This window comes from Eucalyptus grandis, chromosome 1 (genome assembly GCF_016545825.1).
Source record: "Eucalyptus grandis isolate ANBG69807.140 chromosome 1, ASM1654582v1, whole genome shotgun sequence".
In the NCBI taxonomy this organism is placed as follows: Eukaryota; Viridiplantae; Streptophyta; class Magnoliopsida; order Myrtales; family Myrtaceae; genus Eucalyptus; species Eucalyptus grandis.
The window spans coordinates 24,361,391-24,433,479 of record NC_052612.1 but is presented as its reverse complement, the minus strand read 5'-3'; the positions used below and the strand labels follow the sequence as shown (position 1 = coordinate 24,433,479).

At 38.0% G+C, this 72,089-nt stretch overlaps 3 protein-coding genes across 4 annotated transcripts; 2 read left to right on the top strand and 1 right to left on the bottom strand.

The window, feature by feature from the left end:
* The first annotated feature begins 13,141 nt into the window (after positions 1 to 13,141).
* Positions 13,142 to 15,533, top strand: LOC104436438 (actin-depolymerizing factor 2). The gene is made up of 3 exons (XM_010049211.3): positions 13,142 to 13,298; positions 14,473 to 14,738; positions 14,977 to 15,533. The coding sequence occupies exons 1-3, from the start codon at positions 13,296 to 13,298 to the stop codon at positions 15,125 to 15,127; spliced, it is 420 nt and encodes a 139-aa protein (XP_010047513.2). The 5' UTR covers positions 13,142 to 13,295; the 3' UTR covers positions 15,128 to 15,533.
* Positions 15,534 to 25,810: 10,277 nt separating this feature from the next.
* LOC104436464 lies at positions 25,811 to 26,591 on the top strand. Its single transcript, XM_010049244.3, has one exon. The coding sequence runs from the start codon at positions 25,960 to 25,962 to the stop codon at positions 26,332 to 26,334; it is 375 nt and encodes a 124-aa protein (XP_010047546.1). The 5' UTR covers positions 25,811 to 25,959; the 3' UTR covers positions 26,335 to 26,591.
* LOC104436454 (short-chain dehydrogenase TIC 32 B, chloroplastic) lies at positions 26,561 to 28,924 on the bottom strand. Of its 2 annotated transcripts, none has more exons than XM_010049233.3 (8): positions 28,601 to 28,922; positions 28,158 to 28,389; positions 27,942 to 28,021; positions 27,692 to 27,845; positions 27,522 to 27,600; positions 27,188 to 27,272; positions 27,049 to 27,095; positions 26,561 to 26,925 (listed from the first exon to the last, which is right to left on the bottom strand). In XM_010049233.3, the coding sequence occupies exons 1-8, from the start codon at positions 28,716 to 28,718 to the stop codon at positions 26,752 to 26,754; spliced, it is 969 nt and encodes a 322-aa protein (XP_010047535.1). In that variant the 5' UTR covers positions 28,719 to 28,922; the 3' UTR covers positions 26,561 to 26,751. The 2 variants fall into 2 exon arrangements, with proteins under 2 accessions (XP_010047535.1, XP_039163512.1); XM_039307578.1 differs by having other exon boundaries at positions 26,799 to 26,925; positions 27,017 to 27,095; positions 28,601 to 28,924.
* Positions 28,925 to 72,089: the final 43,165 nt, after the last annotated feature.

Genomic DNA, 72,089 nt, shown 5'->3' with positions numbered 1-72,089 from the left:
TTACCTTACCATCGGCCGGGATGTGCCCATAAATACAAGCATAGACCACAAAACATCCCCCACCCTAAAAAAAAACGAAAAAACAAACAACTCCATTGGCATCCACGATTACAACAAAGAAGGCTAGACTGCCCTATCAAGAACATTTGGCCAAGTGCACTCGTCCAAAAATGAGTGTTAAGATCGTTGCGGGAGCGAAGGAAAAATAAAAAAGAGACACGATCGATTCATAGATCCACCTGAAAAGTGACCGTGTCGAGTGGATTCAAGATTTAGGTGGGCCGATTCCACAAATTGAGAGCCGGCTATTCTAGTTTGATTTTCAATTTCAAAATTGACACCAGCCCATCTTAAAATTAATCACATTTAATTCTAAATAAATATCAATTATATCATAATGCATTAGGTTATTTTTACATTTCTCTTCGATAGCACTTTAAGCGACATTGTAATTCAATCCCTGCAACTCAATTCATCTTCTTTTCTAGTCCTAATCACCCCCACCAAAAATGTAAAGAGGGGAGAGAGATATAACGACAACAACACCAATGGTCTTCACGCTACTCTTCAAAATGTCGATCGTCCTTATGTTTTTTTTTTCTATCAGAAAATAGTTTCTATGCATTTTTATAAAGAACGACGTCAGCCTTTTCGTTGAGTTGTTCCGTCCAAATGGCTTGGACAATGGAGTACACGTGTCACCAGCAAGCGCCGTGTCGACAACTTCCCAAAACAAAATTGAAAGTATCGCAGCTCTAATAGAAAGTACATGCACTGATACAAATTACAACAAAAAAGTACAAAACAGCTTTGAACATATTCCCTATATTTAAAAACCCAAATTGACTACACAACTGCTTTTATTATGTCTTATTGTGAAAATGTCATCAATTGAAACAATCTAAGAATGAACAGCGAAACCTTCTATTCAGTATAGGGTTCGCTCTCATCCAAATTAAAGTACAAGGATGATTGTGAATTTGGAGTGAGAGTTTAGAACCAATTGTGTCATTTTCCTAAATAGACAAGAGGTTCTCCTTCAATGTAAAGGCCCTATATTTAGGCCACAAAACCCTTGAGCCTCGCTTGTGTCTCAACCCTTTGACCCTTGGAGATCAGTCGCCCATTTTCCGCAGTGTCAGTGAGTTTGTTTCTTAATTTCTATTGCATATCTTAACCAAAGATCACAAGAATTCCAATGCAACGAGAATTGAGTAGATCATACATCCAATGAGGAACTTATCGACGTTATTGTTGGTCAAATTTCTATCAAACTTTAAGATACCCAAAATGGGTCCCATTTCCCAAAACCATATTTGGAGATTACGGAACTCAATTAAACTGTGCAAACATCTAATTAAAGTCAATGCTATTTTTCGAAAGTGCTAAGTTTTCGCACCGACATTCAATTTATAAACTCGAGCCTATGGCCTCAATATGGGTCAAGTTTGGGGTTCATGATCTTTATGATTTATCGTGCCAATATTGAACTCATTCAAAAGCTCACATCATGATTTTTCTAACGGCATATGGATCACATGAATCAAACAACAAAAGCAAAGGCTATAGGCCTAGAAACTTGCCGGTCATCTTGAGGAGGATCTCCTAAACGTTACCTCACCCAAAGGCGCCATAGGATCGCTCAAAAACCTAAATAGCCTCTTGCTCATTTGAACACAGGAAATCTCATTCCAAGCTCCAAAGTTGTTATTTGAAGATTTTTCTCTTTGTTTCTCGCGTGTTCTTTAGGTAATAGATCCACCCGACTAAGGCCAAGTCATGATGCCCTTCCTCTTTAAATTTCAAATAGAAAGCACGTTAGGTCGTTAGAATGCCGAACTGAGACATTAGATTTTGAACTTACATCATTATGCATATTTTTAAGCTATTGCAATTAAATCATAAAACTTGAATTAGGGCACCGTGATGCTAAATAATTTTATTGTTCAAAAGTCGCTATGATACACACTACTGGTTGTTGAGACAAAAACCTTGCAGTTTTCAAGGGTTGGTTAATATACGAAGTGTCAGAACAAACTCCTTATTTTTGCAAGCCAACCCCCAAAACACAATACCGAAAGAATTGGGGGTTCGTGTGCAGGACATGATATGGTGATGAGCACAGGTCAAGGACGGATAGCCAAGACAATCCAAACCCATGAACTAATGCCCTATGTGTGCAAATCATAGTTTCATTATTCAAGGTTCAATTTTCAACCGTGATTCCACAATGACATCAAAATTACATTCATCCATCTTTACATATCACAATGCATGTCATACAGATCCATTAGCCACGTTGTTTTTATCTTATTTATGATGTCATTATGCATGTCATTCACACATGTCTTATTTGATTGTCATGTTATCTCACATGTCGTTTGCACATTTCTCACTCAATTGTCATGTCATTACCCAAGCCATTTGTTCATTGAACATTAGGTCACCATGCCACTTTACATGTCTTTCGCTCATGCTACATTCGATTGCCATGTCATTACTCATGTTGTATTTGATTTCCATGTCATATTTCACGCTATTTGCACATGCGGTATTCGACATCATTACATATGTCAATCTCTCATGTCATATTTGATTGTAACATCATAATGCATGCTAGTTTCCCACATAATTTTATGTGTTATTCATACATATTTAATTCAATCCTCCCACATGCCATTCATGAATGTCATATTCAACTGTCATTCATTCATGTCACTTTCCACATTGTTGGCGCTTACAATTTGCCCCAATTAAAAAAAAAAAAAAAAAACTTTAAGTTTGACCTACATGACTGTTGACGAAAATTTGACCAGCAATGTACGAGGCTCTAAACACTTTTAAACATGAAAAATGGGTTGTACTCATCAGAACAACTCTTTTTGATATTCATATTGTCGTCCAAATTCGGTCTTCCCTTTTAAGCTTTAGTTTTAACAGGACAGTTTCCTTCACACGTGCATTTATATAGCTAAATTTCCTATAATTGCTTTAGCCTTTATGTGTCCAATCAATCTTCATTTTCCACGCCAACTAATGGTGACTCCAGCTTAGTATTTGAGGTTGTGATCATTTTTGCATTCTATTGATTACATGAACATAGGATTTAAGAAAATATGAGAAACCAAAATACTACTAGCTTGTGAATCCTGGTTAGCATAATCAAAAGTGCTATCTAGGAAGCATGGACACTCTTCGGGGCCTCTATGTCGGTATTCGACACGTGGTCAATGCTCTGGACATGTGAGCGAGTCCGAAATCCCGACATGCTCATCCAACACACATGAGTCAATTTTAAAAGAAATTCAATAATTTAAGGGTCAAATGTAAATATATAAAAAAAAAAAAATTGAAAGCGAGAAAAGAAACCCTATCTTTTGTCATGACTCCTCCTTCTCCTAGCTTGTGATAGGCGATTTCCACACCCCCCCCCCCCATCCCCAATCATCCAGCTCCTATCACGGACGTCGCTTCCCTGCCTCCTCCATCGTCCTCACCCTTTTTGTGGCATTTTCGTAACGATGCGGCAATCGCCACGAGCTTGAGCTTTCAGGGTGTGAGCCTCTCAAGCACTTATCATTTTTGTTCGCTCTGGCCACGGTTGCAAGGAGAAAGTATAAGTATGTCTAGAAGGCATCATGCACTAATTTCGCTTTTAAGAAGCTCAATTGAAGACACTTTCACAAGGACACAATCAGTCGCAATTGCTGTAGGGACTGCACAAAATGTAGGATGCAATGTTGTGATTGTTTTTCATGAGACAGCGAAATCTAATTTGGTTCACAAAATCTAAACAAAAATGAAAAGATTGTACAAGGCATTCAATGTCTCAAATTGTAATAGCCCAAGTATGACTTCGTGTAAGCAATTGAATTAGCAAACGATGACCGTTTGACACAATCTATACTTTGTTAGAAAGTTTATGATGTATTCTATGACTTTCCTTAAGGATGCAAATCCAATCAAATATTTTTACTACCTCATTTCATAGCAAATATAACTCGAGCTCAAATAGGGCAGATCAACATAAGGATGATTTTTTGAAGATTTGCCTAATCAAATATGTTCCCAAAAAAAAAAAAAAAAGATATGTCATGATCAATGCAATTTCACGCAACTTTTTATGAAGAAACCATCTTCAAAATCAAAACACAATAATTGGCAAAAAATCGGCAAACAGGTTAACCCATTCAAAAGTCAAAATCATCAAAAAAACACATCACTTTTAGAAAAGATCATTTATGAAACGAATTTTGATTGAGGCCCCTAACATATCAAATTGAAGCTTACCAAACGTAGATCGAATGTTTAGAGCACCTCGAAGCAAAATAATGAAGTTTAGGACCTTGAATCAGCCATAACAGAACCTATGTTCAAGGCCTATGAATTTCCAAAACTTATTCAATCATTCAATCAACATGTAACTCATTCATAGATCATTACAGTACTCATGATTATTGATTCTAAGCATATAAGGATTCCTAATCTTTGAATTCTAACTCTGATCAACTAACTCGATCTTGCCTCATTGGATTTGTTTACCTTTATGTGATTTTTAACGAAACGAACTCAATTGAACGATCGCTAAGCTACCACAACACTTTGAGAACATCGAGGATCGTCAATGGAATGCCAAGGCTCACTAGAGGGGTTGGATCGGCACCGATTAGTAGCTGGGGAAGATTGGGTTCGATTAAACCCGATTTGGATCATTGAGGAAAGAAACACCCGACTAAGGGTCAAGGACTCTCCTATAGGATGATTGGCGGTGGTCGAACCACCAATGGACCACCATTGGTCATCGATCAACGGGGGGGACTGATCGAAGCAAAGGCTAGCTCGTTCACCAGTCTTCAAAGCTACGACAAGAAGGAGGAGGATAGGATGATCAAGATGGTTGCCGGTCTTGCTGCTGCTTCGACAGTGACAGAGGGAGGTTGAGGGTCGCTAGAGGTGGTGGCATGGCATGGTGGACCGCCAACCTGGGGCTAGAACTGGCAATGAGGGGTGGCCATGCATGAGTGAGAGAGAGAAAGAGAGAGAGAGAGAGAGAGAGAGAGAGAGTCATTTTTAGAACTAGAAAATACACAAAATGAGCCCCTTGAGTTTTGGGGGAAAAAATGCCTATGTACTTCCCCTCAAGATCTAAATCTTAGCCGTCGATTCAATCCGACGACTAAAACTTGATTGGATGGCCTAATTAATTCTATTATGGGCTAATCATAGTTAAAATATGTCATATGATCATCTGAATGGTGTCAATGTGCCAAAATCAGAAGTTTAAACCGAATTTGTGATTAAGGCCTACTTAAGGGTAATTTCCTAATTTCACAAACATTCAGGGCATTTTTGCAAAATATGAAAAATTGAGGAGTGTGGGAATGAAATACACACGATGAGATATCCAAGGGTGTCACCGACCACCGAGAGCCGGTCGATAGAAAGCCAAACCGGCCTCCTCCATTGATGGCCGGTCAAATCAGTCCAAGCAGATTTGACCGGTTCGGTTATCCTTTGGGCGGCTTGGTCCTTAGGGTTTTGAATTCTATGCAATTTAGTCCCTTGGAAGGAAATCTTGTCCAATTTAAAAAGAAACGGTCCAATTTTTAAGAAATTATGCCAATTAAATTATCTAAATGTAATCCAATAATTTTCTATTGACCTAATTATTTGAATAACATGAAAAATATTGGACCTACGCCATGGGTAAATGCAATTGGACTTTATAGGCTAAATTGGACAATTTCATGTAATTCCTACTCCAAATTGCAAATTCATCGAAAATTGAATTCCATTAACATTGCGAGGCACTTATTAGATTAATTACCCATACCTAGGATGATTCATTGCATCCAAATTGACTTTGAATTGGTGGCACGACTTTTCTGCTAAAATTGAATTGAGGTTTAATTGCGAAATTGAGCATCAATTCTCGAAATTAAACCTTAGTATCAATTGGGTCAATTTGAATTTCTTTAATTGAAGTTCATTAGCTTAATTTTTCTATTTTCAAGAAGGCTAAATTCCTCAATTGAGGTGTTCCCAAATGAATTTCCCAAAATGGATCCTAGATTTAGACTTATTGCACAAAAATGAGTAGAATGAAAGTGTCTATTTGCAATTCATGAAGAATTGATTTAGACTACCTAATTAGGGCTAAAAGTGACAATTCACATTTTGACATGACCATTCTGGAAACTAAGGCTGCGTTTGTTTGTATTTCTTTTTTTTTTTGTTTTTAAACACTTTTTCTGTTTTTTTTTGTTCTTTTGTTCCCGGGAACAAAAAAAAACGAAACAAGAAACACAAATTTTGTGTTTCTTGTTTCGAAACACAAATCGAAACAAAAAGGAACAAAATTGTGTTCCTTTTTTATTTCTTGGATAGTGCTCGAACAACGCCTCTCTCCCCCCCGCGACGAGCTTCTCCTCCCCGCGACTGCGACGAGCGACGAGCTTCTCCTCCCGGCGACTGCGACGAGCTTCTCCTCCCGTGACTGCGACGAGCGACGAGCTTCTCCTCCCGTGACTGCGACGAGCGTCTCTGCGACGAGCATCTCCTCCCGCGACGAGCGTCTCCTCCCGCGAGCGAGAGAATTCCATCGTCTTCTCCGGCGCCGACAACGGCGGCCTCTCGTCTCGACAGCCGCTGCTCCTTCACCAGTAAACGTGGTCACTGCTCCTCCTTCACCGATTGTCTTCACTTCGGCGAGCTCGAGTGTTAGGGCTCGCTCGAGCCGGCGCTTGCTCGGATCTGCGAGCCGCTTGCTCGGCGAGTCTCGCGGATCTGGGCGAGCGTTGCTCACCCGGATCTGCGACGGCGGCTCGTTTGCTCGCTTGAGATGCGGGCGAGCGAGCGGAGCAGCGAGCGTCGCTGCTGCTCGAAAGCGGAGCTCCGCTGCTCGGGCTCCGAGCCGCCCGCTGTGTGTCGGAACTGGAACCATCGGCGGCTCTTCTGCCGTGCCCAATGGTGCTGGCACTAGTGATGGGGGAAAGGGCACGAAACGGGGCAAATATCGGCCTTTCTTTGGCGTTCCTCGACACCATGACGAGTTGATGTTATGTTGATCTTTGTCCCGCGATCCCGTTGTTCGTGGCAAAAAAAACGATGCCCTATCTAGGCCAATATCTTCCAAAGGGTATTTTCCTAGTCTTTCTCCATTTATTGATCTATTAATGTCAATCAAAGTAGTTAGCAAGAATCATGCAAATGCAATCGAGCGAGCGGAGCGATGAGCCCCGCTCCGCTCTCTCGAGCGCCGCAATGAGAGCATAGAAGTTATTGTTGCCAAGCGAGCGTACGCTTCTTGCTGCTACACTTTTCATTGTGTGTGGACTGTCAATTGACAACATCGGGCATGACAAAATAGCCTTTTATCACTCTCGAGTTCTATACATTATTGTTTCTTTAATCTCAATCTCTATGACATCATGTAGATCTATGGATTTGTGGTTGAATATATCAAAGTGATGTGAATCAATGTCGAAGTTATTGTTATTTATTTTTCTGCCTTTGTGTTAAAGCTTCTCAATTTGCGTTTTGTCCCGTATTGCTTGGATTTGGTCTAATATTAGTATTTTCTATGTGTCTCTATGAACCCTTGCGACTCAGCCACATTTTGATCCAATCAGAAGTCGAGGAAGAAAAAGGAAAAAATGGGTGTTAAAAGTGAGAAAGACAAAAGGAAGAAGATGACGCCCGAAGAAGAGAACGTGTAGAGGGGTAGACTAAAGGGGAGGAGAAAAATAAAAGTGAAAGAAAAGAAAATAACATAAAAAAAAAAGGCACGTGAGAAGAACAACGTTGTCGACTTGTTCATTTAGTACATTCTTTGTGAATCTATAAGAACAACGTTGTTCGACTTTTTTTTGTAGGAATGTTGGGGATTATACATTATGCGAGATCCTTCATATCTTATGGCTATAATGCTTCGATTTTTTCTCTTTAAGTTATGGATTTGCAGAGAATGGAGGGTGATGTTTCGTTGTTGCCTAATTGCTTATTGTCTTGAATTTTTCTTTACTTAAGGTACATCCTCAATTGGTTGATTCATTCTCAGGTGAACGCTGATGCTTTGAGAACTTCGGTGGATCCATCCAAAGTTCCGCATTGCCGGTGCCAATCCACGAAGACATATTCTTTTTCCCTTGCTCTGTCCGGAATTTGCCAGTCCACCGCCACATAAATCGCAATTTGCTGAATTTGGAAACAATCATCCGCACGCTAAGGTTGGCCTCTCGGCTTTTTTTTTTCATTTTCTTAATCTTAGAGATCTTATAATTTAGTTGGACCATTCACAAAATAGGATAGGGTATACAGATCCATATAGGTTACCATGCTAATTTTGTATATGGCGTGTAGTTCTTACGGTTTTATGTTAATGATTTAATTCATAACTCATGTGATGCTCAACCGGTCGAAAATTCAATGGCATCCGAGAGACACTCATTCAATGCAAAGTGGACGGAGTCTATAACCAATATACTTATCGGTTTATTGGTGGATGAGGTCAAAAAGGGAAACCGCACCTCTTCCACTTTCAACAAAGTCGGGTGGAGGAATGTACGGTCGAACTCGGTAGACAGACAGGATTCCAATTTACCATGGTTCAGCTGAGGAACAAGGTAAACAAACTGAAAAAACAGTATGGCAGTTTTCACAAACTCATTTCTCAGTCCGGATTTGGTTGGGATAATGTCAACAAAAGAGTTACTATCGACGATCCAAGTGTATGGGAATCTCATATCAAGGTATTTCTTAACTTTGTGGTCATTTTGATATCATTACAGATGTCAATTATGAAATGTATGATTATATTGCTGAAATGTCATTATTGTAAAAATTGTAGGATAATGTCGAGTGGGCAAGATTCAGGAAGAATGGACTTCCTCAGTATCCTGAGCTTTGTATTATTTTTGGTGGTACATATGCTAGTAGGAATTATGCCGTAGGATGTGCTCAAGAAGACAATCTGTCGGATGATGATGACAATGGTGATGACAATGTACGGGGTGACAATGGTGATGACAATGTACGTGGTAGATTCAGGTTATGCAGCACTTCCAGGATTTTTAACTCCATTTAGAGGCGATCGGTATCATCTAAGCGAGTATAGAGGGAATGGGGGACGACCAAGGACAGCAAGAGAATTGTTCAACAAAAAGCACTCTTCACTGAGAAATGTAATTGAGAGGTCATTTGGGGCATTAAAGAATCGATTCACCATTTTGAGACAGATGCCTCCATTTACAATTCGGAAGCAAGCACTTGTTGTAATTGCTTGTTGTGCTCTCCACAATTACATTCGTGATCAAGATGCGATGGATAGAAACTTTTCCCTATATGGAGATCCGGAATATCTATGCGGACCTACAGAATTGGAGGTTGCAGATGATACATTGCATGATGCACCTGGAATAAACATGCTTAGGACAAGGATTGCAAATAAAATGGCGAGGGATCATAATATGCCTGAAATTTCATGACTTTGTGTTTCCGACTTTCGTAATTTTGTTTTTAAGTATTCACTTATCAAATCCAATGTGATGAAGTTGAACGATGAACTATATTACTTCATTATTGTGATGTTATGTATGAAAGGGTCTACGTAGAGATCTATGAAGTATTCTTCTTTTAGGTAGCTCTTATTGTGGGATTTTTACTTACGAAATTTTGTTCCAAGTATGCACATGACCATGTTCAAAAGTTTGTCTTCACCAACCATGAACAAAATTAAATTGATGAGCATTTCATTAGAGTGATAATGCAATACCAAGTTTACACTTTATTGAAAAAAAAAGGCACGTGAGAAAAATTTGGAACAAAGTTTATTTATAAAATTTTCTTCGAGTATGCACTTATAACCATGTTCAGAATGATTGACTTTACTCACCATGAACAAAATTAAATTGATGAACATTTTATGATAATGAGAATTAAAAGTCAAGTTTACACTTTATTTTAAAAAAAAAAGGGAAAATTTTGATACGAACTTAAAAAAATTTCTTCCGACTAAGCAAATATGATCAAGTTTAGAATGTTTGTTTTCACTTAATATGAACAAAATTAAATTGATGAGCATTTCATGAGAATGATAATTCAATACCAAGTTCACATTTTATTAAAAAAAATAATAATTGAAAAAAATTTGAATAGAAATTTTGTACATTACCAAACGTGTTTCGTTCTTTTTCTATTCCGGAAACATAATTTTTTACGATTACCAAACGTGTTTCTGTTCTTTTTCTATTCCGAAACAGAAATTTTATACGATTCTGCAACGCGTTTTTGTTGAAATTGTTCCGAACAAAACACTTTTTTCTATTTCGTTTCCTAACAATTTTTAAACAAAAACGCAAACAAACGCACCCTAAATGAATGAGTGAATGGATAATAATCCCTAGATTAAATGTTGTAAAACGAACTAAGCTTAATTATATTTAGAATGAAAGTAATTTTATTTTTGGCCGATTTTGAACATAAAACCAAAAATTTGTGAAAAAAAAAGTCCTTAATCAATTTTTCGCAAAATTTTCGATGTTAAAATCAAATTGAGACAAAAATAAAGAGATTTATGGATTTTTGACTTTTTCAATTTTTTTGTTCAAAAATTTGACCAAAAAGTTAAGCATTTAATTAACTTTTCACTTAAGGTTGATTTTCAATTCAATTTTTTTTTGAAATTTTTGAAAATTAATCTAGCTAAAGTGAAATTAGGAGCTTTTAGAATCTTTTTTTTTTTTTTTGTAAAAGGCCAACTTTTAACGCTAGGTTGACTTTTAATCAAAGAGTTTACCAAAAAGTCAATTATTTGCTTTTTTGTTTTCAATAGAAATGAATGGGAAATTACGACAAAACAATAGAAAGAAAAGAAAAACAACATTTTCCATTGTGATCGGAGACTCTAATATCAATTTTTTATTTTTAATGGCACGCCAATTAAAAATCAAGTGTTAACAATAGTTACCGACTTCAATTTCAGACTAGCCACGATTAAAAATCAAGTGCTAATCGCTTTGCATCATCCTTAGCATTGTTGGTACTGATTTTTGGAACTGTCTCCATTCTTATTTTCTTGCTTCCGAGCGGTTATTAATTCCGAACCTTCAGTATTTCTAATAATCGGTAGCCTTATCACTTATGTGGCCTAACGGGCTCCCCTTTTATTCTGGGTCCAATAAATCAAATTTTTAGTGCCAACACACGAACGGCGGCATCGACAATCGAAGTCCGGATGATCATGATAACGCAAGCGAATTAGCTTTGCTTTCCCAATAAAGTAGGTTTTATATATAATACGCACCAAAAGAAATCTTCTAATATAAGAAAAGGAAAAAAGAAAAATCTGCGAAAGTAGCGTCAGATGGACGCCGAGGTGAATAAACAGAAAGAATCTGGAAGGGACCCACACCCCCCTTCGAAAAAGCGTCATGCGACAGTGACATCGCACTCTCGCAAGCCAAGAAAATTAAATAGATTTGAGGCGACGGGGGGCAAAAATTCCGAAGTTGACGCCGTTAAACTCCGCCATTTGTGTGCCAACGGCCATCATGTCGTACCAAGCATAAATATTAGTTCCTATAAATATAGTCACAAACCACATGGCTACGGCCTAGCCAAGCCGTGCTTACTGCTTAGAGCTCTTTTGATAAGAAAATTATCGTTAGCGTAAAATTTTGAGAGAAAAAAATCTCCCTAAACGTAATAAAATTCTTGGTGAAAAAAAGGGGCATGTAATTGAAGAGAAAAATAGAAGAGAACGCAAAGGAGATAGCCGACGAGTAATTTTATGACATCTTCTAAACAATTTAGGGGACAAAATGTAGTTTTTCTACAAAAAGAAAATCGATAGCTAATGAACCTAGGGCTTGTGAGCCATTCAATTTGTGCGTGACTAAAAGTCGGTCGATTGAAACTAGATAAATGACATAATGAAAACATGATGGATTGAAGACGGAGCGTTAAGCGGTGAAGCTCAACAGCAATCTCATAATGTTGCAATATCATGGTATTTTAAGCCACAAGAACTTCATGCAGATGAAATCTCTTGATAAATACAAAAGGCTTCGAGTCGGTAAATACTTTTGCCACTGAATACAATTTGTCTCGGCCTAAAGTGATAAGGGTCTAGGGCCGATCAAAACAAAGGCATCACACACACTTTGGATTTACAAACTCATCAACACCAAACATAACTCGTAGCATCTCTCTAGTCTCTAGGAGGACCATCACACACTCACTATTCAAATTTTGAGCGCGTTTAGTTTGGCTTTTAGGGAAAGTTTTTGAGAAAATGAAAAGCCTTTAAGGTTAAGGGATCTTTCGGAATGTAAGTAGTGTTTGATAATTTGTAATTTAAAAGTGCATAAGAAAACAATTTTTGATTTAATGATATTTGGAAAAATCACATTTTGTAAAACAGTTTTGCTTTTTGTTAAATAAAAAAATCAAAATAGATGAAGATTCAACGGCCGACGTATGACTAGCAAGCCTTTGACAAGGCCAAATTTGGCAATGGTAACCTCGCTTGGGTTAACACAACCCAAGTGACAGTTGCCTAAGCTCAGGGATGCTTTTGGTGTCAAATTTGGCTTATTGATAGTCACGTTTGGCCTTGTAGGAGACTTGAACTCTCGTTAGCGACATCAAGTGAATAAGGACATTTTATAAAGTATGAAAGTATGGTGAGGACTCCTTACCAACAAAAAGTATGGTGAGGACAAAGTTAAAAGAATAAATACAGTTGCATTATGGTAATCCAAAACAATCAAAGTATCTCCGATCCTATTTTGAGCTAAATTGCATTTTCAAAACTCTTCGAAAATTTAGCCAAACTGTATATAATTGGCCAAAATATTTTGGAGCTCAAAGCCCCCTCGCAGAGCAGGAAGACGACCGAAAAAAGATAAGCAGGGAGCCGTTCAAGACCTAAGTTGAGCAAGAGGTCGATAGCCCGGACGAGCCGGTCGAACTAAGCCGACTCCAGTGAGCCCAGTCAAGCCGCAGTTCGCTACGTATCTCCTCGTATCATACTTGCCGCGTGGCGCGCTCTAGTTGGATGAGCTCGTTGGACACGCTCCCCTCGCGCGCACATCATCGCGAGGTCCATCGCTCTCTCCCCCACAGAAACCCACCGTATAAAAAGAGACTTTACAACTCCTTCCCATCTCTCTCTCTCACCGCGCTCCAGCTGTTGCAGGCTTTCTAGAGAGAGAAACCCTCCTTCGCCACTTCTTCAAATTCTCCATTTTCCCGATCGACCGTCGCTCGCTGATTGCCTCACGAGGATTTCAGAGATGGTGAGTTCTCGTTGCGTCGCTGTCTCCTGTTCTTGTTCTCCGAGTCTTGATCCGTTAGGGTTTCGATAGCTCCGTTTTCGCGATCTAGTTCGTCAACTGAGCCATCATGGAAGACGATCCCATGGAACAGTTCTCTTCGTTTTGTTTGGTGTGCCTCTTAGTTCGATTGTAGCTTCTGAGAGTGTTCTCTTTACTGCTGATGTCGGCGCTTGATCTGCCCCCGATGTTTACCTGTTGAGCTCCATATGGCTGAAGCACTGTCTGCTTCGATCGGATTCGCTGCGGGTCGTGTTCTCTTGACGTGAAGATCTGGTTCAATTTGTTTGGGCTGTGTATTTTCCATTTGATTGATGTAGGATGATGCCACTGGCTGGCATCTCCGTATTGTGTTCGCTTTCTTGAACAGGTTGAGCGCTGGAAATTAATCCATGCTTTTGAGAATTTTGCGATTCGATGTCCTTAACATAGGTTCTGTTGACGGAGGATGATTATCTGCATGTTGGTGCTACCAGTCTGTAAACATAAATACACGCTGCCATATGCAACTGTTGCTTGCAGTCATGATCTGGATTTTTCAAGCTTGTTGTGTGTCTTTCAAAGAGAAGAGATCTGATAACTGATAACTTGTGGGTTCAGCTGTGCCTGATGAAGAACCTAAGCTGCATTTTAGCAAGATATGGTAAATGCGTGTGTCCGATAGATTTGCTCATCCGTCTGGCTGGGAGAGGATGAGATCAGATTTTGTAAATACTTGTTGGAGTTAAGGGAAAGTGAACCATAATATCAAAGTAGCTAAAGTAGCTTTTGTTAATACTGTTACCTTTAGAACAGTGACTGAAGCAAACTGTGACTTCTTCGCACCTTTAATCTGTCATAGATTCATGAATACCAAATTGAGATTTTTTATAAATATTGTTATAGTTTGTTAGACATCACATAAACTGTGACTTCTTCGCACCTTTAATCTGTCATAGATTCATGAATACCAAATTGAGATTTTTTATAAATATTGTTATAGTTTGTTAGACATCACATTGCAAAGTTTTTCATATTTTTTTGTAATTATGGGGACGGTTGTTTCGAGTTGATATTTGTCTTTCTCTCTCTCAACTAACCGTACCTGTAATTTAATTTCTTGAGGTAGCTGATATCTATGGCATGTTCTTTTTCACAGGCCAACGCTGCATCTGGTATGGCTGTTCATGATGACTGTAAGTTAAGGTTCTTGGAATTGAAGGCCAAGAGAACCTATCGCTTCATAGTGTTCAAGATAGAGGAGAAGCAAAAGCAAGTTGTTGTGGAGAAGGTTGGAGAGCCAACTCAAAGCTACGAAGATTTTACTGCTAGTCTTCCTGCTGACGAGTGTCGATATGCTGTCTATGACTTTGATTTTGTCACCGAGGAGAACTGCCAGAAAAGCAGAATAATCTTCATTGCATGGTATGCTTTGATACAGACATATGCTCTTGATGTGTGTGTGTGTGTGTGTGTGTGCCCGTGCGCGCCTGTCATAACTCTTACATCAATGGTTCCTGCCTTTGACTGCGTTAGGAAATCCAACCAAAAGCTTTTACCACGTCCTTTGACATTATACAATGTGTACCAGTAACTAGTATTTACAACGTGGGTTCCAAGTTAATCTGGTCTTTTAAGTTAATTTTAATATCATCCTATAAAGGTCTCCTGATACGTCGAGGGTCAGAAGCAAGATGATTTACGCAAGCTCCAAAGATAGATTCAAGAGAGAGCTTGATGGAATTCAGGTGGAATTACAAGCAACTGATCCAACTGAGATGGGTCTTGATGTTATTAGAAGCCGTGCTACCTGAATTTGCATTGCAGCCATGCAACTGGAGATTCCTCAATTCAGTTTCCCTATTTTTGAGTGAAATGTCTATAGCTTGGGGATGGTGAACTTGGCTAGGCACGGTATAGACTTTCCTGGTCTTACCATTCATTATCTTATTCATCTTGGATATTTGTGGTTTCAGGTATGGCATGTTTTTGATTGTTCGTAATGCAAACTGTGAGTGCGTACTTGTAGTTTTGTCATTTTACATTTACGAGCTACTATGTACCTGTTTGTGGAGATAGCTGATTACCAACTTCTTACTTTTTCTCAGTCTTGTCTCTCTGGATTTGCTGAAACCCGAACATCTTCTGAACTTATCTGCCGATTTAATGATTCTGTACTAAACAATCTTTGAGTGGATAAGGTAATATTTTCTATGTGAACCTTTCTTGGAGGTTGTAGTAGACTGGAATAATTTGTCCTCTGTGAGTCTTTTATTGACTTGCACTCCAATATCCAAATTGCCTTATCAGCAGACTTATCATGGTTTTGCTGCTGCAAATAAATACGTGCCGGAACGTGAGTTCCATACTGTTTCCACTACGCATCCTGGTTCTTTATCATGTAATATACACTTTGACCCATAGAAGCTTCTTTTGTTTATAGACAATGCCGAAGAGAGGCCTTTCATGTATCATGGGGTTGTTGAACATTGTCGTTGCCAACCTGACATAGATTCTCAACTATTAAAGTTGGTTAGAAAGGATAAGCGTAGTTCTAGTCTTTTAACTTTTGCAACCAATTTGTATATAAGGATAGAAGATGAGAGATCATGCCGCTAGAAAGTTATGTGCTGTTATTGGTCTTCTTCTGTGGCTAAAGCAGTGGGCTTTAATTTGTTTTTGTGTTAGTGAATCTATCTAAAAATCCCGAAAGCTGAAGCTCCCAAGATGGGTGAGGGTAGCTTCCGCAGGGCACCTTAACTGGAGCTTGAGCTTTGTTTCTTTAGCGAACACTGTATATAAGTTGAATCATTCATTTTAGAAAAGAATAGTGTATTCTATGGATATACATCGGAAGACTCGAATGCACCTCTGTTTTAGCTTTTCTTTCTCTGTAGATAGATATAATTTAGATGGGTAGAACTACGAATCCATCGAGGACCATCTACACAAACAGTGAACTATATACCTGGTGGATATATGTTACTGGGAATTTTGTCGTGAAACTCCTGCGGAAAGTATTGCCCTATTTTAATTGTTGTTCGCACTAGTCATCGATTAGATAGGGTCTACGCTAGAAAGCAAGCTTCGAGATTCGCTATTTGTTTAGCTTGGCTGTGGGAGTCAAGCCTTTACTTCTCGATCAATCGGTACAATGTTCGCTAAAGTTCTTTACTTGTGCTATTTGATGGATTGAGTTCTCTTTTAATCCGAAAAGGTGTTTTAGACGTATCGTTTATGTCAGCCTCGTCCTGATTCATCACGCCTACCGTTGGTTCGAAAAAAATGAAATGGACAACAAGAACAGTTTGCCTTCATAGCATCCTCGAGAATTTTGATATTGCCATACAATTAGGTAATATACAATGGAATCACTATAAACTAGTAAAGGCACGCGGTAAGAGTTTACTGAAGTTTACCAAAGTTTACTGACAGAAAAAGTAAATTACATATATTAACGGAAACACACCAAGGCTTTGATGGGGATTTGAAGTCTTAAAAATATAATTTAAGGGAGAATAGCCGAGGTTCATGGCATTGCAAGTTCTTGAAATTTTTTATGTATCGCCGGATGTGGGGCCTAAATTCTTTTTGTGTCCAACCAATTATCCAAACTTGTGAAAATTGGTCTAATGTAGTCATTCCATCAGAAATGCTGGCATCCACTTGGACTTGACGTGCCATCTCTACCTCGCCGCAGCTCACCATCGCCGTCCAGTAGTAGTCAAACCTGATTCTATTCTCCATACTAATAGGTTTGGAGGGGTGGCGACCGATATTATTGGTGGGTCTTGGACACAGCCGCTACCACCAAACTTGACCAACGGTGGCCTCTGCCTCGGCAGCAACATAAGACCCCCCAACAGTATCGGTCGCCACCATCTCCAAACCTATTAGTATGAAGAATAGAATCAGCTTGACCGCCGCCGTACGACTTGTAGTCTCAAACTCCCATCTCTTCGTATCACGGATCAGTGTAGGGGTGAGCGTGGTTCCGGGTGGGAACCGGAACCGAACCGGAGGAGGTTCCGGTTCGGTTCCCGGTTCTAAGGGGACCGGTTCCGGTTCCCGGTTCTCTTTTCCAGGAACCGGCGGTTCCGGTTCCGGTTCCGGAACCGGCCGCAAAGTTAAAAAATAAAAAACCTAATTCCTTCCACGCGATTCCCCCCCCCGCCCCGCCCCGCCCTTCTATTCAACTTTCCCCCTTTCCCTTTCTTTTTCTCTCTCTCTTTTCTCCACTTTTTCCTCCTCACGTCACTTCCTGCCCCCACTTTTTCTTTTCCTCTCTCTCTCTCTTCTCTTTCCCCCTCTCTCGGCCGAACCCCCACCTCTTCTTCTTCTTCTTCCTTCCTCTCGCCGGTTCTGCTTCACCCACCACCACACCGCCGCCCCACGCCCTACTCACCACCACCTCTTGGCCACCGAACCCCCACCACCCACTGCTCGTCCAACAAGCCGTCTCACCGTTGAGCCCGACGAGCTGTCTTGCCGTCCGCGCCACCGTGAGGCACCGCCGCCGTCCCTAAGCCACCATCACCACCTCTTGCTGCCGCTTGCTAAGCCGTCCGGGCCATTGTTGCATCCAAGGTCACCACCTCCAACGGTGGTTCTTCCCCCTTGGCCGTGGGTTGAGCCGCGGCTGCCGCCGTCTTCGGTGCGCCGTTCATGCCGCCGTTGGTGCTGTGAGACTCGTGCCCTCGTCGCCGTCGCGCCACCGTCGCCGCGTGCTCGCCGTCGCCAGATCAAGAAGAAGCTGGTGAAGAAGATGAGGCGAACAGGCCCATCCCTCACTGGATTCGCATGCGGACCGACAACACCATCGAGGTTCATATCCAATTCCTTCACGTTTTGTCCAAAAAAAGCTGTCTTCTTATTTTATTTTATTTTTTTGTGGCCTAATTTTTGTCGCCGAAATCGTTCAGGTACAACGCGAAGCACGAGGCACTGGCGCCGCACCAAGCTAGGGTTCTGAGGTGTTTTCATGGGAGGAGGTGCTTTTGTCCTCATATGTTGTTTCTTATACTTTTAAATTATTTGACGTTCATGGTGATAATATTAGATATATCGCTTTTGATTTTGAGGAAGCTGTATCTTATGAAATTCATTATCACAGTTGTCTGACTTTTGCTCTAAATCTATGTCTTGGTGTTGTGTGAGTTAGTATTTTCTTGCTTGAAATTATTTTGACTGGCTTAAATGCTGGTCTCTAAGGGGTGCTTTGAAGCCAACGGATATCGAGCCGCTCGGGTTCATGTCACATGCGCGTGGTTTTGCCACCGAAGTTGGCTTTACGAATCATGAGAAAATGGAACCAGCCACTGGAGTACTTAGAATTCCTCCAACTTCTTTTTGAAGGTAATCCATACTTATTTAGATTTACAGTTTTGAAGATTGTTGTTTCTTTGATGTGGTGGATTGTACTTATTGTGGGAATGATAAAAGCATTTAGCAATAGAGGAGAACCTGATTTCATAATAGCTTTATAGCGACTTACTGTTCAGTTGAGTATTTGAGTTTGATGTTGATTTTGTTTGTTGTCTACTTTGCTTAGTTTATTTGCCATTAACTTCTAGATGCTCGGTGCTTCTTTTCAAATGCTTTTCTTTGCTTGTGGTGCGAGTTGTGTAATATGTAAGCGAGACTCATGGTTCCCACACTCAATGCAGCAGATGTCCTACTTATTTTCAAGTTATGTGTGCTGCAAGAGCGGGACACAGCATGGAAGTAAGTCCTTATATAGATATATAATATTTTCATGACTTTTATCAGAACTAACATTGGTAGAATTTCTTGAGCTGGATTTTTTAATCTATTCGACGCTCGCTCTTGCTTTCTTTCTATTTTCTTTGGTGTTGGATTTCAAGGAAGGATATGTTAGATAGATACTCATGTAAGTTTACACTGATTCTATATCTTTGTTTTCAGTTACCTTTGCCTAGAGAAGAGCGGGAGTCAAATAACAAAGAAGTTGATATATTGCGCCGATCATAGGTTAGATTGGTTCCCCTTGTCTACATGTTTTAATTCTCTGCTTCAATCTCATGTCCAGAGCTGTTTTGTTAAGTCTATTGCCTAGAAGATTTAACAACTATGATCCATTGACTAAAAACTATATGGTGCATGCTGCCTTGTCCTGGAAAAATATGATTTTACTTGGATGATTATGCAGAAGGTTCGACAGCCAAGAGGTTGATTATAACTATGTCATGGTCATTAACAAGTACGTTTGCTCCTCCAATTTTTATCATTGCATTTTGCTTGATGTGTCTTTCATAATGGCTAATATTAAATTACTGTTTCGGAGGACAGAAAAAGCATCGAATATGTTTCGGTAAATCTGGTATACATGGATGGGGACCCTTTGCTCCAAGAAATATTCAGGAAGGAGAAATGGTACCTTCTCCTGAAAACTACCTCATTATTTGCATGTTATGCTTTAGTTGGACGGAAATGCTGTATTTGTCATTGTACTTTTCATTTATTCTTGGAAATGGAGGACATGATAAAAAGAGACAAGTACAGCGATTTATATTCTCAAATGTTTTTCGTTTTTTCATTACCATAAAGAGGGAGTTTAGGAAGTGTGTTTCTTCATGATTTTCCCTCCCAAAGCTTTGTCTCTTTGGCTCATCAGGTTCATTGATTAGCATTGAAATCATGATCTGCATTATCATCGGTCGGTTTGTCTTCTAAACATCTTTGAGACATTGTGCAGCTCTTCATTGTTGGGGAGAGGGAATATAGCTTGGCTAATTAATCATTCGGTAAGTTCCAATAGAAGCATTTTTTAAAACTAAAAATGAAAAAAAAAAAAAGAACCCGTTGGAACTGTTGGAACTTGGAACCACCGGAACTGTGACGGGGTAGGTTCCGGGTTCTTGATTCTCACGGGTAGGTTCCGGGTTCCCAAAAATGAGGAACCTGTACCCGAGTAGGTTCCGGGTTCCAAGCGGAACCTGAGAGAGACCCCTAGAGGGCATCCAAGTTGCACAACCTCCAACGGTAAAGTGGTAAAGGTCTCTAGTGGCGGCATGAAGAGTGACATGTTCAAAAAGGATTTAATTTATCACATAAATAGTAATTACTTACAACATTTATCAATGAAAAATCACCGGATGTTGTTACTCAGAATTTATGCAACATATTATCCGAGAATGTTCTTAGGCATAAAAAAAAAACACCGTCACATTATCGAATTTCCCTTTGTCCATGATGGACACTTCAACTTATCTCCTCAGTTGAATTCACTCGTCACATATAATTTGAACAGTCTTCCAGTTCTCTTTTTTTTAAGGCATTGTGAGACGATTTTCAACATGATCGGGCTTACAATCAAAGCAAAAGACCTCTCATTTATTGCCTCAACAACTCGAGCAAGTGAAGAGGATGGGAATGTACTTGAATGCTTGTCTTCCTTTGTGAGCTTCATCAGCAAGAATCTCATATAGCACATGTTCAACGAGCAAGGACCGCCTAAATTACTTGTTCCTTTCGTCGTTTTCCTTGCTTCTACCCATTGCTATAACTATGCGATTACTCTAAATGACAGAAGCGAAACTGATACGATAAAGAAGCACCAAAAAATAAATGATTAACATGGGTTAACAATAGGAGAATTGCAACTCACATATTCCACACACGTGAAATTGACATCTTCAAAATTTTAGTCAAGCAACTGAATACATGACCATACTTCAAAATGAGGCACACAATGAAAACCAAAAAGAAGAATAACGAGACATTATTGGCTTCTTTTAGGGTGCCTAAATTCACGGAATACTTAACATTCGGAGAACATTTTTCAAAAATCATTAGTTCTATTGCTTAGAGAAATTAGTCAATGGAAGATATTTTCATTCATTTATTTATACCTAACTATTTCCGTTGATTGTGAAAATATTTTTCATTCATTTATTTTTGTGAGCGATATAACCAACCATATTTTGGAAAGGGTAAAGGCTACCAAAGACTCTAAACTATGCCCACAGTGACACAACTACCTCGATTTTTTTTTGTAGCACCAAAAACCTCAAATTTGTATATATATACACATTTAAACAAAACTTGTATAATGTGACACATTTGTCATAAACTTTTTTGTGACACCAAAAACCCTAGACTTATATACATATGATTTATTTACCCAAAACCTTGATATCAATGAAAAAAGTGTAGGATTTTTGGTGTCACAAGAAAAAAGTTTATGGTAAATATGTCATATAAGTATAAGTTTCGGGTTTTTTGTGTTACAGAAAAAAGTTTGAGGTAAATATATTATAATTGGCAAAGTTTTGGGCTTTTTTTTTCTTGTGGCTTTTTCCCTTTTGAAAAAAGTTCTCCAAATCTTGAGTTTTCCATGAAACAAATGCACAGTCTTTTTATTTATGGTCCATGCTGCATTTGCAATCATATCATTTTTGAGTGCCCATTTCTTGTTTCCTTTCTATTCTTTATGTGTTAATTGGACTCTTGAACTTTTTTCCATTTATCTATTCAACTCTTCCATGATAGTCATTAGGATCCACTTCGATAATAAAATCGTGGAGGGTGCAACATGTTAAAACATGTGTTCTAAATGATCAAAAAGGTTCGCTTCTTTAGAATGGCATGCTCTTCTTATTGTTGTTTTAAGGGATAAGTGGCAAAGAGTGATTAGTTCCTCCTCATTTTTGGGTGCATGATCACTGAACTCCTTTAAATGGTGTCAAACGCCACAATAAGGAGAAATGATCTCCCCCTAGTCCATAAACATAATCAGTAGTATAATACTTTCCTACAAATATAAATAACTTCATCACAAACATACTATTTGCAATTTCACAACAGTTTTTAACTCCATTTTTGTCTCTCTAGAAACATTCAATCCATTAGGCTTTGAAAGTGCATATAAATACAAGAATCGAACGCATTGCCCTTCCAACCAACTAATGCATAAATGGATTTAAAGTCAAATTCAACAACTGCTAAAACATAATGTGGCGTTCCCTCCTTTTGAACATGAAATCTTTCTTGAATTTCAATATGAACCAATGCTCGCATAGGAGTTCCATCTATTGCTTGGACGAAATCCTAACAAAATCAATATATTAAAACCAATTACTATAATGAAACTTTTGAACAAAGAATGCATAGATTTTCTTCCACAATTTCATACCTTAAAATATGGATAAAATAGTTGACTTTTTACTTATTCCTAGGGAGTAGAATTACTTAGTTCTTTCGAAACTTATTTGTATGATTTCAGAATTGCTTGCAAAACCATTGTGAAATATCAGTCCACAATCTTAGTCAACCTATGGAATCTTCCTCTGATGATGTTTAAAAACGTGGAAAAAACTAAGCATTTGTTCTCCAAGAGGGACATTAATCGTACGACGAACTAAGGATGCATTCGGTGGGTTTGATAAAACTATTGGAGTCGATAGGAGTACATGTCCTCCAAGTTACTTACAGATTCCATGCGAAACCTCTCTGTCGAAAAGGAATATACATTCTTCATTTTTTGAGATCTAAAACATATCATGTCTCTTTCACAACTTCCATTATCTAATAAGTTCATTTTTTGTTTCATTTTTAGTTAAGCAAAACAAAAGTGAACTTAATAATAAAAACAAAACTTTCTCATTTGTCAATCGAAATAAACCTCAAATAATGAACACATAAAATAAAATAAATAATAAAAAGTTCAAAATACATAACATAAAATCTCATGAATTCTTAGGGCCTGTTTGGTAACCATCCCAACAGTGTCAGATTTTGATTTTTTGTTTCCGGGACTAGTTTTGGAACAAAATCGTGTTTGGGAAAATTTTTGTTCCCGGAAACAAATTTTTTTTTATATATTTTTATTTTCGGAAGTAGATTTAGAATAGAATCAAGAATAAAAAAATGATTCTTGTTCTCGGGAACAAATCTAAAAATCAAGCCATTTTCTTTTTCTTTTTCCCTTTTCTCTTCTTCTTCTTCATCTACCGCCACCACCGCGGTTGCCATTTGCCGCCCACCATCGCCGGTCGCCGACAACTGATCTAGCGAGCTCGCCAGGCCAAGGCGAGGTCTGGCGAGGCTCGCCCAGCCTCATTGATGGCTAGGCGGGCCTCACCTAGCCCGGCGGGCCGGGTGAGCCTCACCGAGGATTGGCGATGCTCTGGTGAGGTCACAAGCCTTAATCTGGGGTCTGGTGACCAGCTGAAGAATAGGAGAGAGAAAAGAAAAAAAGAAACAAAAAAAGAAAAAAAAAAGTAAAAAGAAATTATTTTAAAATTAAAAGAAAATGATTTGGAGTAAAAATTTTGAGCACGGTACAAAACGCAATTCTATTCTAAAATCAGAAATTTTGTATAGTTATCAAACGACTTAAAATGTTTAGAAATTATTTCTGAAAACAGAATAATTTTTTTTTTTTTCAGAAATAAAGTCGTTACCAAACGCGTCGTTAACATCTTATATCTTATGCTTAGTTACCCGTTTAGAGTATTTGTCTGTTTGCATGAAAAGTTTTTATCTTCTTGTACTCGAGAGTAAACTCCTGCAGGCAGCGTCTGCACCGTTGTACGAGTCCTCTTTACCATAGGTGGTGTTACTAATTCAATTTCAATGTTGTAAAACTCTTCCTGCCTATTACAAAGATAAAAGAAAAACAGACGAAGCCTGACATGATGTACCTCTGCATTGTCATTGACTCAGTACAAGGAGTACTAAAGCTTCTGACTGGCTGATGACCTGTCAGATGAATGGACATTTCCTCCTGTTATAGGTCCGCTTTAATAAGAGGTTCAAATAGTAGACCAGCAATTAATTTTGGAGGACGTGGGCCATTTTATATTTTTCTCAATTTTTTTGGGAAAATAATTTCCTCCAATTATGCTACTAATTAGCATTAAAATTTATGGATCATGCCTCACCAGCTCCTTCTATTTTAGGGCTTTCTCAATTGTCCTGATTCCATTCTCGGTTCCTAGTTCAATTCCTAAAAAAATTGAAAATAGACTGCTTTTTCACATTCTATCCCGAAATCATGATCATTCATATTATGCAGTGTTTGAATTGTCGTGCGTAAAATTTGGATATGACCAAGTATGGTCTAGATAAAAAAAAGGAGAGGGGATAAATTTGGATAAATATGAAATTTGTTAAAAAAAAATGGAAGATTAAATTTCAGAATTTGGGTAAAAGCTTCTGCTTTTACTTATTTTCTACTAGGATCCTTCAAATAACTAAAATTATTTTCCTTTGACCAACTTGTTTTCCCGATGAAGATGACAGCAAACAAAATAAACCTAGTTTGCATAACATGAGGAAAAAGTCACTAGAAAGCTCAAACTATGCCATTGTGATATATTTATTTTGGACTTTTTTTTAATTATGTCCACTGCGACATATTTATTCTTAAGCTTTTTCTTGTGACAAAAAAAAAACATATATCTATATGACTCATTTACCATTCGTTAAGGTTTCATTAAATTATTTCCCATCAAAATAACATCATTTTCACTTTATCCATGTGGCGCCGTGTCAACATTAGTTGCCTTTGTTGTTCATGTAGGCAAATTATTAATAGTGCTTATTGATAAAATCCTGATAAATGGTAAATGTGTCTTATAAATTTGAGATTTTTAGTGTCATAGAAAAAATTTTAAGGTGAATATATTATTGTTGACATTGCTTGGGATTTTTGGCGGTCTTTTCCCTTGTTATAATGAAAGCATAAAATTTGATACAGAACTGAGGCATTTCGACTTCCATGTCCTTCAGAAACTAGTTCCCAAATCCTAACTTTAAGTCCAATCTTAGTTTTGCCCTAAAGTTTTTTTGTCTTAAAAAAAAAATAAAATCAAATTCTAGGTTTAGCGCCAAATTTGTCATGAACTTTTTTTTTTCTAAAAGAAAATTATTAACTTTAAGTCTCTTATCTATCTCATTTTTTTTTTGTTAAAGAAATCAACCGATTTTCTATCTAGCGTCGATTTGCTCATGTTATTCCTCCATCTCAAAATCTCCATTAGTTGTTTGACGTGGCATTTTCATGTTGATAACAAATCCACATTAGCAAAGTGGTGTGGAAAATTATCTCCATAAAGAAATCATTTCTTGATATGAAAATTAGAGAGATTAGAGATGACTAAGGACGATTTTTAGACAAGGGTTGCTGAGTGTAGATGTGGAATTAGAATTAAAATTGATGATTTTTATAAATGAATAATATTTGGGGTAAATCTGGGACTGAATCTGAATCTAAAATTTTAATTTAAATAAAAAAATTCGAGGTAAAATTAAGACTAAACTAAATTCGCGGTATTAAAGGAAATTAGAGCCTGAAAAAAAGCAACCTACTATTTCACCACCAGTGGGGCGAAAGACAGAAACTCCCACCTCCTCCTCATGCCGCCAACGGTTTTCGACGTTTACACGTGTCACGAAGCTGACACCCTCTTTGCCCAATGCCAAGCGAGCCGTTGAACCGAACCGAGCTGAACACCATCTCAACAGAAGTCAAAACACCACCACACCAATACTCTCTCTCTCTCTCTCTACTACTTTTCATCTTCCCCACCAAATCCAATCCCCACCATCACGGCGGGCGGTCCTCAATCGATCTCCTATTTAACAACTGCCACCATTTCCAAGTCCTCTATCTTCCTGCCCCATGGCTCTCTTCTCCGCCTTGCTCGACCAGATCCTCTCGCGGCGGCCGCTCCTACTCTACGCTGCCGCGTGGACGGCTCTCCTCACCGCGACTGTTGCGGTGGCCTCATTCTCGCCTGAGGTCGCCTTCGTGTCGGCAATATCGTCGTCATCGGCCTTCACAAGGGAGTGCGGCGGCCCCAACCCGGAGGACGTGGTGAGGGTGCCAGTGGACCTGCCGGGGGAGGTCGTGTGCTTGCCGGCGCACTTGTTCTCGAGGTCGAGGGTCGACCTGTTGGTGCCGCCGGTCTTTGCGGCTGTCGTCGTGGCCGGCTCGGCCTTTGTGGTTAGGGCTTTGGCTTTGGGCGAGGTGGACGACGAGGCCCGTTCGATCTGATGGTCGTCGCTCAGCCAAGTCTCGATTCGACTCCGATTACAATTGATTTAAATATTCTTTAGATCATCTCTTTAGCAATAACCGTCGTAGATAACCTTTTCTGGGGGCTTTTTCTATCTCTGTATCTTTTTGTGGACAATAATTTCCTTTTTGAATCGACTTCTTTCCTCATAATTCTCTGTTTACGTACGTATTCATTGTGTAATAAAGAACAAAATGGATACAATAATAAAATGGGAGGCGAAACCATTTGAATTCATTGAGATGTACTGCAGATATAAATGCTCTAGTAGATGTTAGAAGCAACATCACCAAGTACAAGCAAAAAACAGCACCAATCTTTGGAAAGTGGGATCTATATTACTTCATGTATTTTTAGTTCAAGCTTTGTTTATAAAGGAGAATCTGGTTTTTATGTCAGTCCTTGGAAGCCGAATCTACCAACTCGTTGCTGAAATCCCACAGTTTCTTGGCAAGACGCTCGTCCCGTGCGAGGGCACTCGGCTCCATCTCGTTGCAATCAAGGAAGTATTTCCCCGTTACGCCTTTGAGGCTCGGATGGAGTGCGACGTAGCAAGTCGTGGCTGCTCCCTGAGTCAGATGAACAAATGGTATAACAAAACTGAAGTGAAAATTTGCAAGCATTTCTCTTGCGTCTTTTTGTGACGATGTTAATACATACTTTCATGAGGTCGGAAAGATCCGCTGATTTACCTGTGGGACATTCTTCCATAGCAGATAAGTGAGCATCTTCATGATTCCTGCATTACAGAACAATGCAAGAAATGTAAAGCAAAAGAAAAAGAAGCCTCTCTTTGCTAATAAGAGATCACTCCACGGTTCCATAACTTACTCATCGAGATGAAAGAATGTCTCATGAGATTTGTCATGATCAGCCCGGGATGCACCGAGTTGACTGTAATATTTGCTCCCTCTTGCTGCATTTGCGGAATACAAACGTTAGAACTCGGAATGTACGACTGGAAACGCGTAAAGATGGGAATCCGGTGTACAGCTGTTGGGAGAAGAATGAGAAAGAGAGGACCATGTCAAGTTTGACTTCTTCTGAAGATTTAGTTACCCTTTAACTGATGATCAAGGAAAAATCATCCAAGAAGCCTCAAAATGCAACAATCGAAAAAGTATCGACGAAGATTTAAAATTCTGACAAAAGGGGTGATTAACACCTGCAAGCGGCGAGAGAGCTCGCTGGCATGAAGTATGTTTGCTAATTTGGACTGACCATATGCCTTCTTGTCAGAATAACTGAACAGGAAAGAAGAAACGCTAAATGAGTAAAGAGTAGCAAGTCAAATTAGTGGCTATCAGTAGAAAAATCAAGAGATAGTTTGCATACCCGAGCTGATCATTGATGTCATCGAATCTAATTCCTTCCTTGTAAGTGTGCAGATGAGCTATGGAGGACAGATTCACAATGCGTCCCTCGATGCCGGAAACTCTTGCGGTGGCTTTCATTTTGTCCAGGAGGAGGTTTGTCAGCAGAAAATGTCCTGGCCGATGAATGAGCAAAAAGGGCACTCAGAATTAACCAACGGAGAGAATTTCATTAGGTTGAACCGAGAAATTTTTTGTAGAGATATAGCAACCAAGATGATTGGTGGCGAATTGCACTTCGAACCCATCTTCCGAGAGCTGATAAGGGCAGAACATAATCCCAGCATTGTTGCTGAAACGGACAATTTAGCCTTATCAATACGAGAGCGCAAAAAAATGATTTTTTTTTTTTTTTTTTCCCATGGAGTTTGACAAGAAAGTCTAAACAACTGAAGACAGAGTCAAGAGAGGGGCAGAGTGATTATTACATCAAGATGTTGAGGGGAAGATCAAGAGCAATGAAATCGTTGACAAATGCTCTGATGGACTTCATGGAGCAAAGGTCCAATTTGAGGACATCCACGCGAGCATCTCCATCATCGTTCAGAATCAGCCGTTTCGCTTCATTTGCGGCATCCATGTTTCTTGCAGCGATTATGACATGCGCTCTGCGCAAGGCGAGGACCCTCGCCGTCTCGAATCCGATGCCACTTCCTCCTCCTTGCAGATTATGCCAAACGGACGATCAACTTCAAGGCAACAACTCAAGATCAACTATCTAAAGACCCACCCGAGTTCTCATCTCTCAAGATGAGCTCACATTACATCATGAAACACAAACTGGATAACAAAATCACGACGGACGAGTTCCGTTAAATTGTAAGCCAGATCAGAACAGAAGGTGGAAAAAGAAAAAAGAAAGAGAATCCACCCGTGACTATAGCGGTGACGTCGCTTGCATCAATGCCTTCAGTGACCTGCTCTGCAGTGGTAGCTGATCCAAACCCACTAGGGCCTGGCCTTCCTGTCACTAATGAGAAAATACCCATTTGCTCTGATCAACCCAAAACACGAAAAATCACTAAAGAAAAAGAGGGAACAATCCCAAGAACCGTGCACGACAATATGAGAAATGTAGAGCTGCTCTTATATTGTTAACTCAGGGGAGACAGAGGGAGAGAAAGGGAGGGAGAGGGGAGTACAGAGGACTGATCAGAGGGAAGAAGCAAAACTGCATTGCGAATTTATGGGTGCGAGGTAGTTTCGGTGTGGGTCTTAGGAAAAGGTGCGGTGTGGGTGCATTGAATAGTCACTTCACCTTTGTGGGAACTGGGATTAGGAACCGTACAACATTAACTTCAACAGCTCGTCAACCTTCTTTGTTGGTAAACTGTCCAGGATTCATGAAATTCATGGAGACGCCGCAATGTTGGCTGGGTCCGCCTTTTTGTGGGTTCAGCTAAGATAAATAAAAGAAAAAAGAGTATTCTTTACCTTTACCAAAAAAAAAAAAAAATGAAAGAAAAAAGAGAGTGAAAAAGTCAAAAGGAAAAGAAATAAAGAGACACGAACACCCTGGAACGCTTGACAAATAGGGATGCGTATGGTTCCATTTAAGCCGATCCAGGACCTAACTTAGGGATCGCATTGATCTCTAATTTTTGAGACCATGGAGCGATTTTATTGAGTCTGAGATTGAGACTAGACCGATTTTATGAGTTTGGTCTTATTTTAAGGTCAACTTAGGAACAATCAATTATTTTTTAATTTTATTTTTTGCATTAATTGAAAGAGTAAACATATTATTTCAAATTAAATATCCATAAAAAAATGCGATAAAATGAGTTTGGTTCTATTCTAAGGTCAACCTAGGCCCGTGATTTTTCCTTCATTGGGTTTTTTCACGTATAAATCTTGGTGTTGTTGTGATGTCTCTTTAACATTTCAACATTATATTTACCTATTTTGAAGTTGTACTACTAAAATATACTGCTAATTGTTGCTGGGATTAAGTTAATTTGATCGGTTTAGTTTTGAAGAAAAAATTGATCTCGGATTGAGTTAGTCCTTGATAAATTACTACCCGATTCTCTCCAACACGTGAAAAATAATAAATTTACGTGGTTGGATCACCTCACTTTTCACAGGTATTCATATACAAGTGGGCTTCGACCAAAAACAAAATAAAAACAAATACAAGTGGGCGGTTTTCTTTTCTCATCCACCCGGTAAGAATGCTGACATATTAGATCTCATTTTGAGTTTCTTTCCACAATACTACCGTATAGAAAGAGTGGCTGACATATTAGGCCGCGCAGGATAAAATTTCTATTTCTCTGTTCCCCGGAACAGGTTTGGAACAGAAATTCGTTTGGTAACACAATTTGATTTTTCTATTTTTGAAACGAATTTCTATTCCAGAAATAGATTTGAAGAAGAAATTAGAAACTAAAATTTTTAACTTCTCAATTTTTGAAATAGAAATTAAGAAATTGATTTCTGGCCAGAAATCAATTTCTGTTCCAAAATTTTCTCATGTGCACCCTTAAATGCGGGCCCTCGAGTGCATGTGCGATTGTTTTTGCATGGTTGCTTAAGTCAATTTACACGTTAAGAATAGAGTAAATTGTAATTAAGTAATATCACCTGACATCACTATCAAAAAATATATTATATAGAAAATCAAACTTGCATACCAAAGGAAAATTAGATAAAATAACTCATTTGAATTTGCTTATAGAGTATCGATGGAATTTTGCCCGATGTCCAATGTTAAAATTACTGAATAGTTGGAAACACAAAAATTAAAAAAAAAATAATAATCATTGAGATACGATCAAAATTCAATTGGAGACTGACTTCTTCTCATGGCTATTTTGGAAACATGGGAGACCTCTTCTCAACGAATCAACTCTATTTTGCTTCAAGGAAATTTCACAGATTTTATTAGTTCTTTAAATAATTTTAACGTGAACAAAAAAGAAAATGCAATGGAAGAACTGACATCATTTAAGCAGAGATATATCACACTTTCTCTAGTCTATAGTTCATTCAAGACTTCTTTCAGTGCACTCCCGTCGTATATTGAGGTGTTAATTTTATGAATGAGAGATGATCATTTGAAGTGATTTAAGGGCAAACTCGAGAAAATCCGCCAAATGCGGTGAAGTTAGTAGGACCCGAATATCAAATGGACTGACTAGCAACTAATTTGGATTTAGTGACAAGATTATAAGGAACTTGAGCGTTAAAGGAAAATATTAGGTCCATTAAGCTCAATTTTGTATGATGGATTAAAGTGTGGGACAAGATAGCAAAATATAAATAGGCCTTGACTCGCTTTAATTATGAAATAGCAATATTCTAGGTCAGTTAAGAAGCAAGGTATGATTTACGATAAATTTAAATACCAAACGAAGGATGATGTGGCGGCACAATAGATAGATTGATTGAGTTTTACGGTTTTAATTGGTGAGTTATTGAGGCTATGTATTTTATGCCATCGCCTATTTGCTGGAGAGTGAATTACCCTGCTTGAGGCTACTGGTGTGTGATATTATGGACTTGAGGTCCAAATTTGAGGGAAAAAAAGAAAAGAAAAGAATAAGTACGAATCTTGAAAAGAAAAAGTATGTGATAACTATCACCATGCTTATGTACAGTGTGTATCTATCCTCGCTAATATAAAGGAGCCTTGTGGATAATCGGCTAAGGCATGACACAGATGGAGTTATGATTTAGTCCACATACATGTGGGAAGATGGTGATAATTAATGAAAATGGGTCCCAACCAGTAACAGGTAAGGTCAGATACTCATTTATCATAAGCTATAATGCGGTATCTACATATCATGAGATCCGCATGCATTTGGGTGTTACGTTGATTTTCGTGTCATGTAATTTATTTTTATCTGTTGCACACATGATTATAACCATTCAGCAGCCACATATGCATAATTTACGTCTTCTTAATTGAGTTGAGACAATATGTTGGGTTCCTTATCTAATATTGTTATGTGATATTGCTCTGTTATTATGTCGCCGTGTCGCCATAATCTCGAGTTGAGGAGTGAGCACATTTCCTTCTGTGAACCTATAACATCATTTAATGAGTTTAGGCTCACTTTCAAAATATTTTTCAGATAGCTGAGTTTGAGTTTCAGGGTATTACTGATTAGCTCTTCTGCAGACTTCAAACGTATGGAATTTGAGTGTGCAGGTAAAGATTTATGATTTCTTGTATGGAGAGTTTTTTTTTTTTTTTTTTTTTTTTTGGACAAGAGGAACTAGTTTGCAGCCGACAGCCACGTCGTAAACCTCCTGGTGATACTAGCATAGGACCCACCACCACAGCGTCACTCTTAAGTCATAAAGTAACTCTTTCGGCCTCCTTGCGTTGTACGGGCTTTGAACTCTTCACCTCTCTTGCAAAGGATCACTGAAGCCTACCCGTCTGAGTCATCATGGCCGGTGGTCTTGTATGGAGAGTTTGATCTTGTGTAAGGAGGAAAAACAATTGTATACTTTGAGTTGTAAGATTGTTTTGCTTTAAACCCAAATTATTAGGAAAATTAAGTTCTTGACATTTTTTGTCTTACGTGATATACTTTGCATTTTCTTGTTTTTATTTTTCTAAAACATTTGCATTTTTTTAAGGCTAAGCTCATTAGAAAAAGTCATGTTAAATGGGGTCGCTTGATTGGGGCTGCTTATGGCTCGAGCGTATCTTGACTCCATTTAAGATGATTCCTTTTATGGGATGGTCCCATATGACCCATTGGGTTAAAGTAATCCAAAATGGATCATTTTTCCATTGTCATGATATGTTATAATCAAGTCAAGTCGAGTTAATATCGATTTATTGCTTGAGCGATTTGACTTAAATAGCTCAGAGATACTTTTCTTTGGCACAATTGAGCTGGATATTTTAAGCTTAAATTCAAGTAGTTCAAGCATCATAAGCTCGACCCGACTAAAATTCGCTTCAGACAATATAACAAGAATTAAATTTAAACTTAAATTAAACTCAAACTCGAGCTCAAACTTGAAGTTTTTGGTAGTGTATAGAATATTATTCTATATCTATTTGTCAAAGTTAAAAGGTATATACACTTTGACATCTATCTAAGAGAATCCGATTAGTATGTGAAGGGCGGACCTACTGGTCTTTGACTCTCCAATCGGATCGTGGTGACGGGCTTCCCCCGTGAGCAATGGTTAGCAATCAAATTCTGCCGCCTTAAATTGAACATTCTCTGCCATTGTCTATAATTTGCCAGCATTGGACATTCCTTTGACGTGCAAAAAAGCATTTACATCCGTTTTAAAGATATAAAAGTGCAAATGGCTGACTAGATCCGCGAACTCGAACACGGTATTTTCTAGCTCAACTCCATATAATTTACCAACAGCATCTAGCTCAACCTGGATGAGAAGAAAATCAACTTACCCACCACTTGGCCATTACATCACAACGTCACAGAGTTCTCCAAAGGCGCAAAAATTCAGAGAGAGTTTCGCTAATATGGCTTTTATTTCACATGCATCTCCCCGTTCCTCTGCAATTCATTCAATCTTCTCACTTTTTACTTTTTACCCCATCCATTATTCACAACCAGATTGCTGATTTGAAAGGTTAATCAACCTACCAGCTGAAACCTACCCGTTTATAATTATCACCAGCTCAGTAGTGTGGCATTGCTGCTCGTCAATTTTGATCTCCCACCACCCCCACCTCCTTCTGCTACCTACATTCTACACTTGGCCTCGACCAAGAAGAGAGAAATGACCAAAGTTAGAATTAGAGTCTTGCTAATTTTGCAACTTTGGTCCCTCCTATGAATACTATGATGGTCCAACGTACATATCATGTTACGTTACGACAAATGCTTTTTGACCATACTGATAGCAAAGTATGGCACATATCGTGAGGTATTTGGTTTTGAGAAGATGGTGATGCGGTGATTTTCCATTACTTCTAAAGTTGTCGAGATCATTAATGTTATAATATAATGCGGAAACTAATAGTTACTTACAATCTAAGTCATATCACGAAATTACTAGAGAAATAAAAAAATGAACAATAAGAACATTAAAAGTTTATGTGATTCAATTAGAGTATCGTTTACGTGGAAAACTAGTATCAAATAATCTATTATGATTGAAGAACCGGATTTATAATCGCTCCTATGTTCAAGTGTTAATACTCTAAAATTTAAAGTATTTATATATAAATAACTCAGTTAAATGTAAATTTGCAGCATGAAATTACCTGTGTTCAAGCCCCAAACAAAAGCTTTCCGTACGGCTGTCCAAGAAGCGTCTCTGTACGCTTCTTTTCCTTCTCCCTTCGTGTGGCTACGGCAGGCCGAGAGGAATAAAAGCAAAACCCTTGTTTTTTGTTTCTTTCTCTGACAAAGACTTCTCTACCCAAAAAATATTATATACATATATATGTATATACATATATAGAATATGCGAGACCTTAATTGTGTGTTGTAGAGCAGAGAGATTTTCCTTTTTGTTTTAACGGTACCTGAAGCTCCCTTTCTCGTATTTCTTTGTGCGGTCAAACTTGGATATTTATCCAACCCAATCAAAACAAATCTCCACATTCATACTTACATGCCCTTCAAGAGATTCATTGGACTTCTTTCCTATGGCTTAACAAACAGATCTACATCATCCAATTAGGTCAAGTTTCGTATATGGGTTTAAATTCAAAACATAATTTAACAATTTTTCACCTTGACTCTACATTTGAAGTTAAGTTGTAGTGTTAATCATTCATGCCAATTCTACCAACGTCCAATGAACACTCACCCTCCACAAATGCTAATTGTGCTCAAGCAAAGATTAAGTTTTGTTAAAGGAACGGGCTTAGTCATCACGTCTGTAGGGTTCTTCGTAGTAGCGATCTTTTTTACAACAACCTTACCTTTTTGCTAAGACATATCGATATAATAATACCTAATGTCAATATGCTACATTTACTTGTGATAAATTGGATTGTATGCTAGATAGATCGCACCTTAGTTATCACAATGTATATCAACACCTTTTTATTCCAACTCAAAGTCTAAGAGCAACCGTTGAAACCATATTATCGTTTCTTTCGCTATAAAGGTTAGTGCCATGTAATTTTTCTCAATAAAAAACAAGGCAACGTGGTATGAGAAAGACGCCTTCTAATTCACTATACTACCTACTAGCGTAAATATGTACTTTGCTAAAGATATGTGCTCGTCGAAGTCACTTGCGTGTTTGAATTCACATGCCCTACGATCTCATTGCCATTCATCCCTTTGGTACACTATACCAACGTTTGTTGTCCTCTTCTAGTATCTGATGATCCACTTCACGGTTTCCCAATAAACTTTACCAAGATAATTCATGTAATGGCTAACTATATTTACAGCTTGTGATATAGTAGGCCTATGGCATATTATCTCATACATTATACTACTCATTACATTAGTATGGGGAACAAATGATATATGCTTCTCTTGCTCCCTAGTCTGTAGTGATAACTTATTAGAAAGTTTAAAGTGCTTCATTAAAGGCATACTCATAGATTTTGTTGATTGCATATTAAAACATGCAATAATCTTCTCAATGCATATTTTTAGACATACATAAAGTTTCTGCAATCTTATTAATAATTTATTTGTATCACCTAAATCTTTAATCTCAAACTCATCTCTTAATCACCTCTTTTGGACATCAATATCAAATAGATTCTTAGCAACTATCAACATATAATAATAGATATGTCAAAAACTCATTCTCTAATGTCCTAAATTAAACACAACTATCCATCTGACTTTTTTGAATAGTCCTAACTAGTATGAAAGCACCAAAACTCTTGTGCCACTGCTTAGAGATTGTTTTAACCCATACAAATATTTCCTTAATAAGCAAATATGATTTTCCTTACCCATAATAGCAAATCCCTCTAGCTACCTCATATAAATCTACTCCTCCAACTCATTGTGAAGAAACACCATTTGCACATCTTGTTGCTTCAACTTAAGATTCTGTGGCGCAACTAAAGTGAGTAATACACAAGTAGAAGTATGTCTTACCATAGAAGAAAATATTTCATTGTACTCAATGCCCTCTCATTCTATATACCCCTTCACAACAAATCTCGCCTTATACGTCACCGCCTCGACATCGGGAATACCTCCTTCCGTTTATATACCTATTTTCTTCTTGATCTTTTGGCTCTTTGGTACTTTGACTAGCTCTTATGATTGATTTTGATGAAGTGATTGTATCTTGTTGCTCATAGCCCCTAGCCACTATGACAACTTTGTACTAGTCATTACCTCAAAGTAAGATGAAAGCTCATCTGTCTCCACCTTGTCATCTATGGTTAATGTATAAGTAATATATATATATATAACCATAATGAATTGACGATTTGATTTGCCTTCTCTGTTTGCTTGTGGCTATAGTGTGTTGTAGCTTTGGTAGTTGTTTTGTGTCACTGACTTTAGGAATTGTAGTCTCATTTACAATACCAACCTCTGTTACTTCTAAGGTATCCAAAGTTTGCACCTGAAACTCCACCTCACTACTAATATCTGTCGCAACCTGACCTCGGCACCCAATCGATGAGCGATGACGTAAAAGTAGAGTTTAGAGGTGGTAACCATGAGAGTGTCCTTACAGCAACTAACTCCAAGGATGCCATCACCTCATCCTTTGGGATTGGCGCACGAGGTTTCTTGATCATGATCATGAGCTCTCCCAAGCTCATGGTGGGATTTGTCGTGACTCACCTTAGCGCCATTTTTTTGGCAAAAATGCATAAAGGCAAAGTTTAGAGGTGTTTGACTATGAAAGTTCACTCAAGGTACTTCCCTCCAACAAGATGTCGTCACTTCATCTTTTTGTTGGGGTCACAACTACTTGAGTTTATTCAATCGTAGCCACGAGCTTTTCCAAAGCTCATACCTCACATGATGGGTACATTCATTTTAAAGTTGTCTTAGACAATCTAAATGGTATTTAGGAGTCGCCACTAGTCTCATTTTTGGGTGTCGGCTAGAGTGCCCAATCGAGGGTAGGGAGTAGTTTCTTGATACCTACACAACCTGGGATCTAGAGTTCGGAGATTTGGGTTATGCTAATATTGCTATCAGTGCCTTTTTGGTACTTAACGGTTAATGTGTTATCTGATGTGATCATACATCTCTTTTTTACTTTTTCGTGCAAGATTATGAGGTAAAGGTGATCATGCATGGTTGATTTGTTTATGCCATTCTACTTTATTCTAACGGGAACAATAACGAAATGAACAATTAATTAAAAAGACAATGCTTAAAAGTAAACAATCAAAGCAATTTATTGATAGCAAATAAAGTCTACTCATATAATTCTGAGTGCAAGAAAATAAACCCATAACTCATCGAATGTTTTATACAACACATGCAAAACCCGAGACATATGTCAACAAATGAATGTACAAACGGTAAAGTCAGATTGGACATTGAACAATCATCGTCTTCGAGTCTTTGGGAATGCCATCTTCATGGACCTATCCTAATTCTAGTCTATAGCTAGAGCTAAGCATATTAACAATGCAATAAAGAGGATGTACATGTACCACTAGACAAAAACAATCACAATCAAAGAACCAAATCAAAGTATTAGCTAATCAAATGTGGCCTTGGGGTCGGCCTTTGAAGTTAATGCAACAACCCACCTAGGAAGCATACCTAATTCATTTTAATATAACTTATAACTCTTAGCCATCATTTGTGTTTTCGCATAATGACTAAAGCTAAAAGTCCCTAATGCAAGTTCTAAGTGTCATCCCACAATAACCCCACGTGATCATGCATCACACCTATATCATACATCTAAAAAAATCATATGCAAAGCATATAAGAAAGCATGCATGCAGGCCATTTGACCTTATTTTTCAATCAATCGACCAATTAAGCAAGCCAATAATGGATCACTTATTCAATCATCATGTGCCAAACATATTTACATATATTTCATGCAAGGAAGACGATCAGTATATGACTAATATGAGTGTGGGTGAGTGATTCTCGGTAAAAGTAAGTGTTTAGGAAATGATGTGTATCAGGATGGTTATCGATGAATAAAATGTAGAATTAAAAGATAGAATATGATTCCACCAAGGTCTAAAGGACGCACCACCTACTTAAGATGAAGATTGGGATAAATGAAGTTCACCACCAAAGCTAAAAGGACAACCACCCATCAATGATAAAGGATTTCAAGAAGGAGAAGCTCACCACCAAGAACTGAAGAAAAATCCACTAATCGAGGATAAAGGGCCTCTTGGCTCACCACCGAGGAGTAATCCACTCTTCAAGGATAAAGTGACTAGAATAGGAGTTATCCACTCTCCAAGGATATTCGCTCACATAGAGGAAATCTCAAGTATTTTCATTCATCACATCTAGTTTGATTAGAATTGAGAGGCTTCCTCTATTTATAGGAGGAATACAACTAAGGAAATGGAAAAGTAATAAATATAGGAACTAGCCCAATATTAAAGATCTAGGATCTCGGAACTTTGACTCTTGAAACTTCCATGACAATAAAGACTCTTAGGAAAATAAAGATACGTTTGACTGGGGAACTTGCATCTTGATTCTTTAGCCTTGCAAAATTCGTGCTCCCACCTTGACCAGAAGATAAATACCCCAAGGCTTCATCAAGTAACCAAAGAAATAGTTCAAAATGGCCTCCCATTGATATGTTGTTGATAAATGTCAAGATTAGCAACCAATAAAGCGTACTGAGAAGTCAACGACTAATATATCATACCGAGAATTCGGTAACTCATTAATCGTCGGTATCGATAACTTTGGTAAGAATGGTTCAGTACCGCTTTAGTTGGAAATTTTATTCTTGACCCATTAAAGCACGTTATGCCTAAGTCCTCTCTTGGCTTGAATGAGTAATGTTGGTGTTGAATGGGCTGATGGAGCTAGGTTAATTGCTCTCACATCACTAACTCATGTAATGCCCAAAAAACATTTTATGGAAAATTGGTGAGAAAAGGCATCGTTTTAAAAGGTTCGATAAAAAAGGAACATAATTTCATCATGTTAGGAGTACTTTTAGCCATCAAAGTTGGCTTGGTTGCATCAAGGGCACAATTGATCAAGCGTCGCAGACACTCTAAATATGATCCAAACTTTGACAAATTTTATGTCAAATCAAGATTTTTAAAGAAGAAGTTGAAAAGGGAGATGATTTTATCGAATCAAGAATAATGTCCATTCGTTAAGTTGAGCTCAGGTGCATCGAGGGCACAACTGATCAAGCATCACAAACGTCCTAAATACAAATTAAGAATTCAATAAAGTCATGTCAAATTGTAATGCAAAGAAGGCTAAAACAATTTTCTTATAGGCATCACGAACTATCAAAATTTGGAATGACTTTGAAATCATATTGGAAGTCAGAATTTCAAGACATTTGCAACTTTTGGATGAATGGTAACAATTTCAAAACACCTCTTTATTTGGTGAAAATTTACGGTGACAAAGTATGGCATATCACAAACAAATCTCGTAAAGACCTCCAAACCTAATCCATTACACATGATTTTCTAAAAATTCAAGAACAATAACATGTCGAACAGAAATGAAACAGGGCTGCAGCAAAGTACAAGTTCAATAGCCAATGTACCATATCAAATGACATGCAAGAATTCTCAAATTTTGACATGTTATAGACCTAAGTGTTATGTACAAACTTCATCGAAGACTCTTCCTCAAAATCACATAAAGTCATGAAACAAATTGGATTATAGAAACATGATTCTACTTCAGTTAAACCTAAATGCTAAGTTTGGACTCGATTTAGCGAAAATAGCAAACATGGCAAATGACAAGCTATTGATGCATGCTATATGTCATTTCAAAGCTTGAAATGTCTCTTAAAAATGTTTAGAATGCAACGAATGCAATCAAGCATGTTAACAAGCATGTTTAAAATCATTTCTATCAAGAGGTCTAATATACAATAATCATATCAGCAACGTCCTGAATAGGAGAAAAATACATAATTTTTTGTGCTATTAGGCCTAGATGCGGGGTTTAAGTTTCATGAAGACATCTACACCTATTTCGACTCACAAAAAATCGTGTAAAATCTGGAAAATATGTCAGATCATCTTAGGGCACAAAATTGCAGAATTAAAAATCTATATCGATCATGAAAATGACTAAGCTAATGATGACTGTTTGGCGTGATCTATATCTCGTTGAAAAGCTTATGAGATGCACTACAACCTTCATGAAAGACTTGAGTCCAATTGAGTGTGTTTACTTGCCCATTTTAGGGCAAACATCTATCGAGTACAAACATAGCAGATCAGCTTAGGAACGATTTAATGAGGATTTTCCTATACAAATCTATTTAAAAAATCTGGAATATATATATATATATATATATATATATATATATATATATATATATATATATATATATATATATATATATATGTTGTAGTCAAGATCGTTATGAACAATTTTCATGAAGATACTAACCTCCGAATCTAAGCACAAAATTTAGCACAAAATAAACAAATAGATTACGCGCTCAAAAAGTCAGAATCGTCATCAAATCTACATTAGTTACAAAACAGATCAACAAATTTTCGAGGTGGATTTCTGGGATCAACAACGTTCATTTAGGGCCCATAACATATCAAAACGAAACTTATTGAACGTAGATCAAAAGTCTAGAATACCTCAAATTGAGATTTTGAGGTTTAAAATCTCAAGTCTAGCATAATAGAAACTATGTTAAGAGGTACTACGAATTTCCAGAAAATGCTCACGAACACAATCGACCTCAAAATCATTCATAAATCATTGCAGCACCTGTAGTCTATGATTTCAAGCATGTAAAGATTCCAAATGATTGAATCCTGGCCCCTGTCAACTAGCTCAACGTTGTCTCATCAAATTCAAGTTTCGAATTGTTACCTTTGCATTTAACTCGAATCGCGACCGATTGAGCTTGAACAAACTCCGATCAACGATCACCAGAGCTCAAGTACACTTCGAGGATCACCATCGGAAGATGTTGGAGCCGAGGGATGGATGTCGGACCGTCACATCAACAATTGGCATCGCTGGCAAGGATCACTGTATGACATCCTCGTCATTGTTCAATAGAATTGTGAGCCTTGAGTAGCAGTCATCGCCACACCACTAAGCTCGTCATTGAACCATGCCATCCACACCCTACCGCGTCACCACCGTCACACCATTTTGCCGCGTGACCATTTTGCTGCCATGACACGCCACGCCACGCCATCGTCACCTCGTCGCCCATCACCGCCACATCGCAATCTTGCCCCTCGACGACAAGTCCTCACCATTGTCATCGCCCGACCGTGCACTCAACCCTCAAAGCAACGCCACCTCCTCCCCTAGCTGGCGTGATTTGCTACGGACGAGTCAGCGCAATGATTGCACGAAGAGAGGCGCGACTGGAATCATAAAAATGGAACCGACAGCCTTTCCTCTTCAGCCTCTCTCCATTTTCCCTATTTCACACCACAAATCGTAGCCTCTCTCTCTATTCCGTCCTTTTCGCATGCCGCACCACAACTCGTCGACCAAGCAATCTCGCTGGTGAACGCACCCTCATCAAGCCAGCTACTCACGTCGCCCCGTCGTCCTTCATCATCGCCTCAACTCGTTTTGGACCGCCAGAGAACTAGGCACAAACTCAGGATTTTCTGACCCCATCAAGCCGCGACAACACATATCGGACTTGAGGCAAGTAGATTGTCCCTTATTCTATGCTATGTAGGTCAATTGTTGCTCGGTGAGGGTGATTTTTTTGGATTTCTCCGGTTTCTGTTGATTTCGTATACATTCATGTTGACCGGCGATTTAGGAAGATGTAGATTGCTAGCATTGTTGAGTTCATGGTTTATTAGGTTCATGAATGTGTTGTTGAGGTTTATGCGTGTTTGAGGTTGAACGACACGAATAGTGGACGAAATTCAGGAATGTGCTACGTGTAGATTCAAGTCACTGTAGACCCACGACTTTTGCTGATTTTATACCGATTTACACAGTGCGAACTTCTTGGGCTTTCTTCACAAAAGTCGCCCTTTATACCTTGTTCTATAACATATTTAGTTTTGGATTTTTCTAACTTCACATGACTAAATTATATTTGAAAAACCTATGGATTCTTAAGTCAGTTTTTCAAAATCAATACTGTCCCTTACATGGTTTTGATTTTCCATAGAATTTTTGACAAACATATAATTTTTCCATGGTTTTGAACCCATTAAACCTGCAAAAAAAAGTCCCTTTTGCATCTATTCCAGGTCTGCAATTCAACACTCTGTTTTGGCCCAGTTTGTTCGAAATGTCGAAGGTCACACAAGCCAAATTGGGTTTCGAGTTCTTCACAAGAAATGTTCCTTTGGGTCTCACGTTGTGTTAAAGTTTCATAATTTTTTAAGCTGATTTACTTAAGTAACTTTAGCGATCCCCAAAGGAGTGCAAACTGGCTTTATGGGAAACTTTAGGGATTTTAGATAAATTTCCTTTTGTAACTTGTCTTTTCAAACTAGTATTACCGACTAACTAGTCTTACACTATGTCTATGATTTATAAGTGGATAAAGGTTCATTAATTCTGAACTCGAGTTGTTGAATTGCTACATTATAGTATGAGTGTGGTGAATGCCGTCAGTCCCCACGCTAACGATGCGCCGAGTTGTAGTAGGAATGCCTAGAGGGATAATTGGGTTCCTCCAAATACTTGGGAGGTAACAAGGGTCCCCTGATGTTCTCGTGATGCTGGAATAGGTGCAAGATGCTTGAAAGGATAACTGGATTCCTCCGAATGCATCAGGATATAACACGGTTTCCCTATATATCCTTGTGATGCCATGTAGGTGCAAGATACCTAAGGGGGCAACGGGGTTCCCTCGAAAGATGGTGCTAGCTGAGTTTTTTTCTTTTTTAATCTAATATGGTTATTGGTATTTTCGAGTTCCATTTGAGTTACCGGTTTACTAGTTTCGGAGAAATTATTGTCCCGACCTGCTATTTTGATTTTGAGAAAGGTTCTCAAGCAAGTTGATTTTAAAAAGATTTCATAGGTTGATATTTGGAGTTTCCCCACATGGCTAGTGATAAATTTATATGGTATAGACTAGTTGACATTATGCTTGCTAAATTTATACTCACTGGATGTTGATTATTCTCTTTCAGATTAGTAGCCAAGCTGATCTTGCCTGCCTCCCCCTCGACTAGTTACGGTATGCCCATTGACTTCTCATGGCACATGACTGAATTCATGGATCCTGATTTTCTTAGACGTTACCTTTGTTATGAGCATATCGATTCTAACCATTAACATAGGATCCCTAAAGGGCCTAGTGCTCCCGAGTTTTGTAGTAGTGTATGCCCCTATTGGAGGGCGACTGGTGGGACCCCTCTTACTTCCGGGATATGATAGAGCTGATGACTACAACAATAGGGTAGAGTAAGGTAGGGATCGGGAGGTGGTGAAGTGGCAATTTTTGGGAAAATGAGGCCATGATTTTGGGATGTACCGTGGGCGAATGTTAGGTGATAGTATACATACGTGTAGAACTAGGTCGGGATAGTACAACTGATGGATTTTTTTGGGTATATCCGGAGTAGTGGTACCTTTTGTTGTTTCCTCCAGTGTATCCCGACCTAAGTCACCTAAGTACATAAATAAAAATGAGATTGCCTAGTTTACATTTTCGCATGTGTTCTCTGAATTATACTTATCATGGGTTGTTCTTTGGCCATACATGCTCTTGCATGCATGAAAAATGAAAGAATATATTAATCGTGTTAGCCATGGCGTGATGGGGGCGTCATACACTGGCGCACATACTCGTGGTTGAACGAGAGGGAAAGTCCACCGATTGAAGGCCTTCTGGCGAGAGGAGATGGTGGCTAACCTTATGATAGGAGAGAGGGTGCTGAGTAGGTGGTGGCTATGTTGGTGGATTGCCGGAAAGGCACCGGCAAACAATGGTGATGGATGGAGGTCGAGAGACGCGTGAGAGAGAGAAGGGGGAGGAAAAATCTGAAACATAAACATTCCCTTCTAATTTTTGGAGGGAAAATTAGTTATATAGTCTAGGGTGAGATGTAGTCCTAGCCCTTCGATCAATCCAAGGGCTAAGATTGATCTCTTTAGCCTAACAAACTTGATCAACCCCCTAAGCAAGCACATGTTAATTTGAATGGACCCAATGCATTCTCAATGAATGGCAATGATCAATTCCCAAGCCAATTTCGAAAATCTAATCTAATTAAGGGTAATTTTGTAATTTCGCAAAATTCAAGGCAATTATGTAAATTTGAAAATTAAAGGTATGGGCACGTTACCCATGAGGTGAATCACTTCGTGGTGGCCGTTAGCCACGAAGGGCCAGTTGGAGAATGGTCAAATTGGCCTTTTATTGGTGGCCAGGTGGACCAATCAGGTTAGTCAGGTCGGTCCAAACTGATTTGACCAATTCGATTAGTACTTGAATCCTTACATTTTTTTTATGCAATTTAGTCCTTTAGTCCTTTAAGGACTAAATTGAAAAGGATTTTAACTCAATCGAGCACCAAAACGAGCAAATTTGCACAATTGCTTACCCCGAAAACCAAATTAGATAAAATTGAACTCGTTTGGTATAACAAAGCATCTATTAGCACCAAAATGGCCTTTTGTATCCAAATTGACATTAAAATGAAAGTGCGACCTTTGCATCAAAATAAATTGAAGGTCAATATTAAAATTGAACCTCAACTCATCAAATTAAACCCTATTCTAGAATGGGTCAACTTAAAAATAATCGGAACTTATTAGCTTGGAGTTCTCAAATTCAAGCAAGCTAAGCCCATTAAATTGGCGAGTTATTGAGTGAATTTGCCAGAATTGACCTCGATTCATGTTCAACTTGAGAAAATGAGTAGAACAAAAGTGTTGATACGTGAATCATGAAGATCGATTTAGACCCTGATTAAGCTAAAAATGGCAATATGCATTCTTACATGTCAAATATCAAAATTAGCCATACGATCGTATGGGTAATGATGCCTAGATCAAATGTTGTAAAAGGAAATAAACTAAAATATGAATAGAACAAAAATAATTTTATTTTTGGTTGATTTTGAACCTATAACTAAAAATTTTGGAAAATGAGGTTCTTAATTGATTTTCGTAAATTTTTTATGCTAAAGTCAAATTGAATCTAAAACAAAGTGATATGTGAATTTTTATATATTTCATTTTTTTATCAAAGATTTGATAAAAAAAAAGTCAACAATTTAGTTGACTTTGTTGAAATGTTGATGTTATTATCAAATCTTTGAAAATTTTGAAAACTAATGTGGCTAAAGCAATATTAATTCTAAAAGGGATATTTTTACTCAAAAAATCAATTTTTGACGTATGGTTTACCTTTGGTTAAATGCTTAATCAGAAAGTCAACTCAAAAGTCAACAGTTTGACTTTTTGAGTTTTGGGTGAAAATAAGTAGAAAATTATTTAAAAATAATAAGCCAAAATAAATAAATGAAAAATGATACTTTTTTTTTGAGAAATGGGTTCGTCGTGAACGAAAACCTTGAAATTGAGTTTTTTTTTTTAATATCTTTATTGATGCGCCTACTAAAAATTAGTTGTCAACATCACCATAATTCATCTACTTTATTAGTCATATCTCAGGACTCTGTTGTTGAGGGATAGTAATCATGTCCAAGATCACACCTCTGCTAATAGAAAATCAAGTGACCGAGATTGGTGCACCACAGTTAGTAGTCTTTCACCTCATGTGCATAACTAAAAAATATGCACTTTTTTGCTCTCAGCTCAAGCTGATAATCACTCAAGTAAGCAAACGCAAGACATATAAATGCTCTTAATCCTAAGTAATCAATAGGTTTTCCCGACCATATTTCCTCAGAAGTCTTCCACTTGATAGCAAATGATGGAGATTGATTAACTTGGTAACAAGTCATGTTTACTACTTTAGCCCAAAATTGCTTGCCCACTCTTACATGTGAAAGCATACACTGAGCTCACTCTAGTAAAGTTATGTACTTTCGTTCTATTATGCCATTTTGCCATGGTGTCTTGAGTATTATGCGATATCTCACAATCCCTTCTCTCTATCAGAACACAGTGAAATTTCTACCATATAAATCCACATCATTACTAGTTTTTAGGCACTTGATAATTTTTATTTGATTGCTTCTTAACTAATGCCTTAAATTTCTTGAACAAATCAACACATTAGATTTGTGCTTAAGAAAGTATACTCCTATCTTTCTTAAATATTCATAAATCAATATCAGCATATATCAAGCACCTCATTTTGAAGGAATTGGAGATAAGCCCCAGACATCTAAATGAATGTACCGAACCTGTTGCATATTTGAATGAATATTTATGGTAACTATATTATGGTGTTGCTTCCTAAATATGCAACGCTTACACAAGTCCAACTTCCCTATACCATAACTAAGCCAAATCAGAATCTGTCTTACTTGACGAAACTATAGCACCACTTGTCACGATCTCTCCTAGCAAATGATAGAGAGTATTCACTTTCTTTCCTATTATCATTATCATGGCACCTCGAGAGATCTTTACTACTCCACATTCAGCAGTGTACTTACACTCGATGTCATTGAGTGTCCCTTGAGAAATAAGGTTATTTTCGAGTTTCGGTACATACTTTACATCTTCAGTGTGTGTATCAGCCCATCGTGCATTTGAATTTGAACTATCCCTACAACCTTACAGGCTGCGTCACTTCCCATCAGGACTCATCCACCATTTGCAGTCTAGTAAGTATTAAAGTAGTTCCTAGGAAGTGTCATATGATAAGACACCCTAGATCTAGCACCTATTTGTATCTTAACGAACTAGTAGCCACACACAAGATCTTTTGACAAACTAGTAGCCACACACAAGACAACTTTGGCAACCTTGACAACGTTCACCACATTGCTTGTGGGATTTTGCCTACCAATGCTGATCTCAACTTGCTTTTTTACCTTTGCTGCTACTAGACTCCCAATGTTGATCTCTACCTCAAATCACTAGTCCTTGCCTACATCTTGTGTCAGATTGTCATCTCGTAACTTTCTCTACCAATTCTTAGAGAACATCGATTATAACGATCTGAATCCAAGTTGCGGGGTTATCGTTGCAACGACCCAAGTGCATTGCCATCCCGTTTTTTTTTTTTTTTTTTTTTTAAATCTTTTCTTACAAACATGCAAAAGCGTAAATACATCAATACCCGTACAAAAACAAACATGGGAAAACAAGGGATACACACATCACAATACTATATTATACAATATTATACTTTGTACAAGCCTCGCATTCTACTCTTTCTATTATACATCTTATTTATTTTTCTTTGTAGGGCTGAGGTAACCTTAACTCCTCTAAAGATGACATCCTACAAACTTGATTTCTCCTACGATAGGCTGGCTCCCTACTCGTCGTCCACGGTCCATACCTACAAGTCTGAAAAATAACAAGAATGAGTCATAGACCCAGTAAGTAAAACCACTAAATCGTGGTTAGAATGGCACCTCGTTACCAGACCAACGCATGCCAGTCTTGACTTCAAATAAGTCTCGGTGACAAATTAACAATATAACACGTGCTTTACCCTGGCTAAAGCAAGCGAGAATCCTTGACTACTTGTAAAACAGGCATGGCCAAGTTCATATAATGGCATATAAAATATGCACGTGACTTTCAAGACTCGAAGAATAGCATATAAAGTATGCACGTGACTTTCAAGACCCAAATAAGAGCTTATCAAATATGCACGTGGTTTTCAAGGTTGAGGCAAGGGCAATTAACATATGCACATGAATATTATAGGGTTAAACACATGAGATTCATTTATTAATCAACTGAAATCCATTGGTTCTTCCAGAATCCACCGGGCATCGTCTCGAAATCCATCGATGATGGCATCGCCCCAAAATCCATTGGTGGCGGCATCGCCCTGAAATCCATCGGTGGTGGCATAATCCCAAAATCTATTGGTGACGGCAACGTCTTGAAATCCATCTATGATGGCTAGTTTCTTCATGTGACCACACAAGCAAGCATTTACACAAGCTCAAATCTTATCTTTGATTATTAGTCATTGCAACCAAAACCCGAAGGTGTGCTCATGTAAGTGTGTGTCATGACCTAGCAAAAATAACATAAATGATGAACTGAGTGCATACGTTACCCACAGCTTGAGCCAACCCGTCTTAGCGCCGGCCTAGAACCACACAAGGCTCGAAGTTAGCACATCTTAATATCGATCTGAGACCAAGCAAGGCTTGTATCGTCATGCTTCGATGCTGGTCTCACAACTAAGGGGAAACACATCGTGACTCAGGGCGTGTTCACACATGGACAATTAAAACATGAGTAAATCATACAAAAGACACTCAATGACATCATACACATGGTAGAACACGACTGAGCTCATGCTCAATCCAATAACGTAACACGTCACTCGAGCCAAGAGTTAAGGGTTTTACTTACCACTTGGGATGATAACGATTTAGCCTAAGACTGTCGAGCAAGGAGGGTGTGCAAACAAGGATGCCTAAGAGGAGAGATGGGTGTACAAGGGGAGAAGGAAAGGAGAGGAAAATTGGTATGTGAGGGATGAGGGGTTGGTGCCTCTATTTATAGGCAAACCTCCCATCATTACTCTTCCAATTGGACCAATAAGAATTCTTGAAGTGGGACCCTAGATTGAGGTGGCATGCCTAGGTTTTAGGAAGACACTTGCCCTCTTTATATTGGAACACCTAAGCCTTTTGACTCACCCTTCTCATTCAATGCCTAGATTTGGTGCAATCATTGGCTTTGGATTTGTTCTTATCCATTGCTTACTCTCCAAGACAAGCCTCTCATAGAATTTTCTACTAAGTTCTTCCATTGAGTTTTTATTATTAAGATCATTTATTAATTGCTTGAGACACCTCAGGAAAACTTATCTTCCAAAGCTAACTCTAGGGTCATGATATCCTAGGTTTTTAAGGACACATAAGACCATGACTCATCCCTTTTATCTAATGAGCATTGGACAACTGAGGTCATGAGTCACCTTCTTGCATTTATGGCCAAGACAACAAGGCACATGACTCACCCCCTTCATTAATAGACAAGGGATAACAAAGCATATTGAGTCATCTTCTTGCATTAATGATCAAGGGACAACAAGGCTTATGATTCACCCCTTCATTAAATTACAAACTTCCAAAAGTTATTGTCGCGACCTACCCTCGGGGGGAGGGAATAGGTTTAGGGGTATTGCCTAAAGGATGGACCTAAGACACATGATTAGGTGCGGGCTCTCCCAAGCCCATACCCAACATGACATTTGGATATTTTTTTAGAATTTTGCATAAAAGGAGTCGCCACTAGCCTATTGGGGTCGGCTAGAAACTAAGTGAGGCATGGGAGCGTGCCTCACTTCCTACGCAACCAGAGAATCTAAGGTCGATGACTTGATTACACTAATTAACCAATTAGTGCCATTTCGGTACTTAATCATGTTCATTTTAACAAAATGATTTTTATCAGGCAGTTTGAATTGATTTTATACCTATCCATTAACAAATGAGGTGGTCATACGGGCGTACAATCATTAAGGTAACAATCATAGCTATCAAGATCTTAATTGTAATAAAATTAAACACGTGCAATTCAACATAATTAAATATGCAAACTAAACATGCAATATAATCAATATACAAGTAAATTAAGGCCTAATTACATTAAAAAGACAATACATGGCAATTTAGAACCAAACCCTACATTTAATTTTCGAAATTTTTTAATTTTTTTGTTTTTAATTTTCTTAAAAAATAATTTTTAATTAAAAATGGGGCGAAGTAGGTCGGGTCCGATCTGACTCGACCTGGGTTCAACCCAGTCAGCATGTGTCGAGTTTGGTCAAACCGGACCCGGCCCGGGCGGGGGAGGGCCAAATTTGGCAAGCCTCAATAGGACTAGGCCTGAACAACAGGCCCAGTCTAGCTCAAAAGTGAGCCCACCTAAAAGAAACCTAAATAGACTAAGCCCGACCCAACACAAAAAACTAATCTAATACAAACTGGCCCAATGACCTTGCTTCAGCCCAGAGAGAAATCAACCCACGCACGCAGGCCCAGCTCGGACGGAGCCCTACCCGGCCGACGACCCGAGTCCGGCCTGGGTCGGTGGTCGAGACCCAATTCCTAGCGAACCTTACTCGAACGCCCACCTTCCTCTCCTGGGCTTGTTGGCGGCGCTAACACCGGGTGGATAGGCGGCGACGCGGTGGCAACGGTGCAGTGTTGGTGCTGCAATGAGGTTGGGCTGGTGTTGCGATGGTGGCAGAGGGGTTGGGTTACTGGCGCAACGGTGTCGCGGGTTCGGTGTCGGGAGCAACAGCGGCGTCAGAGCTTCGGGCTGCAGGCGTCACAGGGGCAGCGATGGCGTGGTGAGGGCTACAACAGCGACGGCTTGAACGGTGTTGGGCTCGGAGGGTGGCCGGAGGAGTGCGGTGGCGCGGCTAGCGTCAGTTTGAGGCGAGGAGGGCAGTGTCTCGAATGGTGTTGGACAGTGCCATCGCTGCCCTCCTCTCCTCCCTTCATTCTCTCTCTAGCTCTCCCTCTATCTCTATTCTCGCTCTTGTTTTTCCTCTAGGGTTTCACGCGAAGGTGGAGGAGGGAGAAGGCGGCATGGGCTAGGCCAAGGTGAGATCCGGCCTGGCCCCTTCCATGTTTTCTTTCTTTTTTTCTTTTTTCTGCTTTTTTTCTTTTCTTTTATTTTTTTTAATGTTTTTGCGACTAATTCCTAATCTTGTACACGATTAAATCCTAAATGAAATGGTGAAATTTATGTGTCAACAATCATTATGGTAATCCTAAGAATTAAGCTAATATGGATGCTTGTACTATTAGGTGAGAATTTTTTACGTTCATCTAGGATCAACTATCCTATTCAAACCGAGGTTCGTGACTAATTCAATTGCTGGGCTCAAAATTGGTTTAGAGGTCATTTTCCTTGATCGATTGGGGGCCCAAATTATGGATGTCACATGGATGATTTCACATCTTTCGAGGTAATTGTAGTATGTCCCTATAACAGAATTAGTGAAGTACTCCCATGACTTTGGTAAAGAAGTTAACAATATCATGTCATATTCTTCATGTCCTAGGATCTTACCATTGTTCATTAACTTCAATGCGAGTTTATTAAACTCATATATGTAGGATTTGATAGATGCACCTTCAGTGTATCGAAATTGAAACATATTTTTTAACATTTATAACAAAAAAGTTCAAACCCTTCTTACATAAAGGGCTTGTAGTTTTGCCCACAACGCTGCGGCATTTTTCTCCTCAACCACCTTTATTGACATCTCATCCAATAGATTTAATAAGATTATACATTTTTTTTTCTTCATTAGCTCCACTTTGTCAACCTCCTTCATTGAAATCGGCAACTCGTCTTTGCCATGCAATGCCTTCGCTAAATCTTGAGTTATCAATAGCACATGCATCTTAACGCTCAACAACCTAGAGTTATTTCTATTGGATAAACATCTCCAAGAATTTTGATGATCTTAAAACTATCTTTAATATAATAAGCACTATGATATTTATAGATGTTCGTGATAGTGTATATATGAAAGACAGAAGAGATATTCAGGAAGGAAAAAATATCGCGAATATTTTCTATTGGTAAACAACACCAATGAACTAAAAGATTAGCTAACGACAATGTTTATGTCGATGCTATATATATCATGTCTTGGAACAACAACCATGTCAGATGATTGTTGCATAATCCAATATAGTCATTGTTGTTTGGCGATGCGCACCAGAAAAACCAGAAGATGTCAGAGTACTGGAAAAAGGCTTATGATAGACTTGTTAGAGCCATCAGTAACGGGACAACAGTAGAAAATTTTTTGGGCTAGCTTCACATGTTTGAAAAGAAGGATTGTATGAGCAGTTCTATCTCTCAATAGTAGCACCAATGGATCTCAACGGTTCTTTACTTTTCTGAGACATCTCCAACAGGAAGAGTGAAGATGACTATATAAGAGAAGATCCTTGAAGCCAAACTGTTGAAAGTCGTATTCTTCACAAAAAGTGTTTTATTTTCTTAATATCTTCACTATAGCATTTTTGCTGGCTTATAATCGTGTAAAAGATTAAGTGTACATAGTGATAGCAGCACCCAATTCCTAATAGTGTGATTTATCATATGGTAGGATTGGTGTTTGCTAATTGTAACCTGTCTAGCAGATTACTAGTACAATCCAACTTGACTTGCGGTTATTAGTGTGGAAGTAGATGTAAACGTGGGGATAAAACTGAATCACTATATATCATTGTGGGCTCTTGTTTCTCTCATGCTTATTTGCCAGCACTCAACTTGTTCACGTTATTTGAAATATTTGCCTTACTTGATCTTTGCATAGTATCTATTGATTTCTGCAAAACTATCAAAATCTTTTGAAAACAACCTATTTACCCCAACAATTTCACCCATTAAACTTCTCAACTTTTAGTTTCACTCCAAATATAATTGCAATAACAAAATTTCTAGATAATAGTAGACAAGTAAAAGCCCCAAATCACAATTGAGAAAATTCTATAGTCAAGTTCTTATACCAATTGTTGTAATATTAATAAGGAAATTAATAGGATCTTCCAATTTACATGACACGAATCACTAGAGAAATAAACGAGAAATAATACGGACAACAAAGGTTCACATGGTTTGATCCAAGTGTTGGTGGTTATTTCATAGGGAGAGCTAGCAGCAAATAAATTACTATTATTGAATAACCAGAGTTATAGTTACTCATATGCTCAAGTATTTCTCATACTTAAATTCCACCCAAGCCTTAGTGAAAGAAGAACAACAAAAGTGCCATAACTTTTATATGATACTCACTTAAGTGTCATAACTTTTTTTCACTTGCTTAAGTGCTACATCAAAGTAAAATTGATTATTTGAGTGCCAATTTTAGCAAATCACCCTAATTGGATTTTTGAACTTAATTTTTTTTTGGTTAATACCCTAAAAACCCCAAACTAATACATCTGTGACAAATTTACCAAAAGCTATTTTTTTGATCATGAAAAACCCCAAACTGGTACACCTGTGATAAATTTACCTCGACTAACCATAAAAAACTCTAAACTAGTACATTTATGACAAATTTACCCCAAACTAATTTATTCAACCACAAAAAACTCTAAACTGATAAATTTGTAACAAATATACCCTTCGCTAAATTGGATTAATACAAAAAAAAAAATCACAAAAATTGTAAACTGTGACAAATGGAGCATAAAATCCCAAATTGATATATTAATCAACTGTTACGTGTCATTTAACTTAATAATTTGATAATAAAATTTAATAAAAACTAACAAAGGGTAAATTTGTCACAAGTGTATTAGTTTGGGGTAAATTTGTCAAATGTATATCAGTTTGGGGTTTTTGGTGGTCAAAAAAATAGTTTTGGGTAAATTTGTTATAGATGTACCAATTTGGGTTTTTTTAGGGTATTAATCTTTTTTTGTTTTGTTTTTCTTTTGCTATTTTCCCTTTTTTAGGCCGGCGAGGGTCACCGGGGACCCTCACCGGCCAGGAAACCATCACTGAATCTAGGCAAGGGCCACCTCCCCCTTGGTTGCAAAGGCCCTCACCAAATCTTAAAAATTGTCCACGCTAATGTTGGCGAAGCCATGTAGAACGATTGTCGTCCATGTCGGAATTTCTAGTAAGGCAAATCATTGATAGTACTCAAATGATTGATTTTTCAAATTTGTGGCATTTAAGTGGGTGAACAAAAATTATGGCACTAAAGTAAGCACTATACAAAAAGTTATGGCACCCTTGTTGTTCATACCCTCTCCCCGAGTGTTTACAAATAAACAACTTAATTGGATGTAAAACTCATAGCACAAAATCAATGTATGTTCCTTTATCCCTTCATGCATGTGACGCCCCAGAATGTCACGTGCAATATACATTGTTCATTTTTTATAATTTATATTTATTATTAGCATGCGAAAGCACAATAATATTTTCAAAATATCCCTTACAAGAAATCCCACAAGTTTATTAATAGTAGATACTATTTTATACAACATTTAAACAAGATACAAAATATGTAAGTATTAGCAAAGGTTAGGGTAGCCCATCGCCAATGCTACGCCCAAAAACTTGTGTACAAAGGTCAAGTTATCCATTATGAATTGACAACCTTGCCCATCAACAAGCCATCCCTATTGAAACTAGGGGACCATCAAAATCCTAAGGGCGCAAATGATAACTAATATGTTCTAGAAATCAATTCTTGTTCTAGAAATGGATTTTTCTATTTCTATTCCCCAAACAAATTTCTGAGTTAAAATGCACGTTTGATAATGATATAAAATTTATCCCTATCGGGCGGCGATGGTAGCTAATGGATGGTGATTGGCAAGAGGTTGGTGGGTGGTCGGCTCGTGGCAAAAGTAAGCAATGAGAGAATTTTTTTATTCTTTTTTCTATTAAAAGAAATATAAGTGGAAATTTTTTACTTCTTATTTATGTTCCAAATCTATTTCTACTTTAAAAATTTGTTCCAAAAATAGAATGATTACGTTACCAAATGAATTTATGTTCCAAACTTGTTCTCGAGAATGGAAAATAGTTTTGATATGAAATATGATGGTTATCATGCGCGTCCTAAGTGGTCCAACAAATTCCTGTCGACCCATACGGTGGAACCACACTACCATCATTTCCGGTATAAACATCGATAGGAACTCCAAACCACAATTGGGGAGGGTGATCCATATTATATATCTAAAAATTAAGTGGTGAGTTGAAACCTAGTAAATGAAATATTTCAGTCAACCCAGTATCAACAAACAACGTGAGTTCAAGATAAGTACAAAATAACTATAAAAGGCAATTGTATGAATAAATGCACTATTCTTTCCTATCATGACATGCTGGTGAAAACCATGCTGGTGAAAACCATCAACAACATTGCCTAAGATTACTCACTAAATACAAGCAATTGACATAACATATTATGATGCACAATTATCACCAATTGGTTCATTAATAAACATGTATCATGTTCATTATTGCATATAATTTCATCCTGACTCACGAGGCATCCTAATACACAGGATATCTCGCCTTTGGAGGCATTCTAATTACTTTTAGGGCATCCCAACACAAGAGGGGTATCTCTACTCCAAGGTATTCGGACTCGCAGAGCATCACGAACACTCTAGGAGCATCTCAACTCCATTGCATTGCTCCGTTAATATATGAGTGACGAAATTATAACATAATATCTCCATAAATAATCACATAATAATAGTGCACATGACAACACTCAAATGTTGTGATTTTCCTTACATCACCAATTAATTCAACACTCATTTCTTATTTCTTGCATAGCCATTCTCACAATCAACATGTGGTACACGACATCGTCTTATGCAAGTCAATACTAAAATACAATTGCCATGTCTTTTTTCCACGCATCATCACTTACATAAGTAATAATAATACACTTACATTTTTTCATTTCTCATGCAAGTAATGATAACATCCTTAGAGAATTGGTAACATGAACATCAAATACTAAAAAGATCGGCAACAGGAATATCGACAATCAAAATGGTTGACAACTTGAATAATTGGCAACACTTAACTTGTATATCGGTAACTTGGTTGAATTATAAAAATATCACTTTCTAGTTTAATTTTTTCAATTCCACTTTTTATTATACTGAATCTCAAGAAGTCAATTAATAACAACCTTGGCATGTAAAAACTCATCAAATTAAGTCAAACGAACACAATAATTTAACTCTCAATCATTATAACCTCATCACACTTAATGTCAAAATTCAAACTAAAATTAGCAACCATCAAATAACCAAGTCAAACGTACCAAGTAGATCATTTTAGCTTAGTCCCTAGAGTTTTCACTTACCTTGAGCAAAGACTTAATCAACTCAAAGCCTTGATCACTTTCAAAGCAAAGATTAACAAGAATAAAGATTGACGATTCTCAATCTTTTTAATGAACAAAACTAATTTGATGAAAAGAAGATGAAACCTAATAATTCACCATGCAAACACTTGAAAAGGTGAAATTAGAAGCTTCAACAACACAAGAGTGGAATCTTTGCTTTTACTTGGAAGATTGGAAAGCAAAAATAGAAGAGGAAAGTATTGAGAGATCTATCTTCTTTGTAAGAACAAGTTGAAACTTTCTCTCAAAGCTTGAGTGCATATAATAGAGGAATGTATATAGTAAACTATACAAAAGTTACAAAGGGATAAGATTTATAAGTTAATGTTAAAAAGCAATGATAACTTGAAGTACTTAGGAATGAAAGCACCTGATCAAGGGGTACATACTTGAAGACTACTCAAGAGTTCAAGGACAAGAAGAAATAACAAGTGATAAAAGTAATGAAGACTTGGGTTGAAATACTTGGTAGTGGATGAGAAAGAGGTGTACAAAACAAAGGGTAACACTTGGCTTAACTTTATGGTTCAAAAGTAGATATTTTAATAATTTGCTAAGATATCTTGTACTTTGGTAAATAGACATGAAAATTAGTGTCAATTCTAAACATTGATAATTTTGGAAAAATATTTAGAACCCATTACAACATTCTATGAAAACTACTAGAGACCAGGAGAATTTACATCTTTGTAAATTTAAAACTTGAAAACAATCAAATATGTAATTTGGAGCATATCAATCCCTTTCTACAATTAATACGACAATAAATTAATTACCATCACTCTACACCATCAACGTACATGTCATCATCTATAAATTTAATCTTAACGCAATAAACTTTAAACAATTATAGTTGCAAAAAACCAACACTCATACTTATCATATGTCATAGAATTAATTACCTACTTGAGATTCCATAGGTGCTATCCAATATACCCAGCTAATTAAGACTTAGTTTTACGTGCCAAATATTGTTATCTAACCTAGAAAATTTCGGATGTCATAATGAGGCCGTGTCAGGCTAAGAAGAATACAAGCAAAACCCATGTTTTTTGTTTCTTTCTCGGACAAGGATTTCTCTACCCATAAAACAAATAAAATAGAATACGCGTTCCCCTAATTTTGTCTTGTAGTGCCAGAGAGATTTTCCTTTTTGTTCCGCAACAAAAGTTCCCTTTCTTAAATTTCTTTTTTCAGTCAAACTTGGATATTTTTCCAACCCAGTTAAAATAAATCTCAACATATATATTTATATACCTTTCAAGAGGTTCATTGGAATTTCTCCCACCGTTTAATGAACGGATCTATATCATCCAAGCGGATCGAATTTCATGTACAAATTCAAACTCAAGGCATTATTTAATGAATCTGTGACACCTAGAGTGCAAAAACTTGGCACGAAGAGATATTTAAGCGCCAAAAGTTAGGAAAGTGACACTTAAGTGTTAAAATCGAAACAAAATGAATCAATTAAGTGCCAACGGCGAGAAAATCCGGCCAAACACTGACATAACGATTTTCCGATAAGCAAAGTGCAAAACGACATTATTTTTGCACACTGATGTGGCTAGACAAATGCCAAAATGACGTCATTTTGATGCTGATGTGAGTAAATAATTAATATAAAAATTAATTAAATTAAATTTAAAACCAAATTAAAAAAAAGGAGGAGGTTTAGCCAGCGGCGGCAAGGGCTTAGCCCTTAGCCTTCAGCTGAACCTCCTTCTCTCTCTCTTTTTTTTTTTTTTTTTAATTTAATTAATTTTTTATTAAAATTGGAATTGTGCCAAAACAATGTCGTTTTTGTGTTTCTTTACTGAGTAAGCTTTTCAATGAGTCATGTAAGTGAGCAAAATTAATGAAAAAATTGCTACGTAGGATTTGGCGGGATTCGCCGGATGTGGCACTCAAGTGTCTTATTTTTTTGAAAAAAAAAAGTGACCCTTAAGCGTCACTTTTATAACTTTTGACACTTGGAATGTTCTTTTGCCTTATTTATCAATTTAAGTAAATTTGTAGGAGAGATCAATGAGAGAGATCTCACTGGATAATAAGGAGATTACAGAATTTAATTTGACGTGACATTTGTGCAAAAAAAGAAGACGATATTCTTTAGGTTACGATAATGATTTAAGGGCTAAACTTGCTAAGACAAAAAACCAATTTATGCTTATTGTTAACGAAGTGGAAGGAGTTAAAATTTTGGGGAATTATATAAACATAACTTCACGTTTTTGGCTTGTTAGAATAATTTAAATATCAAATCACGTCTTTTTACAAAATAATCTAATGGCTTAAGTTTTTAAAATAATAAGTAGTGGTCCCATAATACCTCATATGGCCGTTTATGTATTGATTATTTAAGATTATATTTTGGTTGTTGAAAACTCCAGTTTATAAGTCATAGTTAGGTCCCCCCTTATCGTAGGTGGAATTCAAGCATCGGCTCCTGCGTGGAATATTTAGCAATTTGCCACGTGTCATTTCTCGTGTCCTAAATTTCATTGATAAGATAGCGCATGTTAAACAAGTTAAATTTCACATCAGCAGGCTCCAACACCCCCTAACATTTTCTTCCCCATCTTTAGCACAAGATATCTTCTAGCAACTACACACTGAAGACCAAGCAGACCCATTTTTTCTCCTTCTCGAAATGTAGAGATACTTTCTACCCTCATGGTAGTTTCAAACCCCAAAACCTAATTCCTGCCCTATTCACCTTGCTTTCATCCCTCTTTCTATCCTCGCATTCATCCCTGTTTCCATCTTCAATTTACCGTTGATGTTTTGCTCTGTCTGTAATTCGTTCCGAATTCTCATCCATCTCCAAATTTCCTGCCAAATTTAACTCCTACCCGTTGTGAATCGAGATGAGTCAGAATCAATATGGTTCACTATGGTCTGGCCTTCATCTTCTCCTTCGATGCCTTTCCTGTCTTTGATTTCTGTCAATTCACTTCGTATAGTTGTTGCATGTCTTTCATTGTTTAATCAGTTCAGTTGCTTTGCCTCGTTCTGGTTTTCATCTTTTCCTTCCCATTCTTACCTATTCCTGAGTTCTGCCTCCTTCACCCCCAACTGTCTTGACCCAATTCGCATACACACTGCATGTGCCTCATCTCTTGTATCTGTCCCTCTAGTTGATGCTAATTGCTGATTGCTGAATACATGGATGAAAATGCTTTTGACGGAGTCTCTCGTCTCGTTGCTCTATGCTGCCGAATGGGCCGACTCTGGCTAGAACAACAGATTGAGGTCTGGAATGATGCGCCACCTGCGGAGACAGTTGAAGAATGCAAATTGACTTTGGTTGGTAAAATTCTATCCGAACTATCCATAAATTTACCAGCCTTTCAAAGTACTTTACGACGGTTTTGGAAAATAGACGAGGTCGATATTTCTGTTCGTGAAGCAAGATTGTATGTCGCTAAATTCAAAAATGATGTAGACAGACAACGTGTTCTGGATGGGGGTTCCTGGCTTTTTTCTGGTCATTTAGTAATCTTCAAACCTTGGATCCTCGATACGCTGTTGCATTGTTATGACTTATCGACTTGTGCATTCTGGGTGCAAGTCTTTGGAATTCCATTAGAATGGTGCTCTGTCAACATGGTAGAAAGAGCTGTCAAGCATATAGGCAAAGTCCTGGAAGTTCGGATAGATAGCAAGGAGGGTATTTCACTCCGAACTGTGAGAGTAAGGGTTGATCTTGATGTATGAGAATCATTAAAGACAAGACAATTAATCAATCTTAATGGGAAGACATTATGGCTAGATTTTCGGTATGAACACTTATCCCATTTCTGTTATTCCTGTGGTAAGCTCGGACACTACGCTATGTACTGTAAGGATTACCCTTTTATTGAAGCTAAGATGGAGGGCAAAGAAAAAATGGCATATGCTCAGTGGCTTAGGGCGGAAGTTCGTGAGCATAGTCCCTACTGGAAAGTTTTCTATGAACCACAGGACTTACTTAGATCACTAGAAGAGGTTATTCCAGAAACTCCCCCACCTTCACATCAGCTGGTTTCGGCTCAACCACCTATCGCCCAAAGTAATAGGGGCATTCTTCAGGTGCTAGCCCTGCCTCATGCTCCAACAATGACATCGGAAGTAGGTTCAGTAGACCAGCGATCCAAATCTCCAATAACAAAAGTAATGGACCTCGTCTCTGCAAAGATGAAAGCTCCTCAAATTTCGACACTATGTGGTTCCAATTCTAAAAAGACAAAGCAGACCCAACTCAACACCAAAGCATGTACAAGCAAAAAATTGAAGCAGTACTCTCCTTATGCTCCACGACTACATCTACTTGATGACTTGGATGATACTCAACTACTGGATACTCCTATTCTGGAGGCTGAAGAAGTCGGCCAATGGGTTGTGGTGGCTTGCCCAAAAAGCCACCGAGTAACAAATGAAATTTTTGAGTTGGAACTGTTAGGGGCTGAGCAACCCTCTGATAGTTCAATCCCTCAAGGCCTTAGTGGCTAATGAGAGGCCTGACTTTATTTTTTTGATGGAAACAAAGAACCAAGAAGTGGTACTTAATTGGGTTCAAAATCAACTCCAATTTTCTAACTCTGTTTTGATGAATCCTATTGGCTTAACTAGGGGGATGGCCCTTTTTTGGAATGATCAGTTTAAGCTAACGGTGGATCGCTCTGCTCTAGAGTTTTTTGATGTCATTTGCATCGATTTAATAGGAGGTGATAAAATGAGACTAACCTGCATTCATGCCCCATCTAGTATACAACATCGCCAACTCTTTTGGGTTGATCTTCGGTTTATTTGCACCACCAACACCCTTTCCATGGATTTGTGTTGGTGATTTCAATGAAGTACTATATCCCTGGGAAAAAAATAGGTAATCGTTTTGCTGACTCAAATAGAATGCAAGCTTTTAGGGACTTATTACATGATTGCTCACTTATTGACATGGAAAGCAAGGGGTGTTCTTTTACCTGGATGAACCATAGGGCTGGTGATGATTTTGTTAAGGAACGGTTGGATAGGGCTCTTTGTAATCTAGAATGGCGCCTTGCTTTCCCTGAGGCTGAGTTGTTTGCATTACTTGCGGTGGGGTCAGACCACAGCCCTTTACTCCTAACCACTGTAGCAGCACCTTGTAGACATTCTTGGCCTTTCATCTTTGAAGCATTTTGGATTCAGGAACCTGACTGCCGTGATGTTGTTGCTCGGTCATGGACTTCCACTAGGCCGCAAATTTCTGGCCTTCCTTTAAGACTTAAGGCGGTGTCCTCAGCTTTGACTCAATGGAGCAGATCCAAATTTTCAAAGGGTCATCATCAACTTGCAGCTTTGAACCAGCAACTTCTAAATCACACGAATCAAACTTTTCATCCTTATGATGCATCGCTGGTTGCTGACCTGAAAGAGCAAATTTAGAAGATATGGTAGCAAGAAGAACAGTTTTGGGTAATGCGTTCTAGACTTAAATGGCTTAGATGGGGGGATAAGAACACAACATTCTTCCATGCAACAATTATACAACGAAGACAATGCAACAAAATTAGTATGCTGCAGGATGATACTCAAGCTTGGGTGCATGATCCCAGCATTTTGAAGAAGATGATGACAGATTATTTTTCAAACCTTTATCAGACAGTGGGCAATCGAGATTACTGGCCCATTCTGCAACAATGTCCTCAGGTTATTACTAATGAGATGAACACGTCCTTAATAGCTCCTGTCACCAAGAAGGAGGTTCAAGAGGCTATCTTTCAATTGGGGCTTACCAAAGCCCCAAGACCGGATGGATTGAATGGACTTTTCTATCAGTATCATTGGGATAATCTCCAGGATGAGCTATTCTTATCAGTGCAACAATTCTTTCTTATTGGAGTGATGCCGCCAGCCCTTAATAAAACCGTCATATCCTTAATCCCTAAGGTACCACATCCTGAAAGATTAGATCAGTACCGCCCCATCAGTCTTTGCAATTATGTTTATAAAATAATCTCTAAGGTGATTGCTAATCGCCTTAAGCCCTACCTGCTTGCAATTATTTCCCAGTAGCAAGGCGCTTTTGTTAGTGGACGTCAAATTCAGGATAATATACTAATAGTCCAAGAAGTGCTTCATCAACTTAAAGTCAGAAAATGCAGACGCCAATATCGAGTTGTTCTCAAAATGGATATGCAAAAGGCATATGACCGAGTTGAGTGGGATTTTCTCAAAGACTATCTACTCACTCTTGGCTTTCATGCTACATGGGTTCAATGGATCATGCAATGCATAACGACAGTTCAACGGTGATCTTTCACATTATTTTCAGCCTACTCGAGGTATTAGATAGGGCGACCCTTTATCCCCCTACCTTTTTATCCTTATGGCAAATCTATTGTCCTATCTTATACACCAAGCCATTACCATGGGTCATCTCAAAGGCATCAAACTGAACAGGTGGTGTCCTACTCTCTTTCATCTGTTCTTTGCTAATGATGCTATTTTCTTTTTAGATGGTACAGTAATTGAATGTCAGAATCTAGCAAACATTGTTAATCAATATTGCTTTGCTACTAGCCAAGAAGTAAATAGAAATAAATCCGGCATCTTCTTCAGCAAAGTTGTCCTCTTAGTTTACAAGAAAATTTAGTTGGAGTGCTCCGATCCCAGTGCTTCAAAGGATTGGAAAGTACCTAGGTATACCATCGGATTAGGGCAGATCCAAGAGGGACATGTTTGCTTGGATTTTGGGAAGGGTAAATGCCAAACTAGAAGGCTGGAAAGAAAGTCTATTATCTAAGGGTGGCAAGGAAATTTTATTAAAAACCGTTGTACAAGCGATACATCAGTATGCCATGTCCATTTTTAGAATCACTACATCTATTTGCCGCTCCATTGAACAGAAAGTTGCTCGCTTTTGGTGGCAGAAAGATAGTACTAAAGTGGGCATCCACTGGAAAAGTTGGGTTGTTCTTAAAAAAAGCAAAGATAACGAGGGTCTTGGATTTCAAGATCTTCAGGACTTTAATAAAGCCATGCTTGGTAAACAAGCATGGTGTTTATTCCAGAATCCAATGGTGCTATGGAGTACACTGTTTAAGGGGCTCTACTTTCACTCTTATGATTTTATGCATGCTAATAAGGGATCAAGACCTTCCTGGGGATGGCAGAGTATTCTCTTTAGGAGGAATTCCATCTTACCTAATCTCCGATGGTCTGTTGGTAATGGACAGTCAATCAAAATCAGGGAGGACCGATGGCTTCTTAGGGGAATCATAGGGGGGCCCTGCTCCTCGGAATGCCCCGTCAATTGTCAATGAATTGTTACACATGGACAGCAACAGATGGAGTGTTCCTCTTCTTCATCAACAATTTGATGCCTCTACAGTCCAAGATATACTCAAAATTCAGGTTCGGCCTCACTACACTACCGATAGAGTTATTTGGACAGGGATGGTAAATGGCATATATTCTGTGAAGAATGGATATAACACTTTCAGAAAAACTCTTCTCAGTAGCCAACCTAATATAGCTTCTTCATCTTATCACCCATCGAAGTCTCTATGGAAAGCTATTTGGGCTGTAAAGCTTCCCCCTAAGATTCGACCTTTCCTTTGGTTGGTGTGCCACAATGCTCTCGCCACCAAGGATAATTTATTCAATAGACGCATCATTACAGACCCAACTTGCCCTCTTTGCTCTACATTAAACCCAGAAACTATAGAACACCTATTCCTTCTATGTTCATGGACGCGCCGGCTATGGTCACATTCACATATTAATATTCCCATCAATCAGCAATCAATAACAAGAATGGATGCATGGTTAATAGGTCAGATTGAACAGAGGCATAACTGTCCTAATCTGGAACTGATTGCCTCTCTTTTATGGCACATTTGGAAGGCGCGAAACCGGTTTATCTTTCGGCAACAATGTCCTGATCATCTCCAGGTTATAGATCTGGCTTTTGCCCAGGTTCGCACCGCCAAGATTACTGAGCAGTTGCTGCAGCGAGCAACCTGGTCGTGTCTTCAACTTGATATGCTATGGCGGCCTCTAGAACCTGGAATGGTAAAAATCAACATCGATGGGGCCTATTATCCTGATAGTGTTACAGGTGCGATGGCAAGCATCCATAGAGATCATTTCGGCAATCTTTTACATGGCTTTACCTGTGATTTTCCTACAACATTAGCTCTGCAGAGCGAGACTCAAGCGCTTACTATCACCCTGATCATTTGCTCAGCAAAGGGAAGCATCAGAATCACCTCATCATTGAATCCAACTACTTGATGTTGGTGCAAGCCGTTCGGGATCCGACCACGACTCCATGGGAGGTGAGATCTCTCCTTGCTGAAGTGATGGCAAATTTTCTCTCTTCCCTAACCTAACCGTGCGACATTGTAGGAGGAAGGCCAATTTTGTGGCTGATTGGGCTGTCAAGGCCCATTGTAATGGCACTCTTCTTTCGAACTGGCTACGTCCCCTCTTGTCTCTCTTCTAGATCTTTTGTATTCTAACGCCCATGCTACGGGCTTCTTTGGTTCTCCACGTTGTTAATATATTCCTTCCTTTTCCGACCAAAAAAAAAAAAAAAAAAAAAAAAAACTTGTGTAAACAGATTCTGTTGAATCACGATTCCTTGAATTGTATATATAAAGAGAAGCTCACTTTGTAAAATATATAGAAAACTATCAACTACTCAAAGGACTTTTCACTTTCACTTTTCTCTTCCTTTTCTCTGCATCCATTAGTTTATTTTGTTTTTCTCTCTACTTCAATCCTCTGTCAAGACTGAGCACTCAAAACCTGATTGAGGTTTTTTTTTTTTCAAACCCTTAAATCCTCAATTTATCAAAATAAATTTTAACTTTTCAATTAAAACGGTTAAAATGTTAAGTTCTGTTTATGCGTTTATCCCTTAAAATTTTGAACCGAATTTACTAAAAAATCTGTGCTTCGTGCAGTCCTTTTCTTGTTGCCAAACCAAGCCGACCAATCCCCTCTAGCGAGTCGCACGTGATTTTTGTTTATGGGCGAACAAGTTGCACGCAATTTGGCTAATTGCCAGTCAATTTGTAGGTGGAGTTCGACCAAGCATCAATGCGTTTATTCCTCCACCGATTGCCTTTTGACTTCGTCTTGATTTAGTCAGAAAAACCCAAAGTTGGGAGTCTACAAACTAATTTTGAAGGATCAGCGATGGTTGCTCAACAAAGAATTACAAACAAGAAAGATTACACTTTAATAACCTATATATTAAGGTTTCCAGTGCAAATAGGAAAAACACTTACGTATATTGAAATGTTGCAATTTAAATCTTAAAATTAGACTTGATCATGATTCATTGCTATGGTAACTAGATGAGCCCCTAAGGTTTGAACAAGGACAATTTCAAGGGGAAAAATTGTCCAAAATTTATAAACCTATTATATGGCGGTCAATTAAGTTCCACACCTTTTATTGTACCAATTTAGTTATAAGTCTTTTGACAAGTAATTTTGGCCAATTTTGATTAGCAATCCGTGATGTGGATAATTTTCAAAATGTTTATAGACCTTTCTCTTAACTAGGGGGCCGACCAACGGGGAGGGGTTGTCAGGCAAGGGCCGACCGGCTACTCAAGGCCTGACAACCCCCACCAAGCACTGGATGAGGGCTTGTGAGCCCTCATTAGCCACTAGTGAGAGTTGTAGTCCTCACCAACCCTCAACAAGAAAAAAAGAAAAGGAAAAGAAAAGAAAAAGAAAAGAAAATTAAATAAATAAATAAAAATTTTGAAAATTTAAAATGTTTATGATTAAATTAACATAATTGAAATGCTTATAATTGAATTGGTCACCGTATAATAGATTTAGGACTTAGACAATTATGCCATTTCATCGAGCGCATACTAAGGGTTTTTTTCATCTATTCAAGCACATGCCCATTTAGGCTTGCTTAGGCTCTATAGCTGTGGAAAGAAAAGTTAATATTTTTTAAGATAATGGAAAAGGACTTTTAGGTCCAACTCCTAACCATCCCTTCCTGACCCACTCATTAATTAGATATACTCAAGACTCGCTATTGACACTTTCTCTTTAGTCCAATAGTCAAGATTGTCCATAAGGTGACTGTAATTTCCTTATTTTGTACAAGAATTTGTTTATAGGTGTATTAGAGGCACTTGTTAAGTGACTCATTAAGTAAATATTACAGTTTTCAATGCAAAAACTATCCTGGTGAAGTGTGTTTAGTGTATTGAAAATTGAAACTTGTCTTATACGGTGTGCTTGACTTGTTTGTCAAGACTTAGATTAAATAAAAAATACTTTTACATTTATCAGTCAAAATTTATAATATCATATAATATTCAAAAACTATGATAAAAATATATGTTGATATATATGTCAACATTCATATTTTGTGAAAATTATAAGGGCACTCGTTGGATAGAGTAGTAGACGAGTTCCAATTCATGCTTTTAGGGCACACGTTGTACCCATTTATTGTTAGTCCACAGCAAGCAACAGCCTCCTTTCCATTTCGAACATATTAAATCGACTCATATTCATCACAGCTTGGCATAACCCAAGCATAACGTGAGTGACTGAACACGGGCCTTTTTTTTTTTAATGATTTAGTGACCAGGTAGTGTGCAGGTCAACTTTCGCACACCGCACCTCGACTGGTTCTCTCCGGTTTATCTTAAGGGCACACACACTCCCCAAAATCGTCTGGATACATTTAGGATTTTCTTCTTGTAATACCCTCAACAAGGAGAAAAATAAACTTTTTTTTTACCATTTAAGCCAACACCTTGTTAATCTAGGGCTTTTCCATTGTTTAAATGACCAAAAGAGTTATGAAAGAATATGATATCGAGCGGTATTAGGTCCCCTTCCCTTTTCTTGGGCCATAAGATAAGGTCACTTTCGTTAGAGGTGGCGTACGTTAATTACTTTACGAGGGTGAAAAGCATGCGGCTCATAATGCATTGACCATGAAGTTTTGCCGTCTTGGATCCACCTACATTCTTAAATATGTTTTTCATGCGGCTGAACATGAGAATATCGAAGGCGTCATCATTTGTGATCCATCCCATGCAAATCGCATGAAATTAAAGACAAAAAATTCCAAAAAATAAATAAATTGAAACTCAAGAAGTGTGACCCAGAGCCACCTGGATGAGGACCTTTGAAAGTTCTTACATCACTTGGTTACGCGATTTTTCATACCTCATGTATATATGAAGTCACTTGTGACCAAACGGCATCACTTGGTTACGCGATTTTTCATACATCATGTATATATGAAGTTACTTGTGACCCGACGGCTAAGTTTTTGAATCTGACCGATAAGTATTGGAGCCAAGCGTAAGTTCTTCGTACTATAATTTGACTTTTCTATTTTTCATCGTTCATTATGTCGTTCTTCAGTTACACATTTTTTACTTATATATTTCATTTCGATTTGCATGTTGAAGGTCGTCCCATTTTGCTTTTTTACGAATTCTTATCACGGCTGTATCGTCCTCTCCCAAACCTAATATCTTGAATTAGCTTTTTAATTGAAATTTTTTACAAGGTAAAAGATCAAAGCAATGAAACCACAGAAGATTTAATTTTTCTTGATATTATTTTCCATCCGAATTTTCATTCCTACCATATTGCTTACATTCGTAAACATATCATAAGTCTACTTTTTTAGAGCTTCTACAATCACTTAAATTAGTCTATTTAGAGCAATTTTTTTTTTTATTTTCACCTATTGCGATTCATAAATTTTGTGCTTCGCACAATTCAACCTTTCTCTAGTCAAATACATCTAACGGCTGTTTCGATATACAAATATCAATAATTAGTGTCATACGTAGTTTTTTCCAGACTTTTTTTAGATTTAATATTTTTTTCATTGTCAAATTTTTGATTGAAAGTCAAAAGTAATTTATAACGGTAGGCCAAATTTTTTTGGGCACGTCCGTTTTAGCTTTCTAGTAAAAATCCGTTCACTAAAGTTTTCTTCAAAATACTTCAAACGAATCTTGCACATGACTTTTGTGATTGGAAAAGACAATATGTGCAATTTGTCGATCTAGTCAAGTTTACCATTTTGTCAGATAGTACAAACAGACTGAAGAAGAGAGACTATGGAGAGTAATATGTGCAACTTAGAAAAAAGGGGTAAAAATACTAGAAATGTGAAAAATGGACCACCCAAATAAGGATTTGTTCGGACTAGATTAGTCTGAACTAGCCTGTTGGGTCCGATTCTCATGAGTGTCAATCCGATTCGTGATTTTTAAAAATGGAACTGGTGTCTAGGTGATCTGGTTCTCAATTCCAAGGAGGCACTAGACTAAATAAACAACATCACTTTTTTTCTTCAAAAAGATTAGTGATATATAAATTAAGTATTATTTCAATCCTGTTCCAAGTAGTAGGAAAAAAAAATAACCATATTGAGGATATGATTTGTGCAATTCATTTGATTGAAGATACTCAAATCAATTTATGGTTTAGATTGACATCAATTAGTGATTCAAAATGAATCCGTATTTTTATATTTCCTTTTTATCGTTTGCACTTTGTAATATAAATACACGCAAAGAATATTTATCAAATTAGAGTGAATACAAAGGAATTCTTCAAGTTTCTTTTCTCTTTCACTTCATATTAGACCAATTCTATTGGACTTGACCAAAATCGAACCAAACCCGTGGTCGGTTTCAATTTTATGTTGGAATCGGATCAGATCGAGAACTTATCCTCCCTATAAAATACAACCCCATCGGCAGGTCTCTGTACTTTTAAAATTGTCCAATCAAGTGTCTCAATAGTCTTCTTTTTTTTTTTGTACAATTGGGTCTTTAAAGTACATATTTTTCGTATGAGTCGATCCTTCCATTAAAATAAAGCTACAGATGTTGACGTGAAATCAACGTCATATCGCCATAGCAGAAAAGATAAAAAAACACGAGAGTTGTACTCAATTTCCGTATAAATCTTAATATTTAAGCTAATTATGCCAAGACCATCAACTCCAAGTCCTTCCCAGCTTGTGACCCATAACTTTTACAATTAGATTTTAATTCATCATGCCCCGTCATTTGAAGCTAAAACTATTAGGAAATTTGGAGAAGAAACCAAAAACCAAGGAAGAGTTAAAAAAAAAGGAAAAACATTGTGTGGCAGCACCTCCTTTTTGGGATGTAGGGACATGCATGGGCGAGTGATTCGAGAACGTAGGGATTTTTGTGGTTAAGTGTATGGGAATGATTGTTGAAGGATGAATGCAAATGCAATGATAGAAAACGATCGTTACCAAGGTATAAAGGATGTGCCACCAACCAAGGATGATGATAAGGATAAATGAAGATCACCACCAAAGCTTAAAGGACAAATCACATGTCAAGGATAAATGATTTCGGGATAGGAGAAATTCACCATCAAGGCTTAAAGGAAAAATCTACAGGCCGAGAATAAAGGGTTTTTTTTAGCTCACCATCGAGGAGTAATCCACTTTCCATGGGTAATTGAAATAGGAGTTATCTACTCTCGAAAGATATACGCTCACACAGAGGAAATCTCAAGTATTTTTATTCATCAAATCTAGTCTGGTTACGATTGAGAGGCTTCCACTATTTATAAAAGAAATATAACTTAGGAAATATAAAAGTAATAAATAGACATTGGAACTAGCCTATCATTAAAGACATGGGAACTTAGAATTTTGACTCTTGAAACTTACATAACATCGAAAACTCATAGGAAAATAGAGATGCATTTAATGACTTGGGAACTGTACTCTTGATTCTTTAGCCTTACAAAATTTGTGCTCCCACCTTCATTAGAAGATAAATACCCCAAGACGTCATCAAATAATCAAGAAAGTTGTTTAGAATGGCCTCCCATTGAGATGTTATTGATAAACTTTTAGATTAGTAACTAATAAAATGTACCGAGAAATCAATGACTAATATATCTTACCGAGAATTCGATAACTCATTAACCATTGATATTGATAACTTCGGCAAGAATAGTTCAATACCGCTTTAGTTGGAAATTTCAATCTCGACCCATTGAACATGTTACGCCGAAATTCTATTTTGGCTAGCAATGATGGTGCTAAGTGTGTTGATGGAGCTAAGTCGAATGCTCCCGCATCATGGTCGCCCAAATGCTGGTGAGGGTCGCTTCGATTTGAGCTAGATATAGCCTGAGGTAACGCAACCTTGATGGCGCCCCGTCTCCCTCCTGTCTTGTCTTTGTTCAAATTTCCTTTTTTCTTAATATTTAGTATATTCAATATCCTTCCTTTGTGATTTCCTTTTTAATTTTTCAAATGCTACGTTAGAATTAACAGCGGATTAACAATCCTGTCAAGATTTTGCTCATAAATTTTGACGAATAGATCAACTTCGAACAAAAAACGTAGACTTTAGCGATCCAATCATTAAAAAATTTCAAATATCTCATTAAATAAGTCGGAGAATTTTAGATTTTTCTAATGCCTTTGTCGTATAAAAAAATTGCCATAAAAAAATAACACTATCTTTTTTGCTAGAGAATAATAAAAGGAATTTGATTAGTGCAGCTAAACACAAGAATTGAGTCCATGTTGAATCATTTTACATGACACCTTTTCTTATCCTCATCAAAACTCTCTTGACAAGAAAGATCAACTTCGAACAAAAAACGTAGACTTTAGCGATCCAATCATTAAAAAATTTCAAATATCTCATTAAATAAGTCGGAGAATTTTAGATTTTTCTAATGCCTTTGTCGTATAAAAAAATTGCCATAAAAAATAACACTATCTTTTTTGCTAGAGAATAATAAAAGGAATTTGATTAGTGCAGCTAAACACAAGAATTGAGTCCATATTGAATCATTTTACATGACACCTTTTCTTATCCTCATCAAAACTCTCTTGACAAGAAAACAACCTACTTTGTTAGCGGAAATTAGGTCGTCGCTCGTGGAAGAAAAGAAAGGGCAAAAGAATGATGGGTTCAAACTGGTATGAGCTTCTCCCCTGACAGTTCAAGCCCTTAAGGCCCTTGTGGTCAAAGAGAAGCCTGACCTGGTTTTTTTGATGGAGACGAAGAACACAGAGGCTGTTCTAAGTCGTCTTCAGTGTCGTCTGAAATTCCCTCATTCTCACTTCATGAACCCTATAGGACTTGCTGGAGGACTGGCTATGATCTGGCAGTCTCATATTTCCCTATATGTAGAAGACTCTAATCAGCACATGTTGGATACTATATGTACAGATTCTAGGAAAGGTATTTCGATGAAGCTTACTTGCTTACATGCACCAGCGTCGTTCCAATCTCGACAATTGTTATGGCAGGCACTTTGCCAAATTGCGTCCATAAACTCTCTACCTTGGGTTTGTGCTGGAGATTTCAATGAGATTATTAATCACTGGGAGAAAGTGGGGAAACGAGCTGTAGATTCTCACCGCATACATTCATTCAGAGATGTATTACATGACTGTGCCCTCATGGATCTTGAAAGTAAAGGTTGCGCTTTTACCTGGATGAATAACCGTCAAGGCAATGAACTGGTCAAAGAAAGGTTAGATAAAGTGTTGTGTGATCTGAATTGGCGATTAATTTTCCCTGAAGCTGAGGTTTTGGCATTACCTGCTGTGGGCTCTGACCATAGTCCCATGTTGTTAAGCACTGAAGTTAAACAAAGCAGAAGAGGCAAGCCTTTCCTTTTTGAGGCCTACTGGATCGAACACCAGGACTACAGTAGAACGATAGCTAATTCTTGGGCCTCCGCTGTGACAGTTGGTCGCGACCTGCCAAACAAACTACGCCTCGTCAGCTTAACTCTAAATAAATGGAGTCGAAGTACGTTTTCAAACGCCAAATCACAGATTGCAGACTTGCAACAGCAATTGCAAACTTTGACTAATCGGAATAGCAGCTCATATGATAGAATCTTAGCAGACAGGTTAAAGCAACAACTTCAAGAGGCATGGCAGCAAGAGGAGCAGTATTGGGCTATGCGTTCTAGAATAAAATGGCTAAAGTGGGGCGACAAAAATACAAGGTTCTTTCATGCAACTACTGTGCAGCATCGACAAAGAAACAAGATCAGCATGTTACTAGATCTCAACCAAGAATGGGTTAGAGATGAGCAGGTTCTAAAGGATATGACTATGGCTTTCTATTCAAATCTCTACAGGTCAGCAGGACACCGAGACTATGGCCCTATTATGAACCAAGTTTTAAGTGTCGTTACTCCTGCAATGAATGACATCTTAGTTGTAGAGATCACACCAGCAGAGATCAGAACAGCTACTTTTCAGTTGGGTAAAACTCAAGCACCAGGCCCTGACGGATTAAATGGTATCTT

Coding starts and splice junctions, on each gene's coding strand:
- LOC104436438 (XM_010049211.3), top strand. Junction 14,739..14,976: donor AGAATAATCTTCATTGCATG/GTATGCTTTGAT, acceptor CATCCTATAAAG/GTCTCCTGATACGTCGAGGG.
- LOC104436464 (XM_010049244.3), top strand. CDS start 25,960: ATGGCTCTCTTCTCCGCCTTGCTCGACCAGATCCTCTCGCGGCGGCCG.
- LOC104436454 (XM_010049233.3), bottom strand. CDS start 28,718: ATGGGTATTTTCTCATTAGTGACAGGAAGGCCAGGCCCTAGTGGGTTT. Junction 27,601..27,691: donor GACATCAATGATCAGCTCGG/GTATGCAAACTA, acceptor TTTCCTGTTCAG/TTATTCTGACAAGAAGGCAT. Junction 27,096..27,187: donor ACATTCTTTCATCTCGATGA/GTAAGTTATGGA, acceptor TCTGTAATGCAG/GAATCATGAAGATGCTCACT.